Here is a 64,182-nt window from a genome sequence, read left to right on the forward strand (position 1 = left end):
CACTTGGCAAAAGGTCAAGGTCACAGGGGCCTGAAAATAGAAAAGAGTTTCTGATCAATAACTTGAGAACTACTTGACCCAGAACTTTGAAACTTCACAGGATGATTGGACATGCCAAGTAGATGATCCCTATTGCAGCCAACCATCAGTTTCTCTTTGACTTTTGTTCCTGTTCCCTATTGACTTCTTGCTATTACTTCTGTGCTTTGTTGGGGACATGTGCTTTCCTACAAAAAGCATCTTCTGGTTCCCTTGACCCAGACCCTAGTTTTAAGTCCAAGGTCACAGAGGTCAAAGGTTTATGTTATTTTTGTCTAACCTGTAACTATCAGATGCATCGATGGATATTCAAGTAAATAGGCACAAATATTAACCACAGTTTGACAGGGTGTCGCATTAGAATCTTCCACTAAATCTGTTTTGTATTTGGCCATACGGACACAAGAAATACAAAAGCCTTGGGAAGAGATAGTTCATCATCCAAGTTTTCTTTGGTTTCTGTTTCCCATTAATGTGTATAAAACAGTTCATTTTGTATGTATTTTATGTGTGTTACAACTGTAGGTCAAATACTTAAAGGATGAAAAATGCTTATTTGTCAGTTCAATATTGCTTTGAATTGTAATTGTATATCTGGTAGCAGGTTTTTAGCGAAGTGACAAGGTGAGCTATTGTGACCACTTGATGTCCGTCGGGGAGTCGTCAATCGTGCGTCGCCCGTCAACAATTTCTAAAAAAATCTTCTTCTTTAAAATCACTGGGTAGAATTACACCAAACTTCACAGGAATGATCCTTGGGTGGCCCCCTTTCAAAATTGTTCAAAGAATTTAATTCCATGCAGAACGCTGATTGCCATGGCAACCGAAAAGAAAAACTTCAAAAATCTTCTTGTCCAAAACCGCAGGGCCTAGGGCTTTGATATCTGGTGTGTAGCATCATCTAATGGTCTCCTACCAAAATTGTTCAAATTATCCCCCTAGGGTCAAATATGGCCCCGCCCCGGGGTCACATGGTTTATATAGACTTATATAGGGAAAACTTTGAAAATCTTCTTGTACAAAACCACATGGTCTAGGGCTTTGATATTTGGTATGTAGCATCATCTAGTGGTCCTCTACCAAGATTGTTCAAATTATCCCCCAGGGGTCACATGGTTTAAATAGGGAAAACTTTGAAAATCTTCTAATACAAAACCACATGGCCTTGGGCTTTGATATTTGGTTTGTAGCATCATCTAGTGATCCTCTACCAAGATTGTTCAAATTATCCCTCTAGGGTCAAATATGGCCCCGCCCTGGGGGTCCCAAGTTTTACATAGACTTATATAGGAAAAAAAGTTTAAAAATCTTCTTGTCTGAAACCACACCACTTAGACCTTTGATATTTGGTTTGTAGCATTGTCTTATGGTCCTCAACCAAAATTTTTCAAATTGTACCCCTTGGGTGAAAAGAGGTCCTGCCCTGGGGGTCACAAGTTTTATATAGACTTATATAGGAAAAAGCTTTAAAAATCTTCTTGTCTGAAACCATACGACCTAGGCTTTTGATATTTGGTATGATGCATTGTCTAGTAGTCCTCTACCAAAATTGTTCAAATTATGCCCCTCGGGTTAAAAGAGGCCCCGCCCTGGGGTCACTTAGTTATTATGTGAGTTATATAGGAAAAATACTTAAAAAAAATCATCTGATCCTTTTTCCAAGACTGTTCAATTATAATTACCTGATGACCCCAAGTAATATGATGTCACTTGACTGTGACCTTGACCTACTGACCTACTTTCTTGTTTTTAAGATACAGCCTTGAAATTTTGATGACATACACAGTTTTGCACACAAATCGTAAAACTGAATTTCATTGACCATGAATGTGACCTACTGACTTTCTTAATATTTTATCATCATTTTGACATTTGAAACATGTAGCTCATATTACTCAGGTGAGCGATCCAGGGTCATAATGACCCTCTTGTTTAGTTTCCAGTCATATGTACCAAGACAATTACTAGGCTGATCCAGCTGGGGTGACTTACAGTAATTGAAGTCCATTCGTTATGTCTGTTGCAAATAATGCAACTGTAGTCAAATAAAAGGACAGGAGTTGGTCATTTGTCAGTTTGTGATATTAAGTCAGTATTGTTTTGAATTGCAGTTGCAGGTGGTCGAAGCACCACAGATGAAAGCAAAGTGGATGTAAATGAGACCCCAGATGCTGCACAGGGAACTACAAAAATGGAGATTTCACCCAGTTCTGAGTCAATAAAGGGTATTACAGCCACTTGATAGTGGGTTTATCAAGTGCATAATTTGAATTAATTACCTTTACCTTGCTACAATACTTCGTGAGGAAGTAAAACATGAAAATTGGAAGACAAAAAAATAGGGATCTGGATTGTAATCCTCAATTTAACTAAAATCAATAAAATTGGGACACCAAAGAACAATTTGGGTCACTGAAATGTCATTGTGTAAGTCAGGTGATTGCAAACATACCAGTTTTGAAAGATGGCTAAATGCATGCAAATAAAATATACAGAGGGTGAAAAATGTCCTAAAATGCTTCTTAAATGGAAAATACCAATTTTGAAATGTAACATCGGAAAAAACAAGCAAAATATTTTCCAAATTTTTTTATGCACCTTCCATTTTAAATGTGGGGGTGGGGTGGGGTGTTATAGTGCTACATTGTCTGACGTATGTATCTGTGTGCTTGTGTGTGTTAGTCAGTACATGCATGCACCTGTCTATGCATATGTTTGTGTAAGTTTGCAAATAATGTCCAAGCCAATACTTGTCTTGTCTGAAATTCTTACAATACCAAATTCCTATTTAAATGTATAAGATTCTGTGATAGTTGTTTGGCACAAAATGAAATTATTGTTTATTGCATAGTTTACACAATGACTAACTAGGAACAAGTATAAGTTTTGGTAAATGAAAAAAGAAAATATGTGGGTTGGGGCCAGAACTACATATATAGGCAAGCTAAATGTATTCATATACCTCTGTTCCCATCCCACCACTAACCTCTCAACACACATCACTACCCGTTAGAAAATATTTGTCCCCCACCACCACTGGGGGAGACATATTGTTTTTGCCCTGTCCGTCCGTCTGTCAAGTCGACCGTCCATCTGTTCGTCACACATCATTTCCAATCAATAACTGGAGAACCATTTGACTTAGAACCTTCAAACTTCATAGGATAGTAGTGCCAGTAGACAACCCCTATTGTTTTTGGGGTTTCTACATCAAAGGTCAAGGTCACATGGGCTTGAACATGGAAACCCATTTCCGATCAATAACTTGAGAACGACTTGACCCAGAATGTTGAAACTTCATAGGATGATTGGACATGCAGAGTAGATGACCCTATTGATTTTTGGGCCATTTGATCAACAGTCAAGGTCACAGGGACCAGAACATGAAAAATGGTTTCCAATCAATAACTTGAGGACCATTTGACCCAGAAGCTTCAAACTTCATCAGATGATGGGACTTATAGAGAAGATGACTTTTGTTGTTTTTGAAGTCGAGCAAATGTCAAGGTCACGGGGGCCTGAACATGGAAAACACTTTCCAATCAATAACTTAAGAACCACTTGACCCAAAATGTTGAAACTTCATAGGATGATTGGATATGCAGAGTTAATGACCCCTATTGATTTTGGGGTCACTCAATAAAAGGTCAAGGTCACAGATGCCAGAACATGGAAAACCATTTCCAAACCATAACTTGAGAACCACTAGGCCCAGAATGTTGAAACTTTGTGGGATGATTGGACATGCCGAGCAGATGATCCCTGTTGCAGCCATTCATCAGTATCTCTTTGACTTTCGCTCCTGTCCCTTTGACTTCTTGCCTATTACTACTATGCACTGGGGGAGACATGCGCTTTTCTACAAAAGTATCTTCTAGTTTTCCAATGTTTCAAAGCATGCTTTGCCAGCATTTACCAGATCTGAAGTTTTTCTATAATATGAAACTATTCAACCAAGATAGAGAGTTGCAGCATTGTGGCCCCTATCCTTCACCTTTACTTCTGCAAATATTATACAATAGGTCAAGGTATGTTTCTGAATCATTTATCACCTTTCGTTGTTGAAGGTAAAAAATGGCAACATACCCTTGCATTTAATAATAGATTACTAAACATTAACAGGACTTATGAATTATATATTTATGAGTTATATAGATATAAGTGTTAGATATAATAAATTTTAAAAAATTTATACTGTTCCAGGTAATCGCAAGGTTGTTAAAAAGAGCACATTCAACTCTGGAAACACGACAATAAATATTGAAAAAGTTGAAAATCTTCTACTTGGAGATCTGGATAGGAATGTGCCAGCTGTCAAAGGTGCCAGAAAAATTTCTGGCATGATAGAAGATGTGTGTATATATTTTACAAAATTTATCCTTGCTTTTTACTTTCTTAAAAAAAGATGTTTCTGTGACCAGGGGCTAGTATCAAACTTTTTAGGGAAAGAGACCTTTAAATACTAATACATTATTAATACTGGCCCCGGTGTAACTGTGATGCATTAGACTGTTGTAAACTACAACTAATTGTATAGAGTTACTAGGTGTAGGGCAACCTTCCCCCAGTTCAGTTTGACAAAGGCTGACAAAAAGTCATACACTTGTATTTCTATTGAAGAATTAAATTAATTCATGTTGATCCTTTCTGTATAAACTTAATAAAATTAGTAATTGTATGGAAAAAATCAAAAGTAAAGTTGAAAGAATGGGAAGTGTTGGCCTAACATGGCCAAATGAGAAACACAAGATTTTCTCAGCTTGATTTCTACATATTCCCTAAAGAATACTTATGTCAAGTGTTTTTAGCTCGACTATTCAAAGAATAGTCTAGCTATTCAACTCGACCTGGCATCGGCATCACACCTTGGTTAAAGTTTTGCATGCATGTACATAAGGCTATCATTTAAAGGCGTATATCTTTGAAACTTAATTTTCCGTTTTCTAGGTCAATTACCAACCTCACTAGGTCAAGTCCCATAACTCTGACATGTATTTTGGCCAAATTATGCCCCCTTTTAGACTTAGAAAATCCTGGTTAAAGTTTTGCATGCAAGTTACTATCTCCAAAACTAATGCAGATATTGAATTGAAACATCACAGATGTCTTTGGGGTTATAAATCTAGGTGATAGCATGAAGTCCCATAATTCTGACATTCATTTTGGCCAAATTATGCCCCCTTTTGGACTTAGAAAATCCTGGTTAAAGTTTTGCATGCAAGTACATATAGCTATTACTTTAAGGCATATAGATTTGAAACTTACTTTTTCTTTTTCTAGGTAAATTACCAACCTCACTAGGTCAAGTCCCATAACTCTTACATGTATTTTGGGCAAATTATGCCCCCTTTTGGACTTAGAAAATCCTGGTAAAAGTTTTGTGTGCAAGTTACTATCTCAAAAACTAATGCAGAAATTGTATTGAAACATCATAGGTGTCTTTGGGGTTATAAATTTAGGTGTTAGCATCAAGTCCCATAACTCTGACTTGTATTTTGGGTAAATTATGCCCCCTTTTGGACTAAGAAAATCCTGGTTAAAGTTTTGCATGCAAGTTACTGTCTCCAAAACTAATGCAGATATTGAATTGAAACTTCACATGTGTCTTAGGATTATAAAACTAGGTGATAGCATCAAGTCCCATAACTCTGACTTGTATTTTGGCCAAATTGTGCCTCTTTTTAGACTATCTCCAAACCTTAAATGCAGATACCGGATTGAAACTCTATAGATATTTTAACATTTAGGGTAATATTTCTGCTTCTGGGACAACAATTTGAATAGTCGAGCATTGGCTGTCTTACGTACAGCTCTTGTTAACAAACTATTACTAGTTTTTGCTTATCATAGATTTTCATACCGGGTATTTTGAAATTTTGCTAATGGTATTGAGATTATTTACAAATTTTAAGATCAGAGACAGCTTTTTTGAATTATATTAATTTTTTTCATTGTTTCAGCTAACTGCTGAAGCAACTAGTGATGAAACAGAGATGGATATTAAAGATACAGGTAAAACACTACAATATTTTGAACTTGTTAGAGAGGTTTCAGTGAACGAGCTGGTAAGGTCACTGATTTTCAGTCACTTTCCTGTAGTTTCTGCGCTTGTGTATGATTATTTCATCTGGCATACAGAAGGTTGGTTTTTCAGTAATACTTTCAATGAGTGTTCAGTTTAGGTTGAATGTAATCATGTAAAGTTTTCAATATTTTTTTTCTTTGAAGAAAAAATATGAAATCAGCATTGTCTTTCTTGAAATGATATTAGTATGCATCATTTGGAAATGAAAAAAAAATACATAGTCCACAGCTCTGTCAAATAAGGGAGGAGCTTAAACTTCCAGGGGCGTCCATGGTTGAGTTGTTAAGGTCGCTGAATTCGAATCGCCTCTCACCAATACGGGTCCAAGCCTCACTTGGGGGGCATTGAATTGTTCATTTGAGGAATCCTTCCAACTGGCTTACAGAAGGTCAGTGGTTCTACCCAGGTGCCTGCCTGTGATGAAATAATGCACAGAGGGGCACCTAGGGTCTTCCTCCACCATCAAAAGCTGGAAAGCGGCAGTATGACCTATAATTGTGTCACTGTGAGGTTAAACCCAACAAAAACAAGCAAAAAATACTTTCAAGTTAGGCTAGTCAGTTAAGAGTATCCCAGCATAACTAGTTTGCAACCGCTTAACAAGTTTTCTGTCAAGGTCGAGGTCAAGGTCGCTTGGAAAATGGTCGCACGGCTAATTCTGACTGGGATTTAATTATTTGCTTTCTTTAATTCCACAGTCAATGTTTTCCTCAAGTTGTGATTGCGGATTACATGTTTTGTTGAACATTTTGGAATACATAGACATTGGATTATTGCTGGACATCAAGGGTAGTGTTTCTTTATCCTTTTTTTGTGCCCTGCATATATAATATATTCCAAGATGGCGACCCTCTTGACGAGGCCCTTGTCAGTCAAATTTTCGACTAAATACTTGAAAAAACTGTCACATAATGAAGTTCTTACAGCTTTGGAAGAGAAAACTGAACTTTCAAATATCAAATCTATTCAAATTACTGAAAGAGAATGCATATTGACTCTAGTAAACACTGAGGTTAAAAACCACTCATCGTAGACGATTTAAGACTTCAGAACCGGTTTGTGAATATAACTGACGTAGACAAAATCATTACAAATGTTACAATTAAAGATGCACCATATGAAATGTCAGATTCTTTACTAATTAACTGTTTGTCTAAATATGGAGAAGTAGTAATGGGTAGCGTTGTGCAAGGACTTATCAAGGGTACGCAAGTTCAAAATGGTACACGATACTTAAAGATTATCAACTGTGCCCCATTATTACCGTTGACTGAAGATATAGGTCAGTTTAAAGTGAGAATATTTGCAAAACAACAGTTATGCTGGAACTGTAACTCAAGTGAGCACGTGAAAAAAGACTGCCCACGGGAAAAAGTTTGTCACTACTACGGTAAAGAAGGTCACCTTCAAATTAATTGTCCAACAGATATTTACGGCGAATATACGGATGAAATTCTCGAGGGCCAAGCAGCGACGCAGAACGATGGAAACACATCGTTATTACACCAGTCGTATGAACTTTCAAACCGTTTTGCTCCAATCGAGGATCTTGACACATGTGATACAATCAACATGTCACTGGCAACCGAAACTGATCAACAGCAGCCGACTTCGGCGCCTGCCGAGGATACACCGTCGTCTGCATCACCAGCTGCTTCAGAAATTTCAAAACAGGGAACCAATACACAGGAAGTATGCGACAAACGGAAAGTGCATTTAATCCTGGGTGACTCAAATTCTTTAAGAGTGCACGTTAAAAATGACAATATCAAAAACATTTCCTTTTCAGGAAAAACACTAAGCGATGTTGATTCTTTAATAGCAAAAACAAAATTCAAACAAGATGAAAAAGTTGCATCAGTGGTAATACACCTTGGTACAAATGACATGAAAAGTGGTAAGGTCAAGTCTGTGACTGAACATGCAAAATGTGCATTGAAAAAAGTTGTAAATAAATGGCCAAACACTCCAGTTGCGTTCTCGAGCATCATACTGAGACTGGGGAAGAGCATGCTTGCTAAAGCCGTGAATTCTGATTCAAAAATTGTAAACAAGGCCGTCTTTGAATACTGTAACTCCACGCCTGGTTGTCATTTCTTGGACAACGATCAGTTATTTTTTGAAGGCCAAAACATTAAAAAATCTCTGTACGATGCACGAGATCCATCCGGTGTGCACGTGTCCGATGAGGGGGCTGAGGAGCTTTATTGCAATTTTCAAGCATTTTTCTTTGAGGGGGAGTCTGACGAATTAATTGGCCAAACGCCGCACATGAAAAAAAGAGTAAGGGAAAGTGACTCCTCAACTCCGCCGTCAGCTACACGTCCAAAACCAGAATACGGTAAAATACAGTATTTGTTCTATAAATGTGAATGGCCTAAGAAATGAAAAGAAAAGGGACTTAATATTTAACTGGTTAAAACAAAAGAACTATGATATAATTCTTTTACAAGAAACACATTGTGGAAATGAATTTGAAGCTAAACAATGGGCGCGTCAGTGGGGAGGTAAATCATACTGGAATAACGGTAACAACTATTCAAAGGGGGTATCGGTTTTAATAAAAGATAAACTATCTGTAGATAATCCCCACAATAATAGTGACGGTCGATTTTTGTCAATCACGTTTGAATTAGACACACAAAAAATGTACAGAATATCAAATGTTTACGCCCCAAATGACATGAAAGAAAGGAAAATATTTTTTAACTTTGTTAAAGAGAATTTATTGCAGTTTGACATGCCACATATAATTGCGGGTGACTACAACTGTACTTTAAATACAAGTTTAGATCGGAAGATCAGCTCGATGCGCGCGCACGAAGATTGTGGGTCACGTGATCTCTCAGATTTAATTTCTTCGCTTGATGTAGAAGACATATGGCGAAGGCGCTATCCGTCAACGAGAGATTATACATTCGTATGTAACAACAGCAAGTCGCGTATTGACTATTTTCTTACCCCGAAGTCTATCAATAACGAAATATTAAATACAAAAATTACACATTTCATGTTTTCGGATCACGACCTAATTTCCTTAAAAATAAACATAGAAGACGTAGAAAGGGGGCCGGGTATTTGCAAACTAAATACCAGTATTCTCGATAATCCTAATTATGTTTCTCTAGTAGAAGAGTTTTGGGCGGTTTGGAAAATAGACAAGGCAGTATGTAAATCGAAAAGAAGATGGTGGGACTTAACTAAATGTAAGATAAAATCAATAACAATTGCTTTTTGCTCCGAGCAAAAACGAAATAAACCAAATATTTCAACTCTTGAAAACAGGTTAGAGCTTTTATTAAGCAGAAAAGAAAATAGTGACACAAATGATCCTGAAATAGAAAATCTAAAGACTCAAATAAAACAATTTTATGAAAATCAAACAACCGCTGCAAAAATAAGGTCAAAGGCACAATTTATTGAGGAAAATGAGACATCCTCTGCTTACTTTTTTAATCTTGAAAAAAGAAACGGAAAGCAAAAGCTTTGGTCGAAAATAAAATCAGAATCAGGAAAATTTGAATTTGGTATAGAAAACATTTTAAGAATTCAAACAAAATTTTACAAACATTTATTTCAAGCTGAAAATATTGATTATGAATCAGCGAATATTCTACTCTCCAACATAAGAAATCAATTGACGACAAGCGATAAACGTTCACTTGAATCAAAAATCAATTTATTAGAATTAGAAAATTCAGTGTTTAAATTCAAAAAATCGAAATTACCGGGCATTGACGGACTTCCAGCTGATTGGTAGCAAAAAATTTGGTATTTGATAAAGCATGATTTCAAAGAAATTGTTGATGAAATTTTAGAAAACAACTCTTTAAGCGACTCCTAATATAAGGGAGTACTATCATTAATGTATAAAAAGGGAGTGCGGGAAGATTTGAGAAATTGGAGGCCTATAACCCTACTTAATGTTGATTATAAAATTGTGGCAAAATGTCTTTCGGAACGCTTAAAACCAGTTTTACCATATTTAATCAATTCTGATCAAAAATGGTATATAGAGGGCAGAAATATTAACGAGGCAAATAGATACATTCAAGATTTATTTAATTATTGTGATAATGAAAATCAAGACGGTCTTATCATTTTTCTCGATCAGGTCAAAGCGTTTGATCGGTGCGAATGGAAATGGATTGATTTATGTTTACAAAAATTCGGATTTGGTCAAAACTACAGAAACTGGGTCAACATGCTTCTTGAAAACTCAAAAGTGAGTATTCAGAGTAATGGTTTTACGTCAAGTTTTTTCACTATCACGCGTTCAATGAAACAAGGTTGCCCATGTGCACCTTTTTTGTATATCCTACAAGCAGAACCTATGACCTGCAAAATACGAAATAATAACCGAATAGCAGGCATCCAACTTCCGGTACTTGATGACGTCACCCATGAAGCAAAGATAAACCAGTTTGTGGATGACACGCAATTGTTCGCGAAAAATGAAGACTCTTTGTACCATATTTTCAAAGATCTTAAACTATATGAACGCGCGTCTGGGGCAAAATTAAACAAAGAAAAAACTACAGGTCTATTTGTTGGCAGATTAAAAGACAAAACTCCAAACTATATAGAAATAAATTGGACTAAATCTTTTGTTAAAACGCTTGGCATTCATCATGGCTACGGCATTGACAACGAGGACATCTGGAGAAAAAAATCAATAAAATTAAATCATGTCTAGAAGTTTGGAAATCAAGAGATCTCACTTTTAACAGAAAATCATTGATCATCAAAACTTATGTTTTTTCAACTATAATGTACGAACTAGAAACACGCGGTATACTGAAAGAACCGCAAAAGAAATAGAGCAATTAACTTTCAATTTTCTTTGGGATAATAAAAAGCCTCTAGTTGCAAAAAATACACTTAAGCGTGAAAAATATTCCGGTGGTCTCAATCTTTTTAGTATATCAGACCTGAGCATGGCTTTAAATATAAGAATGTTATACAAGATTTTGCATGCAGATGTTCAAAACTGGAATGTAATAGGAAAGTCTGTGTTGTCTGCACGAGATAAAGAATATTACAAAGATATTTTATATGTACATGCTCATTTTTTGATAAATCACTTTTGAAAACCCCGGTTCATGTATTTTACATGCAAGCAATAAAAAACTGTTGTGCTTTTCTCAAATGTTTTGAACCGTTAAAATCGGACGACCTCTTAAACTGTAAATTATTTGGAAACCATAAAATTTTATCACGCAGTAAGCCACTGTATTTTAAGTCCTTTTTGGAAAGTAATATTGTTACAATTAAAGACGTCTGGGATTTTTCAAATAGAAATTTCATTTCAGAAAGAGAGCTTCTTCGAAAATTAAAGAAGTCCACTAACTGGATTGCAGAGTGGATGAAACTTAAATCCAGCATACCAAAAGAATTTAGGAATATCTTAAAGTTAGGTTCCCAAATACAGGTTAATGATCAAAATAACCGAAATATCATTTTGTCTCAAAGAAATTTAACTGTCTGTACGCGAAATGGAAACGTAATTCAGCCTAGTAAATTGCAAACACGCGACATTTTAAATTTATTTGTATGACATAATCAACCAAAAAACCTTCATACAGAACAAAAATGGAAAGAAAAGTTTAAAACTACAAGCGTTTTGATAAACTGGAATTGCACTTGGTCAAATTTGTACCGCTGTTACTCCACAAAAAAAGCTAAGCAGTTCCAATGGAAATTTTTACATAATTGTATTTTCACAGAAAACAAACTAAGTTTGATGCGTCTCTCAAACGGTATTTGTAACATGTGTAAATCTCACAGGGAAACATTAATACATTTATTCTGGGAGTGCGAAAAAGTAAAACCAATCTGGAAATATATTCAAACAATATTAGAAGAACCATTTAAAATACTGAATATTAAAAATATTTTTTCGTTTAAAGACATTGCTTTTGGACTTTCTTCAAATAATGTTAATTTAATCAACACGTTTATATTCGAGGCTAAATGGCACATTTGGAAATTTCGGAATTTTCATAAATTCAGAGCTAAATAGAAACCCCTTCACTTAAGAATTTAAAAATGTCAATAACCAACACCGTAAGACAACAAATACAGTATCAAAACACGACTAATGAAAACCAACAAGTGGTTTATTATATAGTAAATACAAAATGTTCTGTTGAAAAAGAATAATAAAAAAGAGAGTAAAAGAGGAAATTAATGTAAGATAATCTGAATTTTTGATTGATAATCAGCACTAACATGTTCAAAGTGAAAATAATGTTGAATTTTAATGTTTCTAATATTTCAGCTTTTCTTCTAATTCAAAAGATTATAAGAAATAAGTCAACATTCATATACCATATGTGTGGTATACAAATACCATTATAAAAACATTTTGTATATATGTCAGAGTGTATCATCATTGAAAAATAACGATTTTCAAGTACAACGAAGATCTTGGATTGCATGCCACAAATCTTGATTTTTAATGTATTTTCTTTCTTTTCGTTTTGTATTTATTGATACTTATATTAATGACATGTTTTATGTTATTACTTTAGAGTCATTGAACTGTGATTTTTTTCTTTGAAATATTAGCTAGTTAATTGTTGAAATGAAACTTAATTCTGAATCATGTATGATAAGATATTTGTAAGCCTGAAAACATTTAGACAAAAGAAACTTTGTCAAATTTTACTTGTCATTTCGTTTCGAACAAGTTCTATTTCACTGGCGAAGTAACTATTATCTTTAATTACTGAATTTATTATTGCAATGTTTGTATGAATTGGTAATTTAATGTCTTCTTCTATGTTATTGTCTTGTAAATGTTCTTACCTTATAAAAAATAAATGGGGTTATCCCAATAGGGAGCCCAAAAGGAAAAAAAAAACAAAAAAAAAACAAGTTTTCTGTCCCGTGTTGTTCACATGCAAGTCCAACTCTTTGATTTATTGCCTCATACTTCAGAAATGGTATAAAAGCATACTATTTAAGTTTCTTACTGAATCTCTGGCATGATCTCAACTTTTGAAAGTTGTCAGTAGGGAGTCTTGCTGGAAATTTACAACCTAAATCCAATTGTGTGGGATTTTCGTGCGAACAAAAAGAAACAGCACTAAAATTTTCTGTAGTTTCTTTTCACCATGGCAAACATAGAACACTTACAAATCAAGTCTGGTAGCAAGAATCAAAAACAGCATGGCAGACTGTAAGGCACACTTTTTGGCACACTTGCCTGAATTGGCACCTAGACTACAAGGGGTAGGGTAAAGTAAAGGACAGGCAATAGTTGGTGCATTATCTAAAGAGCTATATCATGTGCACAATAACTCGAGAGAACCTAGGTGTCACATCTGCTACATGATAACTATCAAGATGACAATGTATTACTTTACTGCTAAGCCTTTGAATCTCCGAATATTTCAAAATGCTCAGAAAATGAAGAAAACTGTTGTTGGGACAGGCATCGGAATTGCATGCAATTTGGTATAATAATTTTGTGTGATATGCTTCACAATTTTGGTAGGAAACATTGGTTAAGGAATACACATTTAGCGCAAAAGATATGTAAATAATGAATATTGGTTTATTAATAAGTAAGGATAGGTAATGGTAGTAGCTAAGAAAACATGCAGGTTTCTTGGAAGTAAGAAAAATCTCATGAAAACATGGTACTGATTCATAAAAGAAATTTATATAAACTTCCAAGTATCATAACTTTGGGAGATTAGGTATCTAACATATTCTGTCTCCACTGTAAACAAAGAAACAGTCGCAGCTAATAAATTTGGCTGGTAAAGTTTTTTATGAAACAAAGTCTTAGAAGGTGGAGAATAGGTGGTGGTGAGAAATATGTTATTTGGGATTATTATAATTTATGGAAAACAATATAACAACTGTATTTAAGATTGAAATTGTAATGTTATTTCAGACATGATCCAAAGTGAACAGACTGTTCTTGACCAAGGAGGATGTGACTTGGCTCATTTCAATCAGCAACAAACAGGTAAAGGTATGATTTTATTTACATCAACAAACACAAATTAAAACCTGATTTTGAAAATGTAAAGAACTTAACATTTCATGTAACAACTGGTGCAGTAGAACTCTGATATTATGAACAATTTTTAGCTCACCTGAGCCAAAGGCTCAAGGTGAGCTTTTGTGACCGCTCGATGTCAGTCATCCGTCTTGTGTTGTGTCGTGTGTCAACAATTTGTAAAAAAATCTTCTTCTTCAGAAGCACTGGGCATATTTACACCAAACTTCACAGGAATGATCCTTGGGTGGCCCCCTTTCAAAATTGCCCAAAGAATTTAATTCCATGCAGAACTCTGGTTGCCATGGCAACCGAAAGGAAAAACTTTGAAAATCTTCTTGTCAGAAACTGTTAGCCGGGTTTCAGAAATATTTTGTAGAAATGATCTCTGGGATACCCTTTACCAAAATTGCCTAAGCCATTCTGTTTCGGTAAAAAACATGGCTGCCAGGGGGTGGGACTTATTTTCCCTATATGGCTATATTGTAAATTTCAGAAATCATCTTCTTCAAAACCACTGGGCAGATTAACACTAAACGTCACAAAAACAACCTTGGGTGCCCCCCTATCAAAATGCCCAAAGAATTGAAATCCATGCAGAAATCTGGCTGCCATGGCAACCGAAAGGAAAAACTTTAAAAATCTTCTTGTCCAAAACCACATTAGCTAGGGCTTTGATATTTGGTATGTGGCATCATCTAATGGTCCTCTACCAAGTTAGTTCAAATTATCCCCCTAGGGTCAAATATGGCCCCGCCCTTGGGGTCATATGGTTTACATAGACTTATATAGGGAAAAACTTTGAAAATCTTCTTGTCGAAAACCACAGGGCCTAGCGCTTTGCTATTTAGTATGTAGCATCATCAAATAGTCCTCTATGAAGTTTGTTCAAAGTATCCCCCTAGGGTCAGAAATGGCCCCGCCCCAGGGGTCACATGGTTAATATAGACTTATATAGGGAAAAACTTTGAAAATCTTCTTGTCCAAAACCGCAGGGCCTAGGGCTTTGATATTTGGTATGTAGCATCATCTATTGGTCCTTTACCAAGTTCATTCAATTTATCGCCCAAGGGTCAAATATTGCCCCGCCCAGGCCCGGGTCACATGGTTTATATAGACTTGTATTGGAAAAAACTTTAAAAATCTTCTTGCCTGAAACCACAAGACCTAGACCTTTGATGTTTTGTATGTAGCATTGCCTTATGGTCCTCTACCAAGATTGTTCAAATAAATTATTATGTCTCTGGGGGAGGCATATTGTTTTTGCCCTGTCCGTCCGTCCGTACGTCACACTTCATTTCCGATCAATAACTGGAGAACCTTCAAACTTCATAGGGTTGTAGGGCTGCTGGAGTAGACGACCCCAATTGTTTTTGGGGTCACTCCATCAAAGGTCAAGGTCCAGGCCTGAACATTGAAAACCATTTCCGATCAATAACTAGAGAACCACTTGACCCAGAATGTTGAAACTTTATAGGATGATTGGTCATGTAGAGTAGATGACCCCTATTGTTTTTGGGGTCACTCCATTAAAGGTCAAGGTCACAGGGGCCTGAACATTGAAAACCATTTCCGATCAATAATTAGAGAACCACTTGACCCGGAATGTTGAAACTTCATAGGATGATTGGTCATGTAGAGTAGATGGCCCCTATTGTTTTTGGGGTCACTCCGTTAAAGGTCAAGGTCACAGGGGCCTGAACATTGAAAACCATTTCCGATCAATAACTTGAGTACCACTTGACCCAGAATGTTGAAACTTCATAAGGTGATTGTACATGCAAAGTAGATGACCCCTATTGATTTTGGGGTCACTCTGTTAAAGGTCAAGGTCACAGGGGCCTGAACATTGAAAACCATTTCCGGTCAGTAACTTGAGAACCACTTGACCCAGAATTTTGAAACTTCATAGGATGATTGAACATGCAGAGTAGATGACCCCTATTGATTTTTGGGTCAGTCTATTAAAGGTCAAGGTCACAGGGGCCTGGTCCTTGTGTGACCTTGTACTGAGAGTGTTCAAATTATTTTGATTTGTCTTAAAACACGGCTGCCAAGGGGAGTTGTCACTTTTCCACAAATGTTTCTTGGGTGACCTTTACGAAGATTGAACAAAATATTCTGTTTCTTCAGAAAACCGCCGCGGGGTATGTCCGTCTGTTGTCAACAGTTTCTTTAAACAACATCTCCTCAAAATCCAGATTTTGTTGAAACTTTACACAAAGATCTCTTGGTGAGCCTCTTTTAAAGTTGTTTGAATGGTTCCTTTTTATGGAACATGTAGACCTGTCAATATGGTTAAAAATAGGTTTTCAGCTCTCAAAACTTTAATAATTTTCTTCTCTGAAGCAGTTATATCTAGAGCTTTGATATTTGGCTGTCAGTCACAAAAGATAGATCCTTTGTAAACTTTCGATGATCATAGGCAGATACCTCATTTATATACAAAGCAAATACATTGGCACCTGGATCATAAGCTACTGAATGTGGGAGAGTGATGAAAATTAAACTGATTGTATTGAAATACAACTGGTCTTTTTTTTTAGCTCACCTGAGCCAAAGGCTCATGGTGAGCTTTTGTGACCGCTGAATGCCCGTCGTGTATCGTCCATCGTCCGTCCGTCAACATTTTCTAAAAAAATCTTCTCCTAGAAAACCACTGGGCAGAATTACACCTTGGGTGGCCCCCTTTCAAAATTGTTCAAAGAACTGAATTGCATGCAGAACTCTGGTTGTCATGGCAACTGAAAGGAAAAACTTTAAAAATCTTCCTGTCCAAAACCTCAAGGTGTAGAGCCTTGATATTTGGCATATGACATCATCTTATGGTCCTCTATCAAGACTGTTCACCCTGGGGAGAAAAGAGGCCCTGCCCCAGGGGTCCCAAGTTGAGTTATATAGGAAAAAACTTTAAAAATCTTCTTGTCTAAAACCACAAGAGCTAGGCCTTTGATATTTTGTATGAAACATTGCCTTGTGGTCCTCTACCAAAATTGTTCAAATCATGCCCCTTGGGTGAAAAGAGGCCCTGCCCTGGGGGGTCTCAAATTTTACATAGACTTATATAGGAAAAAACTTTAAAAATCTTCTTGTCTGAAACTGCAAGGCCTTTGCTTTTGATATTTGGTATTTTGTATTGCCTTGTGGTCCTCTACCAAAATTGTTCAAATTATGCCCCTGGGGTGAAAAGAGGCCCTCCACCGGGGGGGTCTCAAGTTTTACATAGACTTATATAGGAAAGAAACTTTAAAAATCTTCTTGTCTGAAACTGCAAGGCAAAGGCTTTTGATATTTGGTATGTTGCCTTTCCTAGTGTTTCTCTACCAAAAGTGTTCAAATTAAGTCCTTGTGGTGAAAACAAGCCCTGCCCTGGGGGTACCAAGTTTAACATAGACTTATATAGGGAAAAAAATTAAAGATCTTCTCATCTGAAAGTTCAAGGCCTAGGACTTTGATATTTGGTATGTAGCATTGCCTAGTGGGTTTCTAACAAGACTGTTCAAATTATGCCCCTGGGGTGAAAAGAGGCCCCAGCCCGTGGGTCACTTGTTATATGAGTTATATAGGAAAAAATACTTCAAAAATTATCTGATCATATTTCCTAGACTGTTTAATTATAATTACCTGATGACCCCAAGTAATTAGGGGTCACTTAACTGTAACCTTGACCTACTGACCTACTTTCTTGTTTTTAGCTCTCCTGAGCACAAAGTGCTTGGGTTGAGCTATTGTGATTGCTCACCGTCAGGCGTCCGTCCGTCCGTCCACACTTTCCTTTAAACAACATCTCCTCCTAAACCACCAGGCCAATTTTGATGAAACTTCACAGGGATGTTCCTTGGATGGTCTTCTTCAAAAATTGTTCAAAGAATTGAATTCCATACAGAACTCTGGTTGCCATGGCAACCGAAAGGAAAAGCTTTAAAAATCTTCTTGTCCAAAACCACAGGTCATAGGGCTTTTATTTTTGGTTTGTAGCATTATCTATTGGTCCTCTACCAAGATTGTTCAAATTATCCCCCTAGGGTCAAATTTGGCCCTGCCCTGGTTGTCACATGGTTTACATAGACTTATGTAGGGAAAACTTTGAAAATCTTCTTGTCCAAAACCACAAGGCGTAAAGCCTCGATATTTGGCTTGTGACATAATCTAATGGTCCTCTATAAAGCTTGTTCAAAGTATGCCCCTGGGGTGAAAAGAGGCCCCGCCCCGGGGGTCCCAAGTTTTACATAGACTTGTATAGGAAAAAACTTTAAAAATCTTCTTGTCTGAAACCACAAGACCTAGGCCTTTGATATTTGGTATGTAGCATTGCCTTGTGGTCCTCTACCAAAATTGTTCAAATTATGCCCCTTGGGTGAAAAGAGGCCCTGCCCCCGGGTCCCAAGTTTTACATAGACTTATATAGGAATTTGTTTTTAAAATCTTCTTGTCTGAAACCACAAGACCTAGGCCTTTGATATTTGGTATGTAGCATTGCCTTGTGGTCCTCTACCAAGATTGTTCAAGTTATTATTCTGGGATGAAAAGAGGCCCTGCCCCGAGGGTCCCAAGTATTACAGACACTTATATAGGAAAAAACTTTAAAAATCTTCTTGTCGGAAACTGCAAGGCCTAGGCTTTTGATATTTGGTATGTTGCATTGCCTAGTGGTCCTCTACCAAAGTTATTGAAATTAACTCTGGGGTAAAAAGAGGCCCTGCCCTGGGGGTCCCAAATTTTACATAGACTTATATAGGAAAAAACTTCTTGAATGAAAGTTCAAGGCCTAGGCTTTTGATATTTGGTATGTAGCATTGCCTAGTGGCTCTCTAACAAGATTGTTCAAATTATGCCCCTGGGGTGAAAAGAGGCCCCGCCCCGAGGGTCACTTAGTTTTTATATGAGTTATGTAAGAAAAAATACTTCAAAAATTATCTGATTATATTCCCTAGACTGTTTAATTATAATTACCTGATGACCCCAAGTAATTAGGGGTCACTTGACTGTGACCTTGACCTACTGACCTACTTTCTTGTTTTTTTAAGATACAGCCTTGAAATTTGAATGACATATACAATTTTGCACACCGATCTTAAAACTGGCTTTCAGTGTTTGACATTTGAAACATGTAGCTCATATTACTCAGGTGAGTGATCCAGGGTCATCATGACCCTCTTGTTTAAGATACAGCCTTGAAATTTGGATGACATGTACAGTTTTGCACACCAATCTTAAAACTGACTTTCAGTGACCATGAATCTGACCTACTCACCTACTTATTTGTTTTTTAAGATACATACTTGAAATTTGGATGACATGTACAGTTTTGCACACCGATCTTAAAACTGATTTTCAGTGACCTTGAATGTGACCAACTGACCAACTTTCTTGTTTTTAGCTCACCTGTCACATAGTGACAAGGTGAGCTTTTGTTATCACCCATCGTCCGTCGTCCGTCATCAGTCCGTCTGTGCGTGCGTCCGTCCGCCAACAATTTCTTGTCTGCACGATAGAGGTTTCATTTATGACTTTATTTTAACCAAACTTGCACACAACTTGTATTACCATAAGGTCTTGGTTCCTTTCTTGAACTTGCCAGATCCCAATATAGGTTCCAAAGTTATTGTCCCTGAAAGGGCCAAAATTAGCTATTTTGACCTTATCTGCACAATAGCAGCCTTATTTATGATTTGATTTTTACCAGACTTGCACACAACTTGTATCACCATAAGATCTTGGTTCCTTTTTTGAACTGGCTAGATTCCATTATGGGTTCCAGAGTTATGGCCCCTGAAAGGGCCAGAATTAGCTATTTGACCTTGTCTGCACAATAGCAGCTTTATTTATGATTTTATTTTAATCAAACTGCACACTACTTGTATCACCATAAGATCTTGGTTCCTTTCTTGAACTGGCCAGATCCCCTTATGGGTTCCAGAGTATGGCCCCTGAAAGGGCCAGAATTAGCTATTTTGACCTTTTCTGCACAATAGCAGCTTTATTTATGATTTGATTTTTACCAAACTTGCACACAACATGTATCACCATAAGATCTTGGTTCCTTTTTTGAACTGGCCAGATTCCTTTATGGGCTCCAGAGTTACGGCCCCTGAAAGGGCCAGAATTAGCTATTTTGACCTTGTTTGCACAATAGCAGCTTCATTTATGATTTGATTTTAACCGAACTAGCACACAACTTGTATCACCATAAGATCTTGGTTCCTTTCTTGAACTGGCGAGATTCCTTTGTGGGTTCCAGAGTTATGGCCCCTGAAAAGGCCAGAATTAGCTATTTTGATCTTGTCTGCACAATAGCAGCTTCATTTATGATTTGAATTTAATCAAACTTGCACAAAACTTCTGTCACCATAAGATCTCGGTTCCTTTGTTGAACCGGCCAGAGCCCATAATGGGTTCCAGAGTTATTGCCCCTGAAAGGGCCAGAATTAGCTATTTTGACCTTGTTTGCACAAAAGCAGCTTCATTTATGATTTGATTTTAACCTAACTTGCACACAACTTGTATCACCACGAGATCTTGGTTCCTTCCTTGAACTGGCCAGATTCCTTCATTGGTTCCAGAGTTATGGCCCATTAAAGGTCCAAAATTTGCTATTTTGACCTTGCAGCCATATAGAGACTTCATTTATGGTTTGATTGATACAAACTTCCAAAATATCTTCAACAACAATAAATCTTGGATTCCATGACGAATCTGTCAGATCCAATCGTAGGTTCCAGAGTTATTTTATATCTGATTACCTCCCCTGATTGTAATCAAAATGGATTTATATCAGTAAGTACTTATAGGACTTATTTGAAATTTCATTATTGTCATTAGTTGGACTGAGCCAATCAGGGTAGATAACTTTGGACTGATTTTATATCAAATTACCTCCCTTTGTTTCAAATTAAAATGGGTGTATCTCAGTAACAAATGAAGATACTGATTTGAAATGTCATTTATGCCATTAGATGGACTGGGACAATCAGGGTAGATAACTTTGACTGAATTTATGACAAATTACCTCCTTTTGTTTTATGTAAATGAATATAGGTCAGGACCCTTAGGTCAAAACCAACTGTTACAAGAAAATATTTATCCTGATGATATTTAATGTCTATGCCTATGTGATCTATGTCAAAACTTGATCGTACCATTAAGAGCAATGTTACTCAGGTGAGCGATATAGGGCCATCAAGGCCCTCTTGTTTAAGATACAGCTTTGAAATTTGGATGACATGTATAGTTTTGCATGCCGATCTTTAAACCATCAGTGTGACCTACTGACCTACTTTCTTCTTTTCTAAGCTACAGCAAAAGGATTTGGACCACCTGTAATATTTTTTTACAGTTTTCAAAAGTAATCTTGCATAATCTTTACCTTGACCCACTCTCCTAATTTTCTTGTTTTTTAGCCCACCTGTCACATAGTGACAAGGTGAGCTTTTGTGATCACCCTTCGTCCGTTTTATGTGCGTCTGTCAACAATTTCTTGTCTGCACGATAGAGGTTTCATTTATAATTTTATTTTAACCAAACATGCACACAACTTGTATCACCATAAGATCTTGGTTCCTTTCTTGAACTGGCCAGATCCCATTATGGGTTCCAGAGTTATGGCCCCTGAAAGGGCCAGAATTATCTATTTTCACCTAGTCTGCACAATAGCAGCTTCATTTATGATTTGATTTTAACCAAACTTTCACTCAACTTGTATCACCATAAGATCTTGGTTCCTTTATTGAACTGGCTAGATTTCTTTATGGGTTCCAGAGTGATGGCCCCTGAAAGGGCCAGAATTAGCTATTTTGACCTTGTCTGCACAATAGCAGCCTCATTTACAATTTGAATTTAATCAAACTTGCACAAAGCTTCTGTCACCATAAGATCTCAGTTCCTTTCTTGAACCGGCCAGATCCCTTAATGGGTTCCAGAGTTATGGCCCCTGAAAGGGCCAAAATTAGCTATTTTGACCTTGTCTGCACAATAGCAGCTTCATTTATGATTTGATTTTAACCAAACTTTCACTCAACTTGTATCACCATAAGATCTTGGTTCCTTTCTTGAACTGGCTAGATTTCATTATGGGTTCCAGAGTTATGGCCCCTGAAAGGGCCAGAATTATCTATTTTCACCTAGTCTGCACAATAGCAGCTTCATGAATGATTTGATTTTAACCAAACTATCACTCAACTTGTATCACCATAAGATCTTGGTTCCTTTCTTGAACTGGCTAGATTCCTTTATGGGTTCCAGAGTTATGGCCCCTGATAGGGCCAGAATTAACTATTTTGACCTTGTCTGCACAATAGCAGCTTCATGCATGATTTGAATTTAATCAAACTTGCACAAAACTTTTGTCACCATAAGATCTTGGTTCCTTTCTTGAACCGGCCAGATTCCTTAATGGGTTCCAGAGTTATGGCCCCTGAAAAGGCCAAAATTAGTTATTTTGACCTTGTCTGCACAATTGCAGCTTCATTTATGATTTGATTGTAACCAAACTTGCACACAACTTGTATCACCATAAGATCTCGATTCCTTTTTATACGCCTGAAGGCACGTATTATTTTATCACCTCTGTGTCTGTCTGTCTGTCTGTCTGTTGGTTAGCAATTTCCCTTCCGCTCTGTAACTCTTGAACCCCTTGAATGATTTCAAAGAAACCTGACACAAATGTTCACCTCATTGAAATGGACGTGCAAAGCACATGTTTCGGATGGCTCACTTCAAGGTCAAGGTCACACTTAGGGGTCAAAGGTCATTTGACTTTGTTTTATGTGTATATTGCTCTGCATTTGCGTTGCATTGCAGTGCTCTTGTTTTTATTAGCTCACCTGTCACATAGTGACAAGGTGAGCTTTTGTGATCACCCGTCGTCAGTCCGTCTGTGCGTCCGTCCGTGCGTCAACAATTTCGTGTCTGCACGATAGTGGTTTCGTTTATGATTTTATTTTAACCAAACTTGCACACAACTTGTATCACCATAAGATCTCGGTTCCTTTCTTGAACTGGCCAGATCCCATTATGGATTCCAGAGTTATGGCCTCTGAAAGGGCCAAAATTAGCTATTTTGACCTTGTCTGCACAATAGAAGCTTCATTTATGATTTGAATTTAATCAAACTTAAACAAAACTTGTGTCACCATAAGATCTCGGTTCCTTTCTTGAACTGGCCAGATCCCTTTATGGGTTCCAGAGTTATAGCCCCTGAAAGGGCCAAAATTAGCTATTTTGACCTTGTCTGCACAATAGAAGCTTCATTTATGATTTGAATTTAATCAAACTTACACAAAACTTGTGTCACTATAAGATCTTGGTTCCTTTCTTGAACCAGCCAGATCCCATTATGGGTTCCAGAGTTATGGCCCCTGAAAGGGCCAGAATTAGCTATTTTGACCTTGTCTGCACAATAGTAGCTTCATTTATGATTTGAATTTAATCTAACTTGCACAAAACTTGTGTCACCATAAGATCTTGGTTCCTTTCTTGAACCGTCCAGATCCCTTAATGGGTTCCAGAGTTATGGCCCCTGAAAGGGCCAGAATTAGCTATTTTGACCTTGTCTGCACGATAGTATCTTCATTTATGATTTTATTTTAACCAAACTTGCACACAACTTGTATCACCATAAGATCTTGGTTCCTTTCTTGAACTGGCGAGATTCCTTTATGGGTTTCAGAGTGATGGCCCCTGAAAGGGCTAGAATTAGCTATTTTGACTTTGTCTGCAGAATAGCAGCTTCATTTTTTATTTGAATTTAATCAAACTTGCACAAAACTTGTGTCACCATAAGATCTTGGTTCTTTTATCGAATCGGCCAGATCCAATAATGGGTTCCAGAGTTATGGCCCCTGAAAGGGCCAAAATTAGCTATTTTGACCTTGTCTGCACAATAGCAGCTTCATTTATGATTTGATTTTAACCAAACTTGCACACAACTTGTATCACCACAAGATCTTGGTTCCTTTCTTGAACTGGCCAGATTCCATCATGGGTTCCAGAGTTATGGCGCTTTAAATGTCCAAAATTGGCTATTTTGGCTTTTGCAGCCATATAGAGACTTCCTTTATGGTTTTATTTGATACAAACTTCCAAAATATCTTCAACAACAATAAATCCTGGATTCCATGACAAATCAGATCCAATCGTAGGTTCCAGAGTTATTTTATATCTGATTACCTCCCCTGATTGTAATCAAAATGGATTTATATCAGTAAGTACTTATAGGACTTATTTGAAATTTCATTATTCAATTTGTCATTAATTGGACTGAGCCAATCAGGATAGATAACTATGGACTGATTTTATGTCAAATTACCTCCCTTTATTTCAAATTAAAATGGGTATATCTCCATAACTAATGAAGATACTGATCTGAAATTTCATTTATGTCAACAGATTTATTTGGCAGATCCTTCTTTTGTTCACTTACAATAAAACATTTTTTTTAATTACTTCCCTTTTACGTTACTATAAATAGCTTATTTTTAGTAACTTTTTTATTATTGGCCGTAGGGAAAAACCGAGACCACTTTTCTGTGGTACAATATGGATGGTACCTCCAATTTTTAGAGAATTTTTTTTTTCTTTTTGGTTAAATTTCTTCCCTTTGTTGTTACTGTCCTTTGGACTTAGATATTTTTCCTGAGGACCTTCTTGTCCTCAAGTGCAATGATAACAGGTGAGCGATATAGGGCCATCATGGCCCTCTTGTTTGGCAGATCCTTCTTTTGTTCACTTACAATAATTTTTATGCCCCCGAAGGGAGGCATATTAGTTTTCAATTGTCCGTCCGTTCGTTAGTTCGTTCGTTTGACCCTAGGGGGATAATTTGAACAATCTTGGTGGAGGACCACTAGATGATGCTACATACCAAATATCAAAGCCCTAGGCCATGTGGTTTTTTACAAGAAGATTTTCAAAATTTTCCCTATATAAGTCTATATAAACCATGTGACCCCCGGGGCCGGGCCATATTTGACCCTAGGGGGATAATTTGAACAACATATCATCTTGAGTGATCAACATATTATCTTGAGCGATCAACATATTATCTCGAGGGATCAACATATCATCTTGAGCGATCAACATCTTATCTCGAGCGATCAACATATCATCTTGAGCGATCAACATCTTATCTCGAGCGATCAACATATTATCTTGAGCGATCAACATCTTATCTCGAGCGATCAGCATCTTATCTTGAGCGATCAACATATTATTTTGAGCGATCAACATATGATATCGAGCGATCAACATCTTTTCTCCGTTATCTGATCAATATGTATTAAGGACCTTTGTGTGAATTCAGATCATTAGTAAAAACATACGGCTGCCACCATTTTTAGCTCACCTGTCACATCACTTTTGTGATCATCCTTCGTCTGTGCGTCTGTCCGTGCGTCAACAATTTCGTGTCTGCATGTGGTTTCGTTTATGATTTTATTTTAACCAAACTTGCACACAACTTGTATCACCATAAAATTTTGACCTTGTCTGCACAATAGCAGCTTTATTAGTCCCCTACTGGTTGAAAACCAGTTTCGGGGACTATTGGAATGCACTTTTCCGTCATTCCGTCTTTCCGTCATTCCGTCATTCTGTCATTCCGTCATTCCGTCCGTCCGCAATTTCGTGTCCGGTCCATAACTCTTTTATCCATGAAGGGATTTTATTATTACTTGGCACAAATGTTCCCCATGATGAGACGACGTGTCATGTGCAAAACCCGGACCCCTAGCTTAAAGGTCAAGGTCACAATTGGAGGTCAAAGGTCAACAGGGCTTTTTTCCTGTCCGGTCCATAACTCTCCCATCCATGAAGGGATTTTAATATCACTTGGCACAATTGTACCTCATAATAAGACGATGTGTCATGCACAACTTTCAGACCCCTAGCTCAAAGGTCAAGGTCACACTTAGTAGTCAAATGTTAACATGGCATGAACAGGGTCTGTTTCGTGTCCGGTCCATAACTGTTTCGTCCATGAAGGGATTTTAATATGACTTGACACAAATGTTCCCCATGATGTGACGACGTGTCATGCGCAAAACCTGCACCCCTATCTCAAAGGTCAAGGTCACAATTAGAGGTCAAACGTCAACAGGGCTTTTTTCCTGTCCGGTCCATAACTCTCTCATCCATGAAGGGATTTTAATATCAATTGGCAAAATTATATGTCATAATAAGACGATGTGTCGTGCACAACTTTCAGACCCCTAGCTCAAAGGTCAAGGTCACACTTAGTAGTCAAATGTTAACATGGCATGAACAGGGTCTGTTTCGTGTCCGGTCCATAACTCTATCATTCATTAAGGGATTTCAATATTACTTGGCACAGTTGTTCTCCATGATGAGACAACGTGTCATGCGCAAATCCCGGAGCCCTTGCTCAAAGGTCAAGGTCATACTTAGAGGTCAAAGGTCTAATTCAAGAAGGACTTTGTCTGGAGCATTTCTTCTTTATGCATGGAGGGATTTTAAGGTAACTTGGCACAAATGTTTACCACCATAAGACAAATTGTCTTGCGCCAGAACCAGGTCGCTAGGTCTCAGGTCAAGGTCATACTTAGAGGTCAAAGGTCAAATTCAAGAATGACTTTGTCCGGAGCATTTCCTCTTCATGCATGGAGAGATTTTGATGTAACTTGGCACAAATGTTCACCACCATGAGGCACACTTTTTTAGAATTACGTCCCTTTGTTGTTACTATAAATAGATTACATTTTAACTTTTTTATTACTGGCCGTAGGGAAAAATCGAGACCACTTTTCTGTGGTACAACATGCATGTTACATCCAATATTTAGGTGTATTTTGATCTATCTCTACCTGGTAAAGATTTTCTTGTGGACTTACATTTTATAGATGTTTTTTTTTTTTTTTTTTTTTTTTAGGATTAAATTCACTTTGTTGTTACTATAAATAACTTTTATGATAACTTTTTGTATAATCGGCCAAAAAAATTCCAAATGAAAACAACTGTACGTTTTTATATATGCAAATTTTAATCCAAGTGCTTTGTTATAGTATATTGTATAGATAGTACAATATTGTTTATACATCATTGACAAATATCAGTTCATTATGTTATACTGCAGTAGAGAAAATTAGGTGCCTTCCAGTAGGGGACTTTGTATTGCATGGCAATACTTCATTCACTTGTTTATGATTTGATTTTTACCAAACTGGCACACAACTTGTATCACCATAAGATCTTGGTTCCTTTCTTGAACTGGCCAGATCCCATTATGGGTTCCAGAGTTATGGCCCCTGAAAGCGCCAGAATTGGCTATTTTGACATTGTCTGCACAATAGCAGCTTCATTTATGATTTGATTTTAACCAAACTTGCACACAACTTGCATCACTATAAGATCTTGGTTCCTTTGTTGAACTGGCCAGATTCCTTTATGGGTTCCAGAGTTATGGCCCTTGAAAGGGCCAGAATTAGCTATTTTGACCTTGTCTGCACAATAGCAGCTTCATTTATGATTTGAATTTAATCAAACTTGCACAAAACTTGTGTTGCCATAAGATCTCAGTTCCTTTGTTGAACCGGCCAGATCCCATAATGGGTTCCAGAGTTATGGCCCCTGAAAGGGCCAAAATTAGCTATTTTGACCTTGTCTGCACAATAGCAACTTCATTTATGATTTGATTTTAACCAAACTTGCACACAACTTGTATCACCACAAGATCTTGGTTCTTTTCTTGAACTGGCCAGATTCCATCATGGGTTCCAGAGTTGTGGCCCCTTAAAGGTCCAAAATTGGTGGCTATTTTGGCTTTTGCAGCCATATAGAGACTTCATTTATGGTTTTATTTGATACAAACTTCCAAAATATCTTCAACAACAATAAATCTTGGATTCCATGACAAATCAGATCCAATCGTAGGTTCCGGATTTATTTTATATCTGATTACCTCCCCTGATTGTAGTCCAAATGGATTTTTATCAGTAAGTACTTACAAGACTTATTTGAAATTTCATTATTATCATTAGTTGGACTGTAAATCAGGGTAGATAACTATGGACTGATTTTATGTCAAATTACCTCCCTTTATTTCAAATTAAAATGGGTATATCTCCATAAATAATGAAGATACTGATCTGAAATTTCATTTATGTCAACAGATTTATTTGGCAGATCCTTCTTTTGTTCACTTACAATAATTTTCTTTTTAATTACTTCCCTTTTACATTAATATAAATAGCTTATTTTTAGTAACTTTTTTATTATTGGCCGTAGGGAAAAACCGAGACCACTTTTCTGTGGTACAACATGGATGGTACCTCCAATTTTTAGGTGTATTTTGGCATATCTGTACCTTGTAAGAATTTTTTTTTCTTTTTGGTTAAATTTCTTTCCTTTGTTGTTCCTGTCCTTTGGACTTAGATATTTTTTCTGAGGACCTTCTTGTCCTCAAGTGCAAATGATTACAGGTGAGCGATATAGGGCCATCATGGCCCTCTTGTTGTTTTTGTTTCGATTATACTTATAATTGTTTCACATGTTTGTTGGGTTAGAAATTTAAATATGCTAACTGATAAAAAAGGCACCGAAAAATCAATGATGATGCAAAGAAATAAATTTAAGTCCTTGACAAAAAAAAAATTAGTATGTAAGCTTCGCCCATATCGAGGGCTCAGAGCGAAACTAGTCTAAGTGTATATAGAAATAGAAGCAGATAGACCAGTTTCGCTCTAAGCCCTCGATATATTAAAGAATTTCCTTGTTTTCCCTTAATTCATGCATGCAACTTTTCTGCGCGAATTTATCAGTCGAACTGAAATTTGTTGCTATTCTAACATGCAGTATGCATCATTGGTTATGTTCATTTGATTTTGAAGATAGGATGACCAATTATATGCATTGCTCTCCCAAATCATGTGATAAACTTGTACATGTACTTGTGGGAAGTTTAAATAACGGGTATAGGCGGGACCCTAATTAACCACTTGTCTGTATGTTTTACTGATGACCTAAATGCACACACAAAGGGCCTTAATATATATAAATAAGATGTCATGCGCTCGAGATAAGATGTTGATCGCACAAGATAAGATGTTGATCGCTCAAGATAATAAGATGTTGATCGTTCGAGATAAGATGTTGATTGCTCAAGATAATATGTTGATCGCTGAAGGTAATATGTTGATCGCTCGAGATAATATGTTGATCGCTCGAGATAATATGTTGATTGCTCAAAATAATATGTTGATCGCTCAAGATAAGCTGTTGATCGCTCAAGATAAGATGTTGTGCGCACGAAATAAGATGTTGATCGCACAAGATAAGATGTTGATCGCTCAAGATAATAAGATGTTGATCGCTCGAGATAAGATGTTGATCGCTCGAGATAATATGTTGATCGCTCAAAATAATACGTTGATCGCTCAAGATAAGCTGTTGATCGCTCAAGATAAGATGTTGTGCGCACGAAATAAGATGTTGATCGCTCAAGATAATACGTTGATCGCTCGAGATAAGATTTTGATCGCTCGAGATAAGATGTTGATCGCTCAAGATAATATGTTGATCGCTCGAGATAAGATGTTGTTGCTCAAGATAATATGTTGATCGCTCAAGATGATATGTTGATCGCTCAAGATAAGATGTCGTGCGCACGAGATAAGATGTTGATCGCTCAAGATAATATGTTGATCACTCAAGATAACATGTTGATCGTTCGAGATAAGATGTTGATCGCTCAAGATAAGATGTTGTTCGCACGAGATAAGATGTTGATCGCTCAAGATAAGATGTCGTGCGCACGAGATAATTTAATCTTAAAAAAAAAAAAAGATATGTCCTAAACATACCACCGTATAATCATGACCTACTGACCTACTTTCTTGTTTTTTAAGGTACAGCATAGAATTTTGGACCACATGTATAATGTGTGATACAGATTTCAATACTCATCTTGAATAGTCATCATCATGACCTACTGACCTTCATGTTTTTGAAGGTACAGCATAGAACTTTGGACCACCTATATACATTTTGATACAGGTTTCAATACTCATCTTGTATAGTCTTTAATCTTGACCTACTGACCTACTCACTTGTTTTTGTATAGTTTCAGGAGAGCCACATGTTACTGGAGCAGGTCAGAAAGCAACACTTGGAGAAGAATTTGCTAAAGGCAGAAATGAACTGCTTTCACAGATTAAAGTTAGGGAATTAGCAGAGCACATGGAATCAGTTGGTGCCTTGATTTACAAGGGGGATGTTATTGGGACCGTGTTCAGAGCAGGAGATTCCTTTGTTTTCACAGCAAGACATGTGCTTAGAAAAATAATTGGTAGGTACTTATAAAGCAAATTAAACAGTTACAGATGTTTGATCCAGAAATGGGCAAAGGAGATTTGACCGTTTTAGCAGTTACAGAAACAAATGATTGAAGCTGGTAAACGACAACAAAGTTCTAATCTTCTTTCACTTTTCCTATAATCTATTAGACATATATTTAAGGAACAAAAAACACAACAAAAAAAAAAACGCCTCGGTAGCCTAGTGGTAGAGCGTCCGCTTTGAGTGCGGGAGGTCATGGGTTCGATCCCCGGCCGCGTCATACCAAAGACGTAAAAAAATGGTACTAGTAGCTTCCTCACTTGGCGCTCAGCATTAAGAGGATAGTGCTAGGACTGGTCAGCCCGGTGTCAGTATAATGTGACTGGGTGGGGTATCATGCCACATGTCTACGGCGTGATATTCCATTGAGGCAGCACGATAAAGTTGGGCATTGTGCTCACTGCTACAAGTAGACACCGTCGTTTATATGACTAAAAAACTGTTGAAAAAGACGTTAAACCCGAAGACACACAAAAAACACATTACTTTATCATTAGATTTCTGTTAAAAATATATATCTTGTTTTTTAGCTCACCTGTCACATAGTGACAAGGTGAGCTTTTGTGATCACCCTTCGTCCGTCGTCAGTCCGTGCGTCCATTCGTCCGTGCGTCCGTGAACAATTTCTTGTCTGCACGATAGTGGTTTCATTTATGATTTTATTTTAACCAAACTTGTATCACCATAAGATCACGGTTCCTTTCTTGAACTGGTCAGATCCCATTATGGGTTCCAGAGTTACGAGTATGGCCCCTGAAAGGGCCAAAATTAGCTATTTGACTTTGTCTGCACAATAGCAGCTTTATTTATGATTTGATTTTTACCAAACTGGCACACAACTTGTATCACCATAAGATCTTGGTTCCTTTATTGAACTGGCCAGATTCCATTATGGGTCTCAGAGTTATGGCCCCCTGAAAGGGCCAGAATTAGCTATTTTGACCTTGTCTGCACAATAGCAGCTTCATTTATGATTTTATTGTAACCAAACTTGCACACAAGTTGTATCACCATAAGACCTTGGTTCCTTTCTTGAACTGGCGAGATTCCTTTATGGGTTCCGGAGTGATGGCCCCTGAAAGGGCCAGAATTAGCTATTTTTACCTTGTCTGCACAATAGCAGCTTCATTTATGATTTGAATTTAATCAAACTTGCACAAAACTTGTGTCACCATAAGATCTCGGTTCCTTTCTTGAACCGGCCAGATCCCATAATGGGTTCCAGAGTTATGGCCCCTGAAAGGGCCAAAATTAGCTATTTGGACCTTGTCTACACAATAGCAGCTTCATTTAAGATTTGATTTTAACCAAATTTGCACACAACTTGTATCACCATAAGATCTTGCTTCCTTTCCTCAACTGGCCAGATTCCATTATGGGTTCCAGAGTTATGGCTCCTGAAAGGGCCAGAATTAGCTATTTTGACCTTGTCTGTACAATAGCAGCTTCATTTATGATTTTATTTTAACCAAACTTGCAAACAATTTGTATCACCATAAGACCTCGGTTCCTTTCTTGAACTGGCGAGATTCCATTATGGGTTCTGGAGTGATGGCCCCTGAAATGGCCAGAATTAGCTATTTTGACCTTGTCTGCACAATAGCAGCTTCATTTATGATTTGAATTTAATCAAACTTGCACAAAACTTGTGTCACCATAAGATCTCGGTTGCTTTCTTGAACCGGCCAGATCCCATAATGGGTTCCAGAGTTATGGCCCCTGAAAGGGCCAAAATTAGCTATTTTGACCTTGTCTACACAATAGCAGCTTCATTTAAGATTTGATTTTAACCAAATTTGCACACAACTTGTATCACCACAAGATCTTGCTTCCTTTCTTCAACTTGCCAGATTCCGTCATGGGTTCCAGAGTTATGGCCCCTTAAAGGTCCAAAATTGGCTATTTTGGCTTTTGCAGCCATATAGAGACTTCATTTATGGTTTTATTAGCTCACCTGTCACATAGTGACAAGGTGAGCTTTTGTGATCACCCTTCGTCCGTCGTTTGTGCGTCCGTCCGTCCGTCCGTCAACAATTTCGTGTCTGCACGATAGTGGTCTCGTTTATGATTTTATTTTAACCAAACTTGCACACAACTTGTATCACCATAAGATCTCAGTTCCTATCTTGAACTGGCTAGATCCCATTATGGGTTCCAGAGTTATGGTCCCTGAAAGGGCCAAAATTAGCTATTTTGACCTTGTCTGCACAATAGCAGCTTTATTTATGACTTGATTGGTACTAAATTGGCACACAACTTGTATCACCATAAGATCTTGGTTCCTTTCTTGAACTGGCCAGATTCCATTATAGGTTCCAGAGTTATGGCCCCTGAAAGGGCCAAAATTAGCTATTTTGACCTTGTCTGCACAATAGCAGCTTCATTTATGATTTTATTTTAACCAAACTTGCACACAACTTGTATCACCATAAGATCTTGATTCCTGTCGTGAACTGGCGAGATTTCAATATGGGTTCCAGAGTGATGGCCCCTGAAAGGGCCAGAATTAGCTATTTTGACCTTGTCTGCACAATAGCAGCTTCATTTATGATTTGAATTTAATCAAACTTGCACAAAACTTGTGTCACCATAAGATCTTGGTTCTTTTGTTGAACTGGCCAGATCCCATAATGGGTTCCAGAGTTATGGCCCCTAAAAGGGCCAAATTAGCTATTTTGACCTTGTCTGCACAATAGCAGCTTCATTTATGACTTGATTTTAACCAAACTTGCACACAACTTGTATCAACACAAGATCTTGCTTCCTTTCTTGAACTGGCCAGATTCCACCATGGGTTCCAGAGTTATGGCCCCTTAAAGGTCCAAAATTGGCTATTTTGGCTTTTGCAGCCATATAGAGACTTCATTTATGGTTTTATTTGATACAAACTTCCAAAATATCTTCAACAACAATAAATCTTGGATTCCATGACAAATCAGATCCAATCGTAGGTTCCAGAGTTATTTTATATCTGATTACCTCCCCTGATTGTAATCAAAATGGATTTATATCAGTAAGTACTTATAGGACTTATTTGAAATTTCATTATTGTCATTAGTTGGACTGAGCCAATCAGGGTAGATAACTATGGACTGATTTTATGTCAAATTACCTCCCTTTATTTCAAATTAAAATGGGTATATCTCCGTAACTAAAGAAGATACTGATCTGAAATTTCATTTATGTTAACAGATTTATTTGGCAGATCCTTCTTTTGTTCACTTACAATAAAAAAATTTTTTAATTACTTCCCTTTTACATTACTATAAATAGCTTATTTTTAGTAACTTTTTTATTATCGGCCATAGGGAAAAACCGAGACAACTTTTCTGTGGTACAATATGGATGGTACCTCCAATTTTTAGGTGTATTTTGACATATCTGTACCTTCTAAGATTTTTTTTTTCTTTTTGGTTAAATTTCTTCCCTTTGTTGTTACTGTCCTTTGGATTTAGATATTTTTTCTGAAGACCTTCTTGTCCTCAAGTAAGTGCAATGATAACAGGTGAGCGATATAGGGCCATCATGGCCCTCTTGTTTGATACAAACTTCCAAAATATCTTCAACAACAATAAATCTTGGATTCCATGACAAATCAGATCCAATTATAGGTTCCAGAGTTATTTTATATCTGATTACCTCCCCCTGATTGTAATCAAAATGGATTTATATCAGTAAGTACTTACAGGACTTATTTGAAATTTCATTATTGTTATTAGTTGGACTGAGACAATCAGGGTAGATAACTATGGACTGATTTTATGTCAAATTACCTCCCTTTATTTCAAATTAAAATGGGTATATCTCCGTAACTAATGAAGATACTGATCTGAAATTTCATTTATGTCGACAGATTCATTTGGCAGATCCTTCTTTTGTTCACTTACAATAATATTTTTAGCTCACCTGGCACATAGTGACAAGGTGAGCTTTTGTGATCACCCTTCGTCTGTCGTGCATCCGTGCATGCGTCCGTCAACAATTTCTTGTCTGCACGATAGTGGTTTCATTTATGATTTTATTTTAACCAAACTTGCACACAACTTGTATCACCATAAGATCACGGTTCCTTTATTGAACTGGCCAGATCCCGTTATGGGTTCCAGAGTTATGGCCCCTGAAAGGGCCAAAATTAGCTATTTTGACCTTGTCTGCACAAAAGCAGCTTTATTTATTATTTGAATTTTACCAAACTGGCATACAACTTGTATCACCATAAGATCTTGGTTCCTTTCTTGAACTGGCCAGATTCCATTAAGGGTTCCAGAGTTATGGCTCCTGAAAGGGCCAGAATTAGCTATTTTGATCTTCTCTGCAAAATAGCAGCTTCATTTATGATTTGATTTTAACCAAACTTGCACACAACTTGTATCACCATAAGATCTTGTTTCCTTTCTTGAACTGGCGAGATTCCTTTGTGGGCTCCAGACTTATGGCCCCTGAAAGGGCCAAAATTAGCTATTTTGATCTTGTCTGCACAATAGCAGCTTCATTTATGATTTGAATTTAATCAAACTTGCACAAAACTTCTGTCAACATATGATCTCGGTTCCTTTCTTGAACCGGCCAGAGCCCATAATGGGTTTCCAGAGTTATGGCCCCTGAAAGGGCCAAAATTAGCTATTTTGACCTTGTCTGCACAATAGCAGCTTCATTTATGACATGATTTTAACCAAACTTGCACACAACTTGTATCACCACAAGATCTTGGTTCCTTTCTTGAACTGGCCAGATTCCATCTTGGGTTTCAGAGTTATGGCCCCTTAAATGTCCAAAATCGGCGATTTTGGCTTTTGCAGCCATAAAGAGACTTCATTTATTGTTTTATTTGATACAAACTTCCAAAATATCTTCAGCAACAATAAATCTTGGATTCCATGACAAATCAGATCCAATCATATGTTCCAGAGTTATTTTATATCTGATTATCTCCTCTGATTGTAATCAAAATGGATTTATATCAGTAAGTACTTACAGGACTTATTTGAAATTTCATTATTGTTATTAGTTGGACTGTGACAATCAGGGTAGATAACTATGGACTGATTTTATGTCAAATTACCTCCCTTTATTTCAAATTTAAATTCTTATATCTCCATAACTTATGAAGATACTGATCTGAAATTTCATTTATGTCAACAGATTTATTTGGCAGATCTTTCTTTTGTCCACTTACAATATTTTTTTTTTTAATTACTTCCCTTTTACATTACAATAAATAGCTTATTTTAGTAACTTTTTTATTATTGGCTGTAGTGAAAATACGAGACCAGTTTTCTGTGGTACAACATGGATGGTACCTCCAATTTTTAGGTGTATTTTAACATATCTATACCTTGTAAGATTTTTTTTTCTTTTTGGTTAAATTCCTTCCCTTTGTTGTTCCTGTCCTTTGGACTTAGATATTTTTTCTGAGAACTTTCTTGTCCTCAAGTGCAATGATAACAGGTAAGCGATATAGGGCCATTATGGCCCTCTTGTTTTTTAATTACTTCCCTTTTACGTTACTACAAAAAGCTTATTTTTAGTAACTTTTTTATTATTGGCCATAGGGAAAATACGAGACCAGTTTTCTGTGGTACAACATGGATGGTACCTCCAATTTTTAGGTGTATTTTAACATAGCTATACCTTGTAAGAATTTTTTTTTCTTTTTAGTTAAATTTCTTCCCTTTGTTGTTCCTGTTCTTTGAACTTAGATATTTTTTCTGAGGACCTTCTTGTCCTCAAGTGCAATGATAACAGGTGAGCGATATAGGGCCATCATGGCCCTCTTGTTTGACATTGTCTGCACCATAGCAGCTTCATTTATGATTTAATTTTAATCAAACTTGCACAAAACTTGTGTCACCATAAGATCTCGGTTCCTTTCTGGAACTGACCAGATCCCGCAAGAGGTTCCAGAGTTATGGTCCCTGAAAGGGCCAAAATTAGCTTTTTTGACCTTGTCTGCACAGTAGCAGCTTCATTTATGATTTGATTTTAACCAAACTTGCACAAAACTTGTATCGAACCAAGATGTTGGTTCCTTTCTTGAAATGGTTAGATTCCTTTATGGGTTCCGGAGTTTTGGCCCCTGATAGGGCCAGAATTAGCTATTTTGACTTTGTCTGCACAATAGCAGCTTCATTATTGATTTGAATTTAATCAAACTTGCACAGAACTTGTGTCACCATAAGGTCTTGGTTCATTTCTTGAACCGGCCAGATCCCCTAATGGGTTCCAGAGTTACGGCCCCTGAAAGGGCCAAAATTAGCTATTTTGACCTTTTCGGCTTAATAGCAGCTTCATTTAATATTTGATTTTAACCAAACTTGCACACAACTTGTATCACCATAAGATCTTGATTCCTTTTTATACGCCTGAAGGGACATATTATGTTATCGCCTCGGTGTCTGTCAGTCTGTATGTCTGTTGGTTAGCAATTTCCCTTCTGCTCTGTAACTGTTGAACCCGTTGAAGGATTTCAAAGAAACCTGACACAAATGTTCACCTCATCGAAACAATGTGCAGAGCGCATTTGGATGGCTCACTTCAAGGTCAAGGTCACACTTAGGGGTCAAAGGTCATATGACTTCTTTTATTCGACGCCGCCCTGAAGGCGGTGTCGAGTATATGGGATACACTTTTATTTCGGACCCTGTAAAGATGGTAATGAATAGTTTCGGAGTGATACACTGAACACAGTGAATAGTTTGTAAAAGGATCAACGATATTGCACAATACATTTTAGTGAATAAACAAAACATGGCAAAAAGAAAACATAAAAAATGTATGTAATGCAACTTATTATGTGATTTAAAACAATGCTATCTGTCTTTCCTCTCCTTATTTGTAGAGCAGAACATATTTTTTTATTTACAATTTCGTCAAAAATGTTGATCCGATTTATTGATAAGGGAGGTTACTCTGTAAGTCAAGTTTTCTATTTCTATTCTTAGCATGACCTACTTACCTATCTCATTTTCTATAAATAGAACACACCGCAGATATACCATACTGTAACGCGTGAATCGCCTGGACAAGGGAGCGTTCGTGTATTTTACAACTTCGAAGAGAATATTAAAAAATATTGAAAATTACAATTTGCCTGCATAAAAATTCCTTGGAAAAAAAACGTATTTACAAAGTAAATAAAGGAATCAATAAGCATAGATATGTTGAAATGAACGAAGGAACTGCCGCTGTTAACTTATTTTTAACCTTTTTGTCTTATTTTCTTTGTTGATAGGTACAGTGATGTAATTTCAGAATGCGCACACTTTTGCAAATTCCTATTTCTATTTGTTTTTTTGTTTTTGTTTTTTTTCTTCTTTCTTTCTTTTTTTTTGCTTATGTGTCATATAGATCTACTCATTGTTTACAGATATACACTGTCAACTAAGGTGTGCAATAGGCTAAAGAGCATTTGGCTGAATTTGTCAGTGACAAGTTAATACTTCTTTAAATGCGGTTAGATCGAAATATCAAAAGCCATGGGACCATAACTTATCAAAGCATCAGTGACTTTAAAATAGAATTCCTTGTTGAATTTTTATGTTCATTGATCTTATATGACTAGTCAGTTGCTCTGGTTTTATTAGCTCACCTGTCACATAGTGACAAGGTGAGCTTTTGTGATCACCCTTCGTCCGTCGTCTGTGCGTCCGTCCGTCCGTCCGTGCGTGCGTCAACAATTTCGTGTCTGCACGATAGTGGTTTCATTTATGATTTTATTTTAACCAAACTTGCACACAACTTGTATCACCATAAGATCTTGGTTCCTTTCTTGAACTGGCCAGATCCCAATATGGGTTCCAGAGTTATGGCCCCTGAAAGGGCCAAAAATAGCTATTTTGACCTTGTCTGCACGATAGCAGCTTTATTTATGATTTGATTTTTACCAAACTGGCACACAACTTGTATCACCATAAGATCTTGGTTCCTTACTTGAACTGGCCAGATTCCATTATGGGTTCCAGAGTTATGGCCCCTGAAAGGGCCAGAATTAGCTATTTTGACCTTGTCTGCACAATAGCAGCTTCATTGATGATTTTATTTTAACCAGACTTGCATATAACTTGTATCACTATAAGATCTTGGTTCCTTTCTTGAACTGGCGAGATTCCTTTATGGGTCTCAGAGTTATGGCCCCTGGAAGGGCCAGAATTAGCTATTTTGACCTTGTCTGCACAATAGCAGCTTCATTTATGTTTGAATTTAATCAAACTTGCACAAAACTTGTGTCGCCATAAGATCTCAGTTCCTTTGTTGAACTGGCCAGATCCCATTATGGGTTTTAGAGTTATGGCCCCTGGAAGGGCCGGAATTAGCTATTTTGACCTTGTCTGCACAATAGCAGCTTCATTTATGATTTGAATTTAATCAGACTTGCACAAAACTTGTGTCGCCATAAGATCTCAGTTCCTTTGTTGAACCGGCCAGATCCCATAATGGGTTCCAGAGTTATGGCCCCTGATAGGGCCAAAATTAGCTATTTTGACCTTTTCTGCACAATAGCAGCTTCATTTATGATTTGATTTTAACCAAACTGGCACACAACTTGTATCACCACAAGATCTTGGTTCCTTTCTTGAACTGGCCAGATTCCATCATGGGTTCCAGAGTTATGGCCCCTTAAAAGTCCAAAATTGTCTATTTTGGCTTTTGCAGCCATATAGAGACTTCATTTATGGTTTTATTTGATACAAACTTCCAAAATATCTTCAACAACAATAAATCTTGGATTCCTTGACAAATCAGATCCAATCGTAGGTTCCAGAGTTATTTTATATCTGATTACCTGCCCTGATTGTAATCAAAATGGATTTATATCAGTAAGTATTTATAGGACTTATTTGAAATTTCATTATTGTCATTAGTTGGACTGAGCCAATCAGGGTAGATAACTATGGACTGATTTTATGTCAAATTACCTCCCTTTATTTCAAATTAAAATGGGTATATCTTCGTAACTAATGAAGATACTGATCTAAAATTGCATTTGTCAACAGATTTATATGGCAGATCCTTCTTTTGTTCACTTACAATAATTTTCTTTTTAATTACTTCCCTTTTACATTACTATAAATAGCTTATTTTTAGTAACTTTTTTATTATTGGCTGTAGGGAAAAACCGAGACCGAGACGGTACCTCCAATTTTTATGTGTATTTTGACATATCTGTACCTTTTAAGAATTTTTTTTTCTTTTTGGTTAAATTTCTTCCCTTTGTTGTTCCTGTCCTTTGGACTTAGATATTTTTTCTGAGGACAAGAAGTGCAATGATAACGGGTGAGCGATATAGGGCCATCATGGCCCTCTTGTTATATCTTGTTACTTGCTTCTTTTTTTTCTTTTTTCTTTTTAATTTAATAGATAGTTTTTGTATTTGTCCATTCCTGACAAAAAAAAATAAAATAAAAAAATAAAAATAAAAAATAAAAACATTTTCATTGAAATATTTTCTACACTTTGGCAGTGGGTTATTATGCTTGCTAAATTTCTTGTAATATTAGATTTGAACTAGACACTGACATACTCCTAGTAACCTTACAGTTCAACGAGGACTTCAAGTTTATCGTTCGTCCGGGAAAAAAAATGAATTCTATGATATTCAAAAGTATATAAGAAAGATTCATGCTTTGTGAATAGGGGCAATATAGAGATTATTTATGTTATATCATTCTTTTCTTGGACAAAATTTTTGGTTGTTTTTGGCAAGGGAAACAGTAAATTGCTGTGTATAATCTGCATTCTGAAATCTATAATGTAGGTGACTAAGGTCCATAAAACTTCATCAGTAAATAGAAAACACTCATTACATTACATGATAATAAAAATAATGGTTTCTGTGAACCACAACTTTGAAATAATTTCAACATTTCCTCATTTCCCAACAAACTGCATTTCTGTGAAACTTCATACACACGCTCCTGCATATAAGAACTTTTCACAGGAGGTGACCTTAGTTAGTGAAATAATTACTTTAATTTTGTATGTAAAGGGACCACCTACTCGCAATGTTAATGTCATTGCAGGTAGAGGATTTGTATTGCATGGTAAAACTTTTCTATCATGTTTATTCTTCGTGTTTTAAACAGTTTATAACATATATTGTTTTATGTGCTAATGTTGATAACTTGTAGCCAGTCAGACTAATAAAGTAATGATTAGGTGATTTCTCATATTGCAATAAATGTACTTCAGACACAACACTTGGCGGCGTCTTTAATGCTTGCATCAGTGAATTTCCTTGTGTGTATATTGCTCTGCATTTGCGTCGATTGCAGTGCTCTTGTTTATATTTGGCAGATCCTTCTTTTGTTGACCTACAATAATTTTTTTCAGTTACTTCCCTTTTATGTTACTATAAATAGCTTATTAAGTAATTTTATTATTATTGGCCGTAGGTAAAAAACCGAGACCACTTTTCTGTGGTACAACATGGATGGTACCTCCAATTGTTAGGTGTATTTTGACATATCTGTACCTTGTAAGAATTTTTCATTTCTTTTTGGTTAAATTTTGCCCTTTGTTGTTCCTGTTCTTTGGACTTCGATATTTTTTCTGAGGACTTAGATTTACTTTTAATTTCTTCCCTTTGTTGTTCCTGTCCTTTGGGCTTCATCAGTCAAAATTTTGCTCGATGTAATCCTTTGGGCATAAAACTACGTACTGGCCTGATTTGAAAATAATTTTATTTGAAGTAACTTTAAGAAAATTTCAACTATATTTTCTCATAATTCTTTTGATTGATCTGGATTATGATTCTTTGATCTTCTTGTCCTTAAGTGCAGTGATAACAGGTGAGCGATATAGGGCCATTTTGGCCCTCTTGTTTTTAATTACTTCCCTTTTACGTTACTAGAAATAGCTTATTTTTAGTAACTTTTTTTTATTATTGGCCGTAGGGAAAACACGAGACCAGTTTTCTGTGGTACAACATGGATGGTACCTCAAATTTTTAGGTGTATTTTAACATATCTATACCTTGTAAGATTTTTTTTTCTTTTTGGTTAAATTTCTTCCCTTTGTTGTTCCTGTCCTTTGGACTTAGATATTTTTTCTGAGGACCTTCTTGTCCTCAAGTGCAATGATAACAGGTGAGCGATATAGGGCCATCATGGCCCTCTTGTATAAATCTTGGTAATACCCCCTCTCCTTTAATTAGAAAGCATTTAAAATGCAAAACATTTCTTTTGATTTCAGTATAATTTCTAGTTTTACAGTTGCATTTAAATATACTCGGATATTTTGACTAAGAATTAAAGCTAGCTTAGAAATTCATTATACCCCCACAAAACAAAGTTTGGGGGGGGGGGGTATATAGGAGTGAGCTTGGCGGTCGGTCGGTCGGTTTTGCATGGTTTCCGGATGATAACTCAAGAAAGGATTGACCAATTGAAATAATTTTTGGTACACAGGTGTAACATCAGAAAATACAGGTCAAGTTCGAGTTTGGGGTCAGTAGGTCAAAGTTCAAGGTCACAGTGACCTTGAACAGTTAAACGGTTTACGGATTATAACTTGAGAACGCTTGGGCCTAGGATCATAAATTTTGGTACACAGGTGTAACATCATGAAATGCAGGTCAAGTTCGACTTTGAGGTCTGTAGGTCAAAGGTCAAGGTCACAGGGTCTCGGAACAGTTAAATGGTTTCCGGATGATAACTTGAGAACACTTTGGCCTAGGATCATAAAATTTGGTACACAGGTGTAACATCATGAAATGCAGGTCAAGTTTGACTTTGAGGTCTGTAGGTCAAAGGTCAAGGTCACAGGGACTCGGAACAGTTAAATGGTTTCCGGATGGTAACTTGAGAACGCTTGGGCCTAGGATCATAAATTTTGGTACACGGGTGTAACATCATGAAATGCAGGTCAAGTTCGACTTTGAGGTCAGTAGGTCAAAGGTCAAGGTCACAGTGACTCAGAACAGTTAAATGGTTTCCGGATAATAACTTGAGAACGCTTGGGCCAAGGATCATAAATTGTGGCACACAGGTGTAACATCATGAAATACAGGTCAAGTTCTTCTTTGAGGTCAGTAGGTCAAAGGTCAAGGTCACAGTGACTTGGAACATTTGAACTGTTTCCGGATGATAACTGAAGAATGCTTGGGCCTAGGATCATGAAAATTGATAGGGAGGTTGGTTATGACTAGCAGATGACCCCTAATGATTTTGAGGTCAGTAGGTCACAGGTCAAGGTGACAGTGACCCGGAACATTTAAACAGTTTTCGGACAATAACTTGAGAATGCTTGGGACTAGGATCAGGAAACTTTATCTGGAGGTTGGTCATGTCAAGCAGATGACCCATATTGATTTTGAGTTCCAAAGGTCAAAGGTCATTTAAACCTTTAACGGACAATAACTTGAGAACGCTTGGGTGGAGGATCATGAAACTTCACAGGGAGGTTGATCATGACTAGCAGATGACCTCTGTTGATTTTGTGGTCAGTAGGTCAAAGGTCAAGCAAGGTCGGCTTTGACATTGGCTTAGTTCTGTGACAAGGCCATATTGTGGGGGTATAATTCGTCACTTGTGACAACTCTAGTTTGTTTCTGTTCTATCAGCAAAGGGTGGTAATAGTAATTTTGCAAACTTGTATGTTTATAGCATTTATACCTAAGCTAGAACAACACTATTTTGGATGGCAATTGGGATAGGATAGGGAAAATTCAAATATTAAAAATACCACCAGTGAAAGGCTTAGTTAAATTTACTTTACCCTGCTAAACATGTCCATCTTTCAATTTAACATAAACTGTTAATAGGGGCTTTTGCAAAAAAAGATACTGACTGAATGGTGAACAGTGCAGATCTTGATCAGATTACACAGAAGTCACTAGGTTGATCATGATCTACTTTTGTAACAAAGGCGAAATCAGTCTTATCCAGTATGAGAAGGGTTAAGTGCTCACTGAACATGACTAAGTGTGCATGATCAGAACCATTATTTGACCAAAAGATTATCTACCCTGGAAGATGAATGTCATTATTTGTTTGTTTTTAGCTCACCTGAGCACGAAGTGCTCAAACATGAGCTTTTGTAATCGCCCTGTGTCCGTCGTCCGTCCGTCGTCGTCAACAATTTGACTATTAATACTCTAGAGGTCACAATGTTGGCCCAATCCTAATGAAACTTGGTCAGAATGTTACTCTCAATTAAATCTTGGATGAGTTCGATATTGGGTCATCTGGGGTCAAAAACTAGGTCACCAGGTCAAATCAAAGGAAAAGCTTGTTAACACTCTAGAGGTCACAATTTTGGCCCAATCTTAATGAAACTTGGTCAGAATGTTACCCTTAATAAAGTCTTGGATGAGTTTGATATTGGGTCATCTGGGTTCAAAAACTAGGTCACCAGGTCAAATCAAAGGAAAAGCTTGTTAACACTGTAGAGGCCACATTTATGACTGTATCTTCATGAAACCTAGTCAGAATGTTAGTCTTGATACCCTCAAGGTCCAGTTCGATATTGGGTCATCTGGGGTCAAAAACTAGGTCACCAGGTCAAATCAAAGGAAAAGCTGGATAACACTGTAGAGGCCACATGTATGACCATATCTGAATGAAACTAAGTCAGAATGTTAATCTTGATGATCTATAGTTCATGTTCAAATCTAGGTCAGGTGGGGTAAAAAACCAGGTCACTAGGTCAAATCAAAGGGAAAAGCTTGTTAACACTGTAGAGGCCACATTTATGACTGTATCTTCATGAAACTTGGTCAGAATGTTAATCTTGATGATCTTTAGGTCAGTTTCGAATCTGGGTCATGTGGGGTAAAAAACTAGGTCACCGGGTCAAATCAAAGGAAAAGTTAGTTAACACTTTAGAGGCCACATTTATGACCATATCTAAATGGAACTTGGTCAGAATGTTAATCTTGATGATCTTTAGGTCAATAGGTCAGGTGAGTGATACAGGGCCTTCATGGCCCACTTGGTTTTTGTTGTTGTCAATATAAGAATAATACACTGTTTTGTTTTTTTTAGTTGTTTTTTTAGAAAAAAAAATGTGTGTAGATATGGCTCAAAACTGTGTATAGTAGAGATGGGGATTATGATACCTCGGCCAGAACCATGCTTTTCTGATAATTTGCAGTCATTGGTAAAATATTTGTTTCTGATTTCAGATATATACCAGAATGGTCAGTATGATTACACACTGCTGGAGAGGGAAAATGTCTGCGTAAACTTCAATGCATCAGTTGCAGAACCAGCATGTGTTGTTTACAGAGTATGTCATGAATTTTCAAGTAACGATCCTAATTTGGACTTTGCTGTTCTTCGAATAACAAACCCAGTGCAGCTACCTAAGAAGATGTTCCTAGATAAGTACAGTTTTGACAGGTTACAGGCAAGAATGCTTTCAGGCATTGGATATGGACACCCTGAACAAGACAGTAAATGCAAAAAAAGTTTAGATCCTAATTGTCAAATTATTAATGCAATAATTGATAGAATCAGAGAATGTAGAGCATGGCTTGAGGAAAATTTCATTTATTACCAAAATGCAGTTCGTCATAATGGTATAAATCCTGAACTTGTTGATAACAGCTACATAGGTATTGATACCGTACACAACATTTTCTTGGATATTACCATGCAGCATGGGGGCTCTGGGTCTCCATTTCTTGATAACAATGGAAGGGTTGTAGGCATCCTTACTCATGGCCATCCTGAATTTTGTTTCAAATTGCCAATGTTGATTCAACTTAATTTCCCAAAAGAAAAAAAATTTGAATCAGTGTTGAGACTAGATTATGTCTATAATCACATTGTTGAAAGAGATCCAGAGCTTGCAGGTAAACTTTTCGGATATTAGATTATTGACCAGATTTGTTGCAGTCTTAGGACTTAAATAAAAGGTGACATAATGCTCTGACTTTGCATCTAGAATTGTATATTTTTAGCATGAAATTTCTGTTCTGTACTTCTGATTGGTAAAAGCAGATGATATGGCATCCACAGTTGGTTTCTTTTAAAACCTGGATGTCATAATTTTAGCCTAGTTTTAATGAAACTTGGTCAGAATGTTTGTCATGATAAAATCTGAGCAAGTTTCATTATGGGTTATCTAGAGTCAAAACCTAGGTCACTACAGAAAAACTCTAGAGAACAACATTGTTAACCATGCAAGGACCTAACCTTCCACATGAACACTATATGAAACCTGTTCAAAATGTAAATCTTTTTGAAATCTGGGCTATTTTGATGAGCAGGCCATCTGGATTTGCACACTAGATAAAAGGTATGTCACTAGGTCCAATCTTTTTTCACTCTAGTGGCCATACATTCTACCAGATCTATATATGTCATTGAATCCTGCTTTATTAAATCCAAGACATTGTCTTAATGGGTTGTCTGGGGAAAAAAACAGTAGGTCGTTAGATCAAATCGTAAAAAAACCTTGTTAACACTCTCAGTCATATTTTCTGCTTGATCTAAATGAAATATGCATTTAAACAATGTTTGTCTTTATGAATCTATGGCAGGTTATCTGGCAATCTTCATGGAACTTTTCTTTTCCATGTAGTTACCGGTAGGTACTAAACACAGTTGAGGCCTCCGTGGCTGAGTGGTTACAGTCGTTGACTGAATCACTTGCCCCCCATGATGTAGGTCCAAGCCTCACTCTGGGCGTTGAGTTCTTCATGTGAGGAAGCCATCTAGCTGGCTTACAGAAGATCGGTGCCCGCTCATGATGAAATGATGCATGGAGGGGCACCTGGGGGTCTTCCTCCACCATCAAAGCTGGAAAATCGCCATATGGCCTATAATTTTGTTGATGCAATGTTAAACCCAACAAAAACAAACTAAACACAATTGTTTAATCCCCCGCCGTGGCGGAGGGATTATAGGAATGGTCTGCGTCCGTCCTTCCGTCCGTAACAAAATCGTGTCCGGTCCAGATCTCCTAAACCCCTTGAAGGATTTTCATGAAACTTGGGTCAAATGATCACCTCATCAAGACGATGTGCAGAACCAATGAGTCAGTCATGCCGGCTCAAGGTCAAGGTCACAACTTGGGGTCAAAGGTTTGAACCTTCCATTTTGTGTCCGCTCTATATCTCCTAAACCCCTTGAAGGATTTTCATCAAACTTGGGTCAAACGATCACCTTATCAAGACGATGTGCAGAACCCATGAGTCAGCCATGCCGGCTCAAGGTCAAGGTCACAACCGAAGGTCAAAGGTTTGAGCCTTCCATTTCGTGTCCGCTCTATATCTCCTAAACCCCTTGAAGGAATTTTATAAAACTTGGGTCAAATGATTACCTCATCGGAACGATGTGCAGAAATTATGAGTCAACCATGCCAGCTCAAGGTCAAGGTCACAACTAAGGGTCGAAGGTTTGAGCCTTCCATTTGGTGTCCACTCTGTATCTCCTTAACCCCTTGAAGGATTTTCATCAAACTTGGGTCAAATGATCACCTCATCAAGAACTCATGAGTCAGCCATGTCAACTCAAGGTCAAGGTCACAACTGAAGGTCAAAGGTTTCAGCTCTGTATCTCCTAAACCCCTTGAAGGATTTTCATGAAACTTTGGTCAAATGATCACCTCATCAACATGTTGTGCAGAATTCATGAGTCAGCCATGTCAGTTCAAGGTCAAGGTCACAGCTAAAATCAAAGGTTTTACCCTTTCACTATCCATAGCAGTGGCGGGGGATTTAGCTGTCTTTCAGACTGCCTTGTTACCTTTTGTGATACAATTTGTCACGACATATATTCAAGGTCAAATAGTCTAAGGTTAGGTAAGCGACTGAACCATCTTCTGGAGCTTCACATACATATACTTGGTTAAACCTTATTTCATTCATTTTCTTATGGTAGCATGAATACAGTATACCATAAGTAAGAGTTGGACAGGAAGCTATATTGCCCTCTCCATCTAATGTATACTTGAGAATCATTTATAAGAGATAAATGTTTGGACCTGCACAGACTTCTTTGCTAAGTAAATGGCCTAGGGACCTTGGTTTTAATGATTTGAAAATTAAAGTTGCTTTATGTGTTATAAATTGTAAGCTATGTAGCTGAAGTGTCTTAAATAAGATGTTTGGCAGAATAAATTGTTGTACATTAAAACTTGATAGAAGCTGGGTCTGACCCACTACCTCTGATCGTTTAATAGATCAGTAAATTTTGACATTAAATTCAGTAAATTTTCTTCAACAATTCATTTTCATGCTATTTGTCAGAACCTATATAAAAAAAGGTATACATATTCTGGATTGGCTGTTTTAGGTTTTAGCTATTCTGTTATTAATAATATACTAGTTTTATCAAATTTAAATTTCAAACAAGTTTTAAATAAGTTTTAAATATTGATTTAAATGAAAAATAGACCACAAAAATTGTTAAACATTATGTCATTCACAAACTTTAAATATCATATGATGCCAAAGAAATCAGTGATTTTTATGTGAAGATAATTTGCTGATCTCTAGTGTTTAAAATCGTTAAAAGTAGGGTAAGGATTAAAAAAGTCTTGCCAATTAGTTGTTGCTGATATAATTTGTTATTGATTTATGGTTCATGAATGATTACGAAATAATGATGGTGCATGTACATATGTATATAATCAGAGGGACATGTAATATAATCAATCAAAGGGGGATGACTGTATATAATCATCTCAAGGGACATGTATATAATCAATTAAAGGGGTATGCCTCAAGATGTATGTCACAATATCAAATTTGTTTTTAAAGCTGGTATATATATAAATTAAAAAAAACCATAAATTAATGTAATTTAAGTTCATTCAGTCAAACTTTGTTTGCATGAACTCTAACTAATGATAATTCTGACAACACTCTTGATTCCATCTCAACTGGTTCCTGCAAAATCCATATAAAGTGTATATTGTTTGACCCCAGAAAATTTGAACACCGATAATTCAAACTCTTGAACTAGATCAGTATAGTGTATTTCACACATTTTCCCTCGAACAGACAAGAACTGTTTGCATCAGTTGACTTGTGTCATAAAATTAACTTTTATTAATTACATTAATTGACAGGCGTTTATAGGTGCATATTTTATTGCAAACATATTGCACACAAATATACTTCGTAAAAAATAAATACCGTAATAATTCTATTTATAGCCCATGCTCTAATAAACGCCCAGTCCCGACTTTTTGTAAAAAAAAACAACGGCCTTTTTTAAGAAAAAATTTTATTGCAAACATATTGCACACAAATATACTTCATAAAAAATAAATACCGTAAGTTGTTATTTTTTTTAATAAACACATGTACCACTATGGTTGCCAGAAAGTTTTAAAGATTGTAGGTCTCGTTACAGCATAATAACAGTTAGATGTAAAGACTAGTCTGAGTAAAATTATGCGAAGTATTTTGTTTGTATTGATCATTGCATACATGCTGTATACAAATATTCTTTGTAAGAAATGAAGAAGTTGTTATCTTTATATAAATATTATATTTGAAACACATGTACCATTTTACAGTTTTGATTTGAGGAACCAGGTGCACATTTTTGTGTAATGAGCCAAAATCTCAATGGCTCATACTACCGATAACTCTTCCGTACTTCATGTTTTTATTTCGATGTAAATGAGATGTTAAACCAAAATTTGTAGTCCTGTTTGGCGCCATATAACCTATACTGTGTTGGTGCACCGTAAAACCCAAATAAAAAGAAAACTACCGATAACTCAAACAAATTTTGTTTTTCCCCAGCGAGTATTTGTGAAAAAAGTTTGACTGTAATTCATATATATATTTTTTATGCCCCCGAAGGGAGGCATATAGTTTTTGAACCGTCTGTCGGTCTGTCAGTCTGTCGGCAATTTTCGTGTCCGGTCCATACCTTTGTCATCGATGGATGGATTTTCAAATAACTTGGCGTGATTGTGTACCACAGTAAGACGACGTGTCGCGCGCAAGACCCAGGTCCGTAGCTCAAAGGTCAAGGTCACACTTAGACGTTAAAGGTCATTTTTCATGATAGTGCATTCGTGTCCGGTACATATCTTTGTCATCGATGGATGGATTTTCAAATAACTTGGCATGAATGTGTCATATTTCATGATAGTGCATTGATGGGCATGTCCGGTCCATATCTTTGTCATTCATGCATGGATTTTAAAATTATTGGGCATGAATGTGTACCACAGTAAGACGACGTGTTGCGCGCAAGACCCAGGTCCGTAGGTCAAAGGTCCTAAACTCTAACATTGGCCATAACTATTCATTCAAAGTGCCATCGGGGGCATGTGTCATCCTATGGAGACAGCTCTTGTTTATTATTTTTTACAGATAAATTTCTCATATTTTTTATCAAGTCGTATTGTACACAGTGGGACTGTCACAATAGATAGCTTCCCTACCTATTTTACAGACTTCGGGAGAGCATTTATAGATAAAATGTGCAAATATCTCAATGAATCTTTATGTGTTTTACTCTTTATTTAGATAATCATTTACCATTCTTAACAAATGTTATTAAACTAAGAAAAGATAGATCTTGAGGCCTGTCCCTTTAATGTAGTGTAGATCTGCTGAAGACTTATTGCTGTGTTTTTGTGTATTGTTTTTATATTGACTTTAATTTTTTACTGTGTTTTAATTTGTCTGTTTTATATAGACTTTTGATTATTTAAACATGTTTCTACTAAAAATAGTTTTTGAGGAATTCTGTTATAACATTCTCATTTCTTTAATGTTTAATTTGAAAAGTGGATTTTGGTTGAAATCGATATTAACTAGTTACATGCATAAATATGGAATAAACTTGGGTTTGAGAAAATATTTAAATTCAGTTGATATTTTATATAGAACAAGATTAGCAGAATGTTCAAGATTCATTTATTATACTGGGCAGTGTAAATAAGAGGAAAGTAGGAATAAAACAACTTCTAGTATATGTGAACAAAACTCATTTTGAAGCAGTATTTCAAATAAGTTGAAAAGTTACTATGTTTCATTATCCTCATACATTGACGCTTTAGTCGAGGTTTTGAACAAAGCGAAGGCTTCACGTTCAAATCACAGGCTTCTCCCATTGGTCTTTATCCCTAAGCAAGACCCTTCTGTCTTTTTGAAGCAGTTGTTGCAGCTGTAAATCAGAACCAGCAGATTGCTGGGTAGTTGGGGTTAAACATACTGGTAACTGGTTTTATTAAATCTTATAGTATTGCACAAAATCTCCACAAAGCTTTCATTAATTGTTTCATATTGTGTTTGTAAATAAAGTTGACCTTTATCTCTTCCATGAAGCTGACAGAGATTATTGGTTTTGTCACCAGACACTTCTGAGTGGTGTAAGGACTGTCATATCCATCCCGTATATGCATTTTTGTACCCCCCCCCCCCCCCGACAACAAAGTTGTAAGAGGGGGTATACTGGTTTCAGGTTGTCTGTCTGTCCGTCTGTCTGTCTGTCCGTAGACGCAATCTTGTGCGCACCATCTCTCCTTATCCCCTTGACAGAATTTAATGAAACTTCACACAAGTGATCAGTACCAACAGTAGTTGTGCATGGGGCATGTTAGGTTCTTTTAGGAAAATTTTTTGCAGAGTTATGGGACTTTGTTTTTTTGTTACTATACTTTATACATAGACACAGTCTTGTGCGCACCATCTCCCCTCATCCCCTTGACACAATTTAATGAAACTTCACACAAGTGATCAGTACCAACAGTAGTTGTGCATGGGGCATGTTAGGTTCTTTTAGAAAAAAATTTTGCAGAGTTATGGGACTTTGTTTTTTTGTTACTATACTATATACATAGGACACAATCTTGTGCGCACCATCTCTCCTTATCCCCTTGACAGAATTTAATGAAGCTTCACACAAGTGATCAGTAACAACAGTAGTTGTGCATGGGGCATGTTCCGTTCTTTCAGAAAAAAAATTTGCATAGTTATGGGACTTTGTTTTTTTGTTACTATACTATATACATAGACACAATCTTGTGCACACCATCTCTCCTCATCCCCGTGACACAATTTAATGAAACTTCACACAAGTGATCAGTAACAACAGTAGTTGTGCACGGGGCATGTTAGGTTCTTTCAGCGACAAAAATTGCAGAGTTATGGGACTTGGTTTCTTGTTAACATACTATGTACATACAGTCTGCATATGCAATCTTGTGTGTGCCTAATCTACCAAACCCTTGTACACAATTTAATGAAACTTCACACAAGTCATCAGTACCAACCCTAGTTGTGCATGGTGCATGTTACATTCTTTTAGATAAATATTCTGCATAGTTATGGGACTTTGTTTTTTGTTACTATACTGTATACATACAGTCTATATATATACTGTCCACATAATTATGCAATCTTGTGTGCGTCAAATTGCAATGTACTGTGTCAGTGCATGCGGGGGGGGGGGGGGTACATTCATCACCTTTAGTGATAGCTCTAGTTAGTTTTGTTTATAAAGTTTACAGCTACAGAAGAAATGACATAATATATACACAGGTGCATATAATGAATAATCTCAATACATCCAAAGAATGCATTGAATGTGTGTAAAAATAATGTCCTATGGGAAGGTGTAATTTATTTTTACAAGAGTATGGTTAGTTAGTGCCATGAATGCAACAGATTTGGAGAAGTTGAGATTTCAAAATGCATAATTGTCTACTCTTGTATTTAGAAAAGCATTGTAGTAAATGAATACTGTTGCTGAATGTTATATTAGATTTGTTTGCTTTACATAAACTTGCATGTTTTTAACTTCAGAAGAAGGTTTTACAAGTCTATTTAGAATGTATATAGTAAAATTATGTTGAAATTTCTTTGCTTGGCCTTTACTAGTATCTATTTCTTGCATGATTTTTACATGGTAATATATTAAAGCTGTGGTGTTCTTTATTATGATTTTATACACAGTATTTATCTTAAATGTGAAATAGAATGGATTCCCATAACTTGAATATTTGATACAATTATTCCTTAACAGAGCTTTTTCATTAATTTGGTGTATGATTGTTAAGGAATTGGATGGGTTGTTATAGGAATTTCTTGAATTGTAAAACTATTTTACATTGTAGTTTTGAATTAATCACCAAATTTGATATTTACTGGATATTACCTGTTGTAAAGGTCAACCATTATTGACCACAAAAGTTAAGAAGATTGAAAATTCTTTTGTAAGCTCAGACACATTAAAGGGACTAGACATTTGTACAGGGATTCCTCCTCCCCTCCCCACATGCACACACATGGAAAATATACCTTTCCATTACACAAAAATGACTCCAGATATCATAATGGTCCTATTTATAGAGATCTTTAGAAAGACTCCCACATTTTTTCCATGCAGAAATTTATGGAAACAATCTGTCACAAAAATAGACTTCGGTAGGCATTATAAATTATGTTTTTATGGTAACATATCCTTAAATTAACTTTCGTATTTGTGCAGAAAAAAGGTTGTTATGTGGTTTATATTCTTAATATAAAATTCACGCTTTGTGAAACTAAATTTACGATTTCTGTTGATAAAATTGTAGAATATTGACTTTTGCTTAAGTTTTTCATTGCTTCTGATTTAGAGGATATGTATGTAAAAGTCTAGCTGTTGGTAGAAGTGAATATTTATTCATGTATATTGGATAAATTATTTATAAGTGTACTTTTTTGCTTGATTGTTCTTTTTACCATAGAATGATGTACACATATATTCATGAGTCAACACAGACGATGATGTTTCATTCTTTAATGAATATTGATATTATAATGAATATTACTATTATTGTTAAATAATGATATGCTATTTATTATTATGAAAATCCATTTGAGATGAAAACCAGATATAACCAGACTTAGTTGTAAATACCGGTAGTTGTTTCATAATTTCCTTCTCTTGAAGCAGCACACATCTGCAGTTATTTCTAGCATTTGGAAAAATAATGAGATGTGGTAAAATAAAAAGTGAATGATTTGATGAATTTAAATGAAACATTTAGATTTAAAGATTACGTACATATATGTATTCTCCTAAATTTGTTGTAAAACCTTTTACCATGTTAGTTGCAGTGTACAATTTTGGTGTAAAATGAAAAGATTCTCCTATTTCTTTAAAAGGTACATGCAAAGTATCACATGCTATATTTGTCTATGATTATATAGAAATTTCTGAGTTGATTTTTTCAAAGACATCTGCATGTGAAGAGGAGCTTCATTAAGGAAGTCCACCCATTATGACAGCTGGCAATGTATATATGTAACTGAAATGTCAAGTATTAATGGCTAAGAATGCCAAAATTGAATACAAGATTACATAATCACACTAAAAGTCCTGATTTTCATGAGCATATTAAACTTTATATTACGTTATTTGCAAGTTTGATGACAGTTTAGTCTCGCCAAAGCAGAGTCACTGTGATTGGTTTTTGACCAGTTTACTTATATATATAGTTTTTCTTTGTAACATCTGTTCATATTTATGCAGTGTGGTTACGATAAATTGTCAGATTTTCATTCATTTAGCCTTGTAACTCAAATTTCATGATTTTTTTATTGATATGGTTTTGCATGTATATATATATAAAGAAAATTGTGTAATTATTATACAATTGCCACTGAGTTGCCACTTAATATGTTAGTTAGAATTGTTCCATTTGTATTGTCTCTTGTTACATCCAGGTTACAATTTTGTTATTATTCATATAGGTCTTTCATATTTATTAAGTTTTTCTTCAGTGATATTAGTGTGAGATTTTTATCTAGTGCCAGTAACTCTTTTGAGAGGTAACTGGTAAGTAAGATGCAAATGTTCTGTTACAATAAACATTTGTAACAATTTTAGGAAACAGAACCATCAGTTTTTCCTTACCTTGATTTATTCTACTTACATCTGTTTTACCCAAACGTCTGATAAGAGTCCACAGTTCTGATCCAAGCTAATTCAAATTGCAGATTAAATTATCCGCATTTTCTCGTTAGATTTAATGTTATGTAATTGTAATCACATATAAATGAAATGAACCGTTGTGAGTAAAATGCTGCTTAAATTTAAACCTCTATTGTTGTGGAGCCCGCCCGCTTAGCTCAGTAGGTAAGAGCGTTGGTCTACGGATCGTGGGGTCGTGAGTTCGATCCTCGGGCGGGGTGTATGATCTCCTTGACTATTTGATAAACGACATTGTGTCTGAAATCATTAGTTCTCCACCTCTGATTCATGTGGGGAAGTTGGCAGTTACTTGCGGAGAACAGGTTTGTACTGGTACAGAATCCAGGAACACTGGTTAGGTTAACTGCCCGCCGTTACATGACTGAAATACTGTTGAAAAACGGCGTTAAACCCAAAACAAACAAACAAATCTATTATTGTGGGTTATGTGCCTGAAGTCATTGGGAAAAAAAAACAACATTAAATGATGGACTGATAAATTACAACATACTGTAAAACCATTTAATTTCTTGGGTCTGAAATTTTGTGGTTTTGGTAAAAACGGCAATTTCATATGGATATGAATTCGTGGATTTCAAGTTTTGAATATAAAATGAATGGGAATTTTACTTGTTAGTTGGACTTAAATTTTGTTGATTGATGCAACCACGAAATCCACGAAAATTATTCCCACACGAATATTAATGATTTCATAGTATCATGAATGTTTGCATTGTTTCTACACTAATCTAAGAGGGTTAAGCTGTTGTGCAGTTAGTACCCAGGTTGAACCTGCTGTTATTGCTGCTGTTTGTTTATCATCATTCTGTTACATAAAACATTTTATATTTTGTATGTTATCATTGTTTTGACAATCTTCTTAGAGCTAAGAAGGTTGTACCTACTGTTGAACCTGTATTAAGCAACCAGTTAAGGGAGTAAAAATTTCTGACTGCTAAAGACAGATGGTTTCTCAAGAAAAAATTATATATTAGAACAAAATGTTAATACCGGGAGTAAGCTAACTGGCTTATAGCGAAAGTGGCTGCTTAATACAGGTAGCTGATTGTATTGTACTAACAGTAACCTGGTTGCCTCTGCTGTGATTGTGATGATAAATGTAAAGTTATGATATATAAAAGGTGTGTAAGCATTGATTTGAATTTTCACAGTATTTAGACCACTGTTAAGGTGGTATACATGTATCTTTGTCATACTGATCTGGTCATCCGTTTTTGCATAATTATATCAACTGTATTCTCATTTTTACATTTTTTTGCAACTTTGCTATAAAATTATGTGCTAAACAAAATAAAAAGGTATGATTCTGTACTGTGTTGTTATACATTATACTTAACTTCATGAAACTATTAGCCCAAATCTGTAATCTTGAGAAATTATTAACTGCATAATAAACTATGTTGCGTTCAGGTGCAGATTTATGTTTCTGCCTAGGAACCAATGTGTTATGTACATGCAGGTAAATGACCACTGTTAGCTGTGTTTGTACTGTATATTTTAAGCAGCTACTGACCAGCCAGATAGAATATTAAAACTACCTGCACTAAGGCTACCAGTTAGAAGACCTATATTCATGTATATTCTAAACTACATTGAAATTGCAAATGCAGAAAGTTTGATCCCAATTCTTACACTAGTTTTCCTCAAAGTATACTGCCTGGGGCAAAACATTTTGTTAAATACTTCGAGCTTTCAGGGTTGAGCTACATGTCATGTTCAAAGTCCATGCTTTTTCCATGGCACTCGTGTATATAATGGACAAATGTTTGTTAAAGTTTATCACCCAAGGCTGTATTTAATAAAATTAAGATAGTAGTAGACAATCTGATGCCATTTCTTAACAACTGTCCGTTGCATACGATTTGAGAGGACATGAGATACAACGTATGGGTCAAAACTGAAAGTCACAATGTTACCGCCCCCCGCGCCCCCCCCCCCCCCACCCTTTGTCTCTATATATGGTTTATATGTGAATTTATTTTTCATGAATTCATTAAAAGCATCTAAAAGAAATTTTACCCTACTATCATAGCATGTGACGGATCCCTGTGGCCTAGTTTGAATTCATGTATGTAATTTAGATTAACAGTTAAGTTCAATCTGTATGCTATGACCAAATACTCGCCTTTCTATTTAATTGTATGAATAGGTGCAGTATTATTTACATGAGATAATATCGCTAAACGTCAATAAATATTGCGCAGGTTAATCAATTGTGTCTTTTTTTAGTACAGGAAAGCCCCAAGTGTTACTAAAAACAGATTTTCGGAATTCAGAAATTAAATATCTATATATGTGTGGTATAGTTTGTACTGGGAATACATATGCTTCATTGTGTCTGAAAGGGCGGATGGAACGTTATTCAACTTAAACGAAAATTTTGTTCACTGGATAAGGATATTCATCCAAGAAGGTACATAATTTTCACTTTCTAAATTTTGAATAAAAAATGTAGTAGATACAGGTACATGTAAATTGGATATCTTATGAGTTTTTTTGTGCGCCCCCCCCCCCCCCCATGAGTGGTGCGAGCATATAGATTTGCTCTTGTCCGTCTTTCCGTCCGTCCTTCCGAGAATGTTGTGTCGCACCTACCTCCAAAAGTATTTGATGTAGTCACAAAACTACAGGAATGTTAGTCAGCATTTGTAGTTGTGCACCTGGGGTTTCGCGTCCGGATTCATTCAGTCATGTAGGAGTTATGGCCCCTGACTTTGTAAAAATTGGTCATTTTAGTGTTGTGTCGCGCGTAGCTCCAAAAGTATTTGACCTAGAGTCACCAAAGTTTACAGGAATGTTGGTCATTTTAATGTGCCGTGCGTAGCTCCAAAAGCATATAACCTAGAGTCACCAAAGTTTACAGGGATGTTGGTCAGCATGTGCAGTTGTGCACCTGGGGTTTCACGTCCGGATTCATTCAGTTTTGTAGGAGTTACGACCCCTGACCTAGGAAAAAAAATGTCATTTTTCATGTTTTGTTGCACGTAGCTCCGAAAATATTTTACCTACAGTCATTATTTCAATACACAAGACCAGACTTCTTGTCCAGACTTACTCAAAAGTTTGTGAAACATGTATGTTAAAATGTACTTGACCTAAAATCATAAAACATTAGAGAATTGTTCTATAGCCTGTGAAGTGTTCTCTTTAGGATTTTACTCAGCTAGGCCAGTGATATGGCCAAGTAAGCGAAAAATATACATAAGGTTCTTAAAAGTTTGTGTTGCAAACATCTTAAATTTTTTTAACCTGAGTCATTAAACCATGTTACAGTGGGGGGGGGGGGGGGGGGGGGGGGGGGGGGGGGCACCTGTGTCTATCAAGTTTTTATATATGTCAGACATAGTTTGAAGGATTTCAGCAGAACATGGTAAAATGTAAACTGTTACAGGACATAAAGCAAACGGTCCTGCAAATTTCAGCGGCGACCTCTATGGTTCCCGTCAATCAAGTCTTTAAAATGTTGATTCTGGGGCATGCAGAACCATCATCAGTTGGTGGACTATTCAAATCACTCTGCGTCCGTCGTCCTTCCGTCCGTCCGTTGACAATTTCTCGTTATCGCATCTTCTCAGAAACTACTGGGGGGATTTTGACCAAACTTTGTCAGAATGATGTATTGATACCCTAGTTGTGTCCCCCTGAAAATCAGATTGGTTTAACAATTTTTGAGTGAGTTATGATTCTTTGTTTATTTTTATAATTTACATAGATTTATATAGGGAAAAACTTTGAAAATCCTCTTGTGCAAAACCACATAGCCTAGGGCTTTGGTATTTGGCGTGTAGCATCATCTAGTGGTCTCTACCAAGATGATTCAAATTATATCCCTTGGGGTCAAATATGGCCCGCCCCGGGGGTCACATGGTTTATATAGACTTACACGGGAAATTTTTGAAAAACGTCTTGTCCAAAACCACAGGGCCTAGGGCTTTGTATGTGACATCATCTAGTGGTCTTCTACTAAGATGGTTCAAATTATTCCCCTAGGGTCAAATATCACCCGCCCTGGGAGTCACATGGTTTACACAGACTTTTATAGGGAAAAACTTTGAAAGTCTTCTTGTCCAAACCACAAAGCCTAGGGCTTTGATATTTGTAATGTAGCATCATCTTGTGGTTCTCTACCAAGTTTGTTCAAACTATCTCCCTAGGGTCAAATTTGGCCCCGCCCCGGGGGTCATATGGTTCATATAGACTTACATAGGGAAAAGCTTTTAAAATCTTCTTGTCAATAACCTACAACATTCAAATTAGGACATATGTATAGTTTGAGTGGCAAGATGAACCTTGACATGAGTTGACCTTGATTTTGACCTAGTAACCTACTTTCACATTTCTGTAGCTACAGCCTTCAAATTTGGAACATATGCATAGTTTTGTGCGCTGAAAGAAACTTTTACCTTGACATTGACCTAGTGACCTACTTTCACATTTTTGAATATGCAGGCTTCAAATTTGGACCTCATGCATAGTTTTGTGTTCAGAAATGAAATTTGACCTTGATTTTGACCTAGTGACCTACTTTCACATTTCTCAAGCTACAGCCTTCAAATTTGAACCACATGCATAGTTTTGTGCACTGAAAAAAACTTTGACCTTGACATTGACCTAGTGACCAACTTTCACATTTTTGAAGGTACAGGCTTCAAATTTGGACCACTTGCATATTTTGTGTTCTGAATTGAAATTTGACATTGATTTTTACCTAGTACCTACTTTCACATTTCCCAAGCTACAGCCTCCAAATTTGAAGCACATGCATAATTTTATATACCGAAATGAACTTCGACCTTGAAATTTATCTAGTGACCTACTTTCACATTTCTCAAGCTACAGCTTTCAAATTTGGACCACCTGCATGGACCACATGCACAGTGTTGTGTACCGAAATTTGACCTTGAGGGGCCTCCATGGCCGAATGGTTAAGGCGCTGACTTCAAATCGCTTGCCCCTCATCGATGTGGGTTCGAGCCTCACTCGGGGCGTTGAATTCTTTATGTGAGGAAGCCATTCAGCTGGCTTACGGAAGGTCGTTGGTTCTACCCAGGTGCCCGCTCATAATGGAATAATGCACGGAGTGGTACCTGTGGTCTTCCTCCACCATTAAAGCTGGAAAGTCGCCATATGACCTATCATGTGTCGGTGCAACGTTAAATAAAAAAAGTCTTGAAATTTGGAAAATTCAAAAAAGGCTCAATGGTAGGCGCCAAGATCACTCTGTGATCTCTTCTTGCTGTATACAATCGTGCACTTCCATTGAACCACTTTTTGCGTTGTGAAAATTAAAGCAGAGCTATTCGTCTTACAACGTTCGTTCATTATTACCATCCGCCATTGTATACCCTGCCACAAGGCATCAAATAGGTATTTTCTAAGTGCAATAGTTTGTCGAATAGAGTCTTTGACATTCATGCAGTATAGTTTCTTGGCCATCTGTCAAATGTGCTGTCGAACAGGATATTCTTTTAGCGCAATGTAGTAAATTAAAAATCAGCATAACTTTGTCCTAGTTTCATTCTTACGTTTCTTGTTCGGTCAATAATTAACAAGGTTGTTAGCTTGACTATACGAAGTATAAGGAGAGCTATCCTACTCGCCCCGGCATCGGCGTCTTTCCGCGTCCCCACCTTGGTTAAAGTTTTGGCGCACTTTCTCTTTTTTCAGTTTATCTCTGTAATTACTTGATGGATTTGATTCAAACTTGAAATACTTATTCCTCATCATCATCCACATCATCTGACATAAGGGCCATAACTCTGGCACCAATATTTCATGAATTATCCCCCCTTTTCACTTAGATTTTCAGGTTAAAGTTTTGATGCACTTTCACTCTATGTCTGTTATTACTGAATGGATTTGATTCAAACTTAAAATAGTTGTTCAACATCATCCCCCACATCATATGACACAAGGTGCATAACTCTGGCACCATATTTTCATGAATTATTCCCCCTTTTTACTTAGAATTTCAGGTTAAAGTTTTGGTGCACTTTCACTCTACCTCTGTTATTACTGAATGGACCTGATTCAAACTTAAAATAGTTGTTCAGCATCATCACCCACATCATATGACACAAGCTGTATAACTCTGGCACAATTTTTCATGAATTATTCCCCTTCCTTTTTTACTTAGAATTTCAGGTTAAAGTTTTATGCACTTTCACTGTATCTCTGTTATTACTGAATGGATCTGATTCAAACTTAAACAATTGCTCAACATCATTACCCTTATCATATGACACAAGGTGCATAACTCTGGGACCAATTTTTCATGAATTATTTCCCCTTTTTACTTAGAATTTTAGGTTAAAGTTTTGATGCACTTTCACTCTATCTCTGTTATTACTGAACGGATTTTATTCAAACTTAAAATAGTTGTTCAACATCATCACCCACACCATAATATTCGACGCCTCAGAATTAAAAGGGCGTAAGTGGAAAATCATAGTTTTCGGCAAAACGAAAAAAACTGTCTATAACAGATACGCCCTTCTAATTCTAAGGGCGTAAGTGGATTTTTCTGGTACAACAATTAAGTGCAGATACGCCCTTCTATTACTGGGATTCTGAAAAACTTTTCACTTACGCCCTTTTATTATTGGTAAATTTCGTCAACACAGCAGTTTGTGACAAAAATATTTTTTTTACAGAATTATGCCCCTTGGTGTGTAGTTTCAAAAAATGTATGATTCATAAAAGGGCGTAACTAACACTTACGTCCTTCTTATTCTGGGGCGTCGTTATGACGCAAGGTGCATAACTCTGGCACCAATTGTTCATTAATTATTCACCCTTTTTACCTAGAATTTTAGGTTAAAGTTTTGATGCACTTTCACTCTGTCTCTGTTATTTCTGAATGGATTTGATTCAAACTTAAAATAGTTGTTCAACATCATTACCCACACTATATGACACAAGCTGCATAACTCTGGCACCAATATTTAAGAATTATGCCCCCTTTTGCTTAGGATATACTTATATAGTGTTTCGATACATTTTATCTTTACCTCTCTTATTACTTTAAGTTGATATTTTTGACATAGACTCAGGCTATTGTGCAATATCTTCATCCACAATTGGAGTCATTAAACACTCCAGTTACAGCTGTAGTTTCCTCAGATGTACCCAGTTTCACTATTGAAATATTCGAGCGCGCTGTCTCCTGTGACAGCTCTTGTTTATGCCCCCGGCATCTACTGGTGCGGGAGGCATATAGTGATTGTTCTGTCCGTCCGTCCGTACGAGGTTAACCAAATGGGACCGTTTCGTCTAGCATTAATACCCTTTACTAGAATGACTTGGTACTAATGCAGATGTAACCTGCGACTATTCCTCATCTTCAGACATCACCTGACCTCAGTTTGACATTGACCATGACCTCATTTTGGACTTAGGTTGCTTTATATGGGCCATCTTTTGGTTAACCAAATGGGACCGTTTCGTCTAGCATCAATACCCCTTACTAGAATGACTTGATACTAATGCAGATGTAACCTGTGACCATTCCTCATCTTCAGACATCACTTGACCTCAGTTTGACCTTGACCTCATTTTGGACTTAGGTTGCTTGATATGGGCCATCTCTTGGTTAACCAAATGGGACTGTTTCGTCTAGCATCAATACCCCTTACTAGAATGATTTGATACTAATGCAGATGTAGCCTGTGACCATTCCTCATCTTCAGACATCACCTGACCTCAGTTTGACATTGAACTTGACCTCATTTTGGACTTAGGTTGCTTTTTATCGACAGAGATGCCACCGGGGGCATCAAGCGTTTATTGAACTTCTTGTTTAAAATTACTTTGTGCAAATTTTCCCCATAATGTGACAACGTGTCACGTACAAGACGCATACCCCTAACTTTTAAAGGCCAAGGCCACACTGAGGTCAAACGATAAGAGTGTCTTTTTCATGTCCGGTCCATAACTCTGCCATTCCTCAAGGAACTTTGATATTACTTGGCACAGACCTTATCCATGATTATACAATATTTCATAAACGACACTGTGTCTGAAATGAAATCATTAGTCCTCCACCTCTGATTCATATGGGGAAGTTGGCAGTTACTTGCGGAGAACAGGTTTGTACTGGTACAGAATCCAGGAACACTAGTTAGGTTAACTGCCCGCCATTACATGACTGAAATACTGTTGAAAAACGGCGTCCCATTCTCATGCCCCTGTCTAAAAGATCAAGAATACACATAGAGGTCAAAGACGATACGACAGTTTTGCCTAGTTGATAGCTTTACTGTGCATTGCTGGATGTTCAATTAACTTGTCACAATGTCAGTCACCATAACGTAATTATTGATTTGTGGTATGTAAGTCCCAGACATCTAGCTCATGGTCAAGATGGTCACTTGGAGATTAAGATAATTGATTTTTTATGCAAGCATGTATATTCATATAGCTTGGCATAATCGGCATAAAATATTCGCCATTGTAAATACCCAGACCTTTCTCTCAAAGGTTAAGGTCACATTCGTCTAAGTTAACTTTCGTTTTTTACTGGTATTTGAACTTACTTGCCCTTTAATAGCTCAACTGAACTTTGTTCAGGGTGAGTTATTAGTATAGGTGGATTTTTAGCCCATCATCATTAGATGTTGGGCTATTCAAATCTCTCTGCGTCCATGATTCTTTCGTCACTTCGTCCGTGCCTTAACAATTTCTCGTTATCGCCTCTCCTCAGAAACTATTCTGGGGATTTGGGCCAAACTTTGTCAGAATGATGATGTATTGGTACGATAGTTGTGCCCCCACCCCCGCCCTCTCCCCCTGGATATCTGACTGGTTTAACAGTTTTTGAGTGAGTTATGACCCTGTGTTTATTTTTATAATTTACATAGATTTATATAGGGATAAAAATTGAAAATCTTCTTGTCCAAAACCACAGGGCCTAGGACTTTGATAATACAACATTATCTAGTGGTCCGCTACCAAGAGTGTTCAATTTATTTTCCTAGGGTCAAGTATGGCCCCGCGCTCGTGGGGGGGGGGGGGGGGGTGCGGGGAGGGGACAGTTACATGGTTTATATGGACTTAGATAGGGAAAAACTTTGAAAATCTGCTTGTCCAAAACCACAGGGCCTAGGGCTTTGATATTTTATATGTGACATAATCTAGTGGTCATCTATTATCTTCTTGTCCAATACCACAAAACCTAGGGCTTTGTTATTATTAATGTAGCATTATCTAGTGGTTCTCTACCAAGTCTGTTCAAATTATACCCCTAGGGTCAAATATGGCCCCGCCCGACGGGGGTCACATGGTTTATATAGACTTATATAGTGAAATATGGCACCGTTCCAGGGGGTCACATGGTTAATATAGATTTAGATAAGGAAAAACTTTGAAAATCTTTTCGTCTTAAATCACTGGTCCTATGGCTTAGATATTTGTATGTAGCATCATCTAGCTCTCCTTTACCAATATTGTTCAAAATATCCCCTAGAGTCACATGGTTTATATAGACTTGTATAGGAAAAACTTTAAAATCTTCTTGTCTGAAACTGGAAGACCCAGGCTTTTGATATTTAGTATGTTGCATTCTTAGTGGTCATCTACCAAGATTATTCGAATTATGCCCCTTATCTGTAAAAAAGGTCCCACCCAGGGGGTCCATAGTTTTACATATAGGGAAAAAAATCTTCTTGTCTGAATGTTCAAGGTCTAGGCCTTTGATATTTTGTATGTATCATTGCTAGTGATTTCTCGAAATGAAATTTGACCTTTCTTTTGACAGAGTGACATACTTTCCATTTCCAAGCTCAGCCTTCAAAATTTTGACC

At 36.7% G+C, this 64,182-nt stretch overlaps 1 protein-coding gene across 1 annotated transcript; it reads left to right on the plus strand.

The window, feature by feature from the left end:
* Positions 1–2,150: 2,150 nt before the first annotated feature.
* On the plus strand, positions 2,151–55,691 carry LOC128554927 (uncharacterized; the record flags this gene model as incomplete). Its single annotated transcript, XM_053536260.1, has 6 exons — positions 2,151–2,264; positions 4,243–4,391; positions 6,000–6,051; positions 14,031–14,111; positions 30,211–30,435; positions 44,608–55,691. Coding segments are annotated over 6 exons (1,313 nt in total), but the record flags the coding sequence as incomplete, so codon positions are not given.
* Positions 55,692–64,182: the final 8,491 nt, after the last annotated feature.

This window comes from Mercenaria mercenaria, unplaced genomic scaffold (assembly GCF_021730395.1).
Source record: "Mercenaria mercenaria strain notata unplaced genomic scaffold, MADL_Memer_1 contig_878, whole genome shotgun sequence".
Classification (NCBI taxonomy): Eukaryota; Metazoa; Mollusca; class Bivalvia; order Venerida; family Veneridae; genus Mercenaria; species Mercenaria mercenaria.